Source organism: Hevea brasiliensis, chromosome 2, assembly GCF_030052815.1.
Source record: "Hevea brasiliensis isolate MT/VB/25A 57/8 chromosome 2, ASM3005281v1, whole genome shotgun sequence".
NCBI lineage: Eukaryota > Viridiplantae > Streptophyta > Magnoliopsida > Malpighiales > Euphorbiaceae > Hevea > Hevea brasiliensis.
The window spans coordinates 28,831,131-28,896,204 of record NC_079494.1 but is presented as its reverse complement, the minus strand read 5'-3'; the positions used below and the strand labels follow the sequence as shown (position 1 = coordinate 28,896,204).

The window sequence follows — 65,074 nt, the reverse complement described above, 5'->3', positions numbered from 1 at the left end:
TTTTTCTCTCCGATTTTATTTGACAGTTACGTCAGGAGTCAACTCTAGGGGTCAATTGACCAAAATGCCCCTCACCGGTTCAATTCGGTTTACAAATAATTTAATATTCCTTCCAGATCCCTGACCTAATTATTTGACCGGCTTAACAATTCTTTTTCATGATTTTCTCTTTTCCACTGTATTCGCAATAGTCCTAAGGACCGCAGCGTTACATTTTATGATTCAAAATTTGAGTTTAAATTGACTTCGCAGTCCTTCCCGAGAAGGTTACCTATCACTGTGACTGTCGGCTCATTTAACCTCTTATATTCTATTTTTCTTATTTATACTTAACTAATTGACAATTACTAATTATTTGTGTTTAGGGCTTATCTAGTTGTCTTAAGTGTGGTTCTAATCCCCTAAATTATTCAGACTGACACCGATCACCAAAATAGTGAAATATACCAGACTATACAAATAGGGGTGTTACAATTACCTCTGCATCATAAACATAAGGTGAGTGACTGGGTTAGTGTTACTAAAACCTTGGGTGAAAACAATAGTTTTATCGCTAGGGCAATTGAGTTAAACTGGTGTTCTTGGTTGGCTAGCCACTTGTTCTTCTCTCTTATGGGGTAGCTAGTATCTTTTTTCACTACTAGCATGGCTTCCATTAGCACTACTGTGAGAAGTTCATGGCTGAGACTGCCCCCCGATCTTGTACTATGTCAAATTGTCCTTCATCAAGACATCAGTGATGGTTGTTGCAAGATTTTCCAAAGCAATAAGAATTCATTTACAAATTGTCTCATTTCGCCCCTGAGTTGGATCAGTAGGCAAGATATGCACAGTTTCTATGGCAACTGAAATTTGAATTTCTTCTCCTTGTGGGGCTGATGTCCTTTCAAGGCGTTTAACCATGAGAGGAAATTGAACATTCAGACACTCTATCGTAGGACTTCCCTCCACGCCTTGAAACCTGGTGGTTTCTTTGCCAAGCATGGTTCTAGTTTTTAGAGGCATAGCGTTGCCTACAAAAATAGTAACATAGAATGATGAAATAAGACCTTGGTCCCACTAGGTGTACCAAAAATTGTGTGTAAATTTTTGCTAAAAACAGCGAAAATTGGTGTAAAACATTGTTTTGACATTGTAGGAGATGAGTCCCACTGGGCGTGTCAAAACTTTTTTCCTTTGAAAAACAATTTCAGATGTTTCATAGCTGACGATTTGCAGACATGCTAGATACAAAGTATATCTCCTAAATTGTGCTTTGACTTCTAAAATCAAATGATCTTAGGAATTGACTCTACTATACCAGTTTCGTCAATTTCACAAGTAACTAAATGAAAAAAGACTGATTTGATTGCTTGAACAATGAATGCAAGGCTTGAGAAAAATAAATACAAGACTTTTAGAAATTAAATGCGACAGTTAAAAAATTTAAAACTGATAAAATAAAGATAAATTGACTACTAAAGTCTGATTTGTGTTGTTGGATTGAGTTATTGAGGCTTTTCACTTTGCTATTTATCTAATATTTATATCTCTCCTTGTAGGTACTTTTAGAAAATTTTGGAAGCCACATTCACATTCTGCCAATGTTGCCAATTACTTGCCTACTACCTCGTAACTCCGTAAGGCTACCTCACAATTAACTTCTATTCTAGCTAACCATCCACATACTTAATATTTATTTACTATCACCTGAGGCCTTTAATTAATCAAATTAATAAAATAAAATTAATTAAATTAATTTTATAAAAAATTAATCTAATTAATTTTAAATATAAAAATAATTAATAAATAAAAATAATTATTTTGGTACAAGTAATAATGAAATAAAAGATATATTTTAAATATGTAAAAAATAAAATAAAATTAAGCCCACATTTCATTGAACTTAAGAGGATGATTCATATTGTACTAACACAACATAGTATTACTGACATATTAATTTAGCGTAAATTACTGATATATTAATTGAGTCCACCGATAGCGTGTTACACTAAGTTTATTTAAAAATGTCTTGGGAAAAATAAATGATTTATTTTGAAATTTAGATTAACCCTTCGTCTTGAAGCACCCTACAATTGACCATACCACTGGAAATTGAATTCCAGATAGAAAATTTATATATCTTTAGCACTAGGGGTCCTTTAGGACTAAGCAATAAAACTGAAATAACTAAATAATATAAGAGAAATTAAATGATTTGAAAATAAATAAAAAGGAAAATTAAATTGAATTTTTCGATCCAATTTGGTTTGATTGATGGGTCGATTTTGATCATTTTATCCATAGAACGCAAAATTTGTAAGTTTCAAATCCTCGATTGCAATTTGCCAAAAATTCTCAAAAATCACAGAGCCAAATAAATCACATGAAATTAATAACCCATGAGCAACAATTAAAAAACTAAAAAAATAAAAATAAAAAATAAAAGAACTAAACCCTTAAGAAGCAGAAGTTGTCCTGCAAGAGCAACACTATCTATTAGTGCCATTCTTGCAAAATACAAGCATAGTTTCCATCCAAACCAAGAATATTAGCAATCTGTGGACCCAAAGCACATGCCAACCTAGAATCGGAAAGCTTGTTTTATGCAAATGGGGATTACTGTGTCATTAGGCTCATAGTTAACTCAAGCCGTGTATCAAAAAAATTGTCGGTCTTTGAATCATTGAGGAAGCAGAAGTGGCCTTCACGTTGAGAATCATCAATGAGAAGGGGGCTGCATGTTGTAAAGATGAGTGTGACATGGTTTTTAAATCAGTCCAATCTAAAAATCGAAGGCAGAGAAAAAAATTTAAAATTTAACTGAAATTAAATAGAAATTAAACTGATATACCGTTAATACTATTCAATAAATATTATATTTATGTTATATAAGATCAATTAAAATTAATATATCAATATTAAATTAAATATTAATATATTTAATTAATATTACCTTAATAAATATAATCCTTTATATTCTTAAAAAAATATAATGCTTTAAAAATTAATTTTAGTATATTAATTTATATATTAAAAATACATCATTTTAATATTTTCTCAACTTGTCTAATTTACTCTTAAATTTTAATAATATTGAAAAGAATAGTTTAATTTTACTTTTTAAAGAAATAGATATCACTGATACTCTCAGAACTTCAAAAAAGATAATGATTTTGTTTTTTGCCATATTAAATAGTTACTGAATGTCACTAACCAATGACAACCACGATGTTGTTTTAAAAAAAATAAAAATAAAAATAAAAATAATAAAAAAATAAAAAAATTCCCAATTGACCTGTTACCTAATCGACCGGGTTTTGACCAATTTTAGCCAAGTTCTAAAATTTCCAAGTGTAAGGAGTAAACTAGATCCACCATAAGCCAAATTCTCGGATTTTCAAGTTCAATCAACCAAGTCGTTCTGAATTTCAAAATGGAGGGGTGAGACTAGGAGGAGGTCATGATATGTGGACTAGAACTATTAACACAAAAGGTGGGACTGGAATTCCAAAATGAACCGCGACAGCTAAAGTGCGAGAAAAGGTGGTAAATGGGAGAGGGAGAGATTTTGAACAGAACTAAACGTAAAAAGAGGAGGTTGTGAACAGAGAAAACAAAGGAAGGTACAATGTCAAGAAAGGAGGAAGGATAGAAGGAAGTGTTTGAAATATGAACAAAGAGAGGCGAGGAAAAAAGAGGAGGCTGAAAGCGACAGGCAAAAACAGTGACAACGAAAAAAGCCCAACTCTAAACGATGCAGCATCCCTTTAAAATATACAGGTTCAATAGTTCGATTAGCTCAACTTTTTTTTTCTAATTGAATTAATCGACCCAATCAAAAAATCAAAATTCTTCAGTAATAATAACAAAAGAAAAAAAGAATTAAAATGATTCAATTCCATTTTACAATGACAACCAAACGTTGCTAACCCCTACCGTCTTTGCAAGCCCAATGCTACTTGTCCCAACTTTCACTTACCAACTCAGATACCTAATATGGCATTATTTCATTTTATAATAAACTCAATGTATCCATCAACAAGACCCATCATTATAGGTAAAACAATATAATTGGACTAAAACATATAATCGAGTGTCTACCTCATAATATGAAATATATTTTTGACATAACACAAAAAGAAAACAAAAATAAATTATACTACTCTTAAGTGCCACGCAAGGAGAAAAAAACTAGCTAATTTCCTTGCAAGCAAGAACGAAAATGATGACCGAAGCATTCTAATGCAAATTTGCAGACATTACACATCCTAAGACACAAAGTTTCTTTTGATAATTGGGGAGGAACATGAGAAAATGTTTAACAGATGCAAAATACTAACATATGATTCATCCATTTCTTTTCAGACAAAGGTTCCAGAAAACAAGTACCCAGTCATGAAACATTTCTTACAATCATAAACAGAGAAATATCGACCAAATTTTGAGAGCCTCTCAAAATGTCCAAGTGAGGTTTATAGTCAACATCAACGTCAAAATGTGTTCAAAAGATCCAAATTGATATTAACTGCATCTTATGGCAGACAATAAAGACCGCTAAATAGTATTCTATGCTGCTAAGAATCATTGAAAGACATGCAAACTGACCATAGAAGACTTCAAAGCAAACAGCAGAAGAATAAAATGCTATGCAAATTGTGACTTAAACACAAGTGAAGAAAACTATATCTCAACAGAAGAAAGACAAAATCGTAAAATGAGTCATTTTTTGATTTTCAATTGTGCAACGTAAATAAAGCCATTCAGATCCTCAGAATCCCATCCACCTCTAACAACAGAAACAGAAACAGAAACAACCCCCTATAGGAAACAAGATACCGGGCTGAGATGCAAGGACAAAATGATAGACATAAACGCCACAAGTACCTTCAAAATATTTCAGTATCTATATATGTATACATAAATATATCTATCAGCAGTTGATTAGTCCATGAAGCGTTAAGCATGATTCAATGCAATGGAGAGCAAGGAATGCGAGGCCGAACAGGGGTCTTTGATGGGCTCACCCTGAATAAACAACATAAAAGAATTGTCTTAGAAAGTTCAAGAGAAAGGTTTTTTGACAGAGACACACAGGGCAAAATACCCACAGAAAAAAAAAAAAAAAAAAAAAAAAAAAAAAAAAAACAGTTCTTCCAAAACTACCTTATTGGCAAAGATCCCAGGACAACACCACTACAGTTAAGTGCCGAAATTGCGCTTTCAGCCTGCAAGAATTAGAAAAAAAGCATAAAAGATATTCTTATGCACAGCAACCAACTGCAGATGAGTCCATAAAATGAAGTCCAAACTACCATAACAATTCGGCAAGATGAATTACAATTTGATTATCCAACAGTAATTGCAAATATAACATGCAAATTAATAACAATCATTTTTGCATGCTAGATGTTGGTATAGTTATGCAACTTAAAGTTTTACATATATATTTGTGTTCCCCATCTATGGCATCATTATATGCTCGGATTAGCCAGCAAATGTATTATATACAGTATCTATTCCGCAAGAAATGCAATGTTAATGAAAGTGACCCAAAAAATAAACCATAATCTCAAACCTTTATAGGAACATCAGCTTCAGAAAAGATATAATTATATTAATGGTAAATTGGAGATTATTAACGGAAAAGGCTACCAAGAACAATTCTGGAAGGATGGGTAACAGAAAAGATGGACTATTGGAGGGAATTGAGCAGGTTGAAGCATGTGGAATGACAGCTAGCAAAGGGAACAGAGGGTATAAAGAGAAGATGAGGGTGAAGAGGAGAGCCATCTGTGAAGTTGATACTTTCTCTCGTTTAAAGACGCAGAGCAATCTGCATGGGGAATCTTCCATGGGGGCTTTTATACCCATTGTTATCTGGTTCCTTTAATGTCTTTCATTCTCCTTGTCATTTTCTATTTGAATTTTGCAATTGGAAATTGAGAAGAGCGAGTGGAGAGCATGGAATTAGTGGAAAATGCAATGTACCAAGTTGTTTGGCTATTTTGATTTTGATAGTCTTAAGATCTGAGGGGTAGCTAGATGGGTGCCACATGTCTGGGAGAGTAAGATCTACAGTCTACAAGTACTGAACAGGTTGTGTAAGAGATCTGGGAAGAATATGCCGACCTTTGTAAGCACTGGGGCGTGGCCTGGTTGTTACGTATTATAGAAGGAAGAGGAATGTTGATAAATAGTTAGTTAGTTGGGCTAATTGGAGGGAATTGCTGTAACAGCTTTTGGAGAGAATTACTTGTATTAGTTGAATCAGTTACAGCTGACTGATTCTGTTTGAGTTTGTTAGGAGACAGTTACTACTTTGCCTATAAAAGTAAAAGACACCACTGTAATCAATTCATTCAAGAATGATATTCATCAATGAATTTTCTCTCATCTCTATATTCTTTTCTCTTCTCATCTAACTTTATTTCTCTTCTCACCTCATCTCTCTCTGTTCTTTCAAAACTCTGTCCAATATCTGTTCAATCTCTATTTTAGGGATTGATTCAGGCCTGTTACCTTACACAGAACTCTGCAAAATAAAGGGTTTAGCAGGCCAAGTGGGTCTTCCCTACTTGGCTCTCCAATGGCTAAGTTAGAAGGGATATCAAAGAGGTTACAAGAAGAAGTGAGGTAGATAAGGAATGCAGAAGTTTTAGGAATGTAGAATGAAGTTAAGAATGTTTCTTACCTAGTACTTATGACTTATGTATCTCCACTACCAATAGGAATTGCCCACGTATTTATGCCAATGCAAGTTGATCAATCACTTGTTGGGAAGCTGCTGCCCAACTATTTGATCTGTCTGAGCCATTGAGCACAAACTTAGGATACGTCCATTGAGCAATTGTGGCAGGACAATGAGCTTTGGGCTGCAACAATGCATTTAATGCAGGCAGTCGACTATTTAATACCCAACCAGCTTTATATGACTTAATAAATAAGGCGATTGTCATATAGGCATTAGGGTCTTTAGTAAATAGGGCTAGGTTGTACGAACTACAAAAGTATTTATATAAATTGAATCGTGATAAGGAGGGCACAAAGGCAAAGATGGCACTCAACCATAAGACAAGCTTGTATCCTTCGAGACGAGCACGGCACTTGTTAGACGCACTCATATCCTTGGATACAAGCATGCATGGTGCTCTTCATCCGCATATTACAGTCGTCTTGTACATCTACCCCTTTTACGCATACTCAAGTTGATACGCTCATGCATAATGTGCTCCAAGTACACGTACCATGATTGAAGGGCCTAGGGTTATTTTCTTGTGTCAAATTCAATACAAATTCTCATTTTTCTTCATTTAGAATTGCAATTTTGTTCCTAACTCTATCAAATTGGTCCAACTTTTTGGATCCTCAAAACCACAATGGAAAATGTAGACATCTACTTTTGACCCTTGGAATGCATGATTTGTAAAAGCAGTGAGAAATCCTGTGATAAAATACCATTGATAATGAGGAATTTTAAAGCAATCAAGAGACTTTAAAATGACAAAAATATCTTTAGTTAATTAATTCGATTGATTTGATTTTGGTTTGCTAATTGAAAGCATAAAAAGATTTTTTACTATAAAAGTCTAAAACCCAAATTATTTAATTATTCTTAATTTAATATTTTCAAGGGTTTCATGTGGTCTTAAGAAATAATTAACTAAGTTTAATTAAATATTCAAACCCATTAAATTTATTAAATTTTTTCGAATGTAAAAGTGTTTAATGGACTTTTTTTGCCCAATTATATTTTAAAACCTTTTAAAAAAAATTTTTTAGGATGAAAATCAAAAAATAAAAAAAAGAATAAAAAATATATTTTAGGGATAATTATCCCCCCTAACCGGTTGGTTAGAGGGATAAATATCTTCCATTTATCTACTATATTTTTTTGGATATAATTTTGAAATTATCCGAGGGATAATTATCACTCATGATCAGTTGGTTAGAGAAACAATTATTTCCTATTTATTTTAATTACATTTTTTTTGTTGATAGGTTTTGAGATGATTTCTTTTACTATAAATACCCTTACCTAGATCACATAAGGGAAGACAAAAATTCCTCCATAATCTACTAGAGCACTCTAGTGAGATTCTAAATTAATTGGAAGACTATCTCTTGTGCTATAAGAACTACAATTCTCCATCTTTTTACAAAAATTATTATAACTAATTTTCAAATTTAGGTTTGACCAAAATCACATCTCCATCACTCCTAAACATATTACCATCATTTGGAGGTATTCCGAAGTGCTCTAAGAGTCTTCTAATCCAAGAATTGAAGACCAATTACACGATAAATCTAATTAGGCAAATCTTGTTTTCTTTATGCAATCAAACATGAGTGTCAATTCTATAACTTTGGGTAAATAGTTTTTAAATTTTTTTAGTGTGTATTTTTTTAAAATTGTTTGTAAGGATGTCAACCTCAATTTCATGTCCTTTAGATTTGCAATAGCATCATTTTTTTATGTAGATAAATTTAATTTGGTTGATGGGCTATATTTTCGCATATGGCATGTCAATTTCATTTGGCTTATTAATCTGAAAATATATTACTAAATTTCTTTAACTGTAGAAAGAGATGATTCTCATTGATTTCAATTAATCTGTAGATGGGTATATATATACAATTGATTCCTATAATTGTGTTCTACTAATTAGGAAGAAATCCTAAATAGGAATACAGAATACAGAATATACAGAGAAATAATATAGTGATTGACTTTCCATAACACTCCCCCTCAAGTTGGAGCATAGATGTTAATCATGCCCAATTTGTTACAAATGTAGTCAATCCTAGCTCTATTTAGAGCTTTTGTGAAAATATTTCCTAACTGCTCTCCAGTTTTGATGTGTCCTGTTGAGATGATCTGTTGTTGAATCTTTTCACGAATAAAATGACAATCAATCTCAATATGTTTGGTCCGCTCATAAAACACCGGATTAGAAGCAATATGAAGAGCAGCTTGATTATCACACCACAATTTCGCAGTGTGGAGGTCTTAAAACTGTCTCATCTAGTAATTGAAGTATCCACATTACCTCACATACCGATTGTGCCATGGCTCAGTATTCGATTCAGCACTAGATCGAGAAACTACACTCGCTTCTTGCTTCTCCAAGACACTAAATTTCCTCCAATAAAACGCAATATCCAGAGTTGACCTTCTCACAACCTTAGATCCAAATTTCGGCATCTCAAAAACATTCAATATTCAAATGCCCATGATTACCATATAGCAAACCTCTTCTGAGCGCCTTCGATAACATAAGATTTGTTCCAAGGCTTCCCAATGAGCAACAGTTGGGGAAGACATAAACTGACTTACCACACTAACGGCATAAGCAATGTCAGGACGAGTGACTGTAAGGTAGTTCAATTTTCCTACCAATCTCCTGTATCTCTCTGCATCTCCAAACAACTCACTATCCCCTGCTAACAGTTGTAAAGTTGGAGTCATTGGTGCGCTACAAGGCTTAGCACCTAATTTTCCTGTCTCTGTCAATAGATCGAGGACATATTTTCTTTGAGAAAAGAAAATACCCTTCTTACTTCTCATAACTTCGATACCCAAGAAATACTTTAACAATCCCAAGTCTTTGGTCTGAAACTGAGTTTGGAGGAAGGTTTTAAGAGATGAAATACTTGCAGAGTCACTCCCAGTGATGACAATGTCATCCGCATAGACTATCAAGAGAATTAGACCAGCCTCAGATTGCCTATAAAACACTGAGTGATCACACTTACTCTTTTGCATACCAAATTCCTGTACTGCTTCATTGAATCTCCCAAACCATGCCCTAGGACTTTGTTTCAAGCCATAAAGAGACTTCCGAATCCTACAAACTTTACCCAACTCCCCCTGAGCAACAAACACAGGCGGTTACTCCATATACACCTCCTCCTAAAGATCACCATGAAGGAAAGCATTCTTGATATCCAATTGATGCAGGGGCCAATCATATGTAGCTGCTAAAGAGATAAATAAGCGAATAGAAGTAAGTTTAGCTACAGGAGAAAAAGTATCAGAGTAATCAACCCCATATGTCTGAGCATATCCTTTTGCTACAAGGCGTGCTTTTAACCTAGCCACGTAACCATCAGATTTACCTCATCAGAATACCCATTTACAACCAATAGCTTTCTTACCAGTGGGCAAAGGCAATAGTTCCCATGTACCATTAGCATCTAAAGCCTCCATTTCCTCTTTCATAGCATCACACCAGCCAGGATGAGACAGTGCCTCACCAACAGTATTAGGGATAGGAACAGAGTCTAAAGAAGTAACAAAACACCGAGAACAAAAAGACAATTGATTATAAGAAACAAAAGAAGAGATAGGGTAAGTACATGAACGTTTACCTTTACGAAGAGCAATGGGTAAGTCTAGATCAGAATCATGATCAGTATGAGGTACAGGATCTCCCAACGAAGTAGCTGGTGGAGGATCTGAGTCAGGAATCTCCAATCTCCTGGAATAAACATGAACAACGGGAGGTCGAGTAGGTCTAGAGACAGAAGGAACAGGCTGTGGGAGAGGACTAGACATTGGTTGGACAGTATATATTAAGAGATCATCCTCCTCCCCCTGACTCTCATACACAGATAATGGAAGAAAAAATGGAGTGAACTCAAAAAATGTGACATCTGCAGAAACAAGATAACGATTAAGAGTAGGAGAGAAACAACGGTACCCTTTTTGGAGCCGGGAGTACCCAAGGAAGACACATTTGAGAGATTTTGGATCCAATTTAGTAACCTGTGGACGAACATCATGCACAAAACATGTACAACCAAAAATACGGGGTTCAATAGGGAACAAAGATTTTGTAGGAAACAAAGCAGTATCAGGAATATCCCCATTAAGGACAGAAGACGGCATACGATTGATCAAAAAACATGCCGTAGAAACTGCATCCGCCCAAAAGTGTTTAGGTACTTTCATATGAAAAAGAAGAGCACGAGTTTCCTCAAGAAGATGCCGATTTTTTCTTTCGGCCACACCATTTTGGGATGGGGTATCCACACAGGAAGACTAATGAAGAATGCCATTTTGTGTCATATAAGACTGAAATTGTGCTGAAAAGTATTCTTTGGCATTGTCACTTCTTAATATGCGCACAGAAATATTAAATTGAGTTTTGATTTCATTACAAAAGGCACAAAAGATAGAAAACAACTCAGAATGATTCTTCATTAAATATAACCAGGTAACACGAGAGTAATCATCAACAAAAGTAACAAAATAACGAAATCCAGTTTTAGAAGTAACAGAACAAGGACCCCAAACATCAGAATGAACTAACTCAAAAGGGGATGAAGCCCGTTTATTGACTCTAGACACAGAAGGCAAACGATGATGTTTTGCAAACTGACACGACTCACATTCTAATACTGATAAAGACTGAAATTGAGGACACAGCTTCTTCATGGTAGACAAAGAAGAATGACCCAATCTACAATGAGCTTCAAGAGGTATTAAGGTACTGGAGCAAACAAGCGACTGCGGTACATGATTTTCCAGAATGTAGAGAACACCTGACTCGCGTCCTCTACCAATAATCTGCTTCGTCGTAAGATCCTGAAACAAACATTGGTCAGGAAAAAAGGAAACAGAACAATTTAAGGTACGAGTAAGTTTACTAACAGAAAGTAGATTAAAAGAGAATTTTGGTAGACACAAAACAGAAGACAAAGAAATTGACGAAGTCGGGTTCACAGTTCCAGAACCCATGACACAAGAAGTAGAACCATCAGCTAAAGTAACAGTAGAGAAAGTGAGATTAGACTGAAAAGCAGATAGAAGACTAGAATTACCTGTCATGTGATCTGTCGCACCAGAATCAATAACCCATTTGGATGAAGAAGACACAAGGCATGTAGTGGATTTACCTGACTCAGCGATCGCAGTGACAGGGGAACTGGTAGGCTTTAGAGATGCCTGATACTGGGAAAATTGTGCAAAATCCTCTGCAGATACCAAAATAGTTTTCTCAGAGGAAGATACTGTAGAATTCTCTGCTGCCATATTTGCCATCTGTGATCGCTGATTTTTCTTCTGAAGTTGCGGACAATTATATTTTGTATGGCCAGGCTCATGGCAATAATAACAAATGACTCCTCTTGAGTCCTGATTAGAACTAGCCTCTCCATTACGCTGATTACTTCTGTTGCCTGTAATTCCTCCTCTACTTCCTCTTCTATTACCCTGTTGTCCATTTGGATTACGGCTAATAAGAGCACTACTGGCAGGCTGTGAAGATTGAGTACTCTGTACGAAGGACCCGTGTGAACGTTTCATGCAAAGAGGAAATCTCAGAACTAGAGAGAATCTGAGATTTAGCAATCTCATACTCTGAAGGAAGGCCTGCAAGAAAACTCATAACAGCCAGTTGCTCCCGTTGGGCCTGCTGAACTTTCACATCAGGACTAAAAGGCAACAATACATTAAGTTCCTCATATACCCGTTTAAAATCCATAAAATAAGCCGTGAGAGACTTATCATCTTTCTCAGCACGATAGAATGCCTTACAAACATCATAAATACGGGAGATATTCCCTTTACCAGAATACAGAAAATCTAAGTAATCCATCAATTCCTTAACAAATTCACAGTGATTAATTAAACTAATTACCTCACTATGAATCGAATTCCGAAGCTGCAAAAACAACCGAGCATCCTCCCTTAGCCAAGTTTGTCGTGTATCATCAATGGGTGGATCTTTAGTAAGGTGATCATCCTTATCAATACTACGCAAATAGACCCTAACAGTCTTACTCCACTCCAGGTAATTCGAACCATTAAGTTTGTGTTCCGTGATCTTAGTCATCACCGGAATCACATCAGAAATAACATTCTTATTGTCTGCCATTTGTTGAGACATAGAAAACTAACCGAAACGCTAATCCAAAGTGCTTATAGCAGCAAAATAATCCAAAATCACAAATCAAGCAAATACCGAAATAGGATCTGACAGCCAAACCTCAGAAGTCCTTTAATGGTGTACTGGATCAAGCAATAGCACACAGTGGTGGAATGAGGGGGTTGAGACGATGCCGGCGATGTTGATCGGGGTTGAAACGGCCGATCGGCGGCCAAGGTCTCTCCTGAGCTGGGTAGTGAGAACAAATAGTCACCCTAGATTGATGACCTGCTCTGATACCATGTAGAAAGAGATGATTCTCATTGATTTCAATTAATCTGTACATGGGTATATATATACAATTGATTCCTATAATTGTGTTCCACTAATTAGGAAGAAATCCTAAATAAGAAATCCTAAATAGGAATACAGAATACAGAATATACAGAGAAAAAATATAGTGATTGACTTTCCATAACATTAACAGAACATGTTAGGTATATGAAGTGTTAATTAGATTCTTGTAAAATTTGGAGTTTTTCTTGTAAAACTGATTTATTTTCCTATTTTGGGGTAATTTTAGATGTGAATATAAAGTGATAGCCCATACATTATAATTTTCATTTTCTTTTGTTTCTAATATTTTATTGCATTTATTTTTTTTCTTATTTTGATTTTTATACTAACTTTATTTATTTTGTTATGCATGAGTTTGATATTTGTTTTTTGATAACATTAGAAGATTGAATGGGAGAAAATGGGATTGAAGTCTCAATCTTGAGATATAAGATTTCAAATAAATTTTATTAATTTTAAGACTTAAATTTTCGTATTGGTCTTTTTGCATTAATCATTTATTCTTTTGAATATAAAAATATTAAAAAATGCATGAATAGATCCAAAGAAATTTTAAAAGGAACCAAAACAAGTAAAAGAATATCAAACATGGTCAAAAGAAAAAATATAGTGGAACTTGAAGGCATAAACTGAAAATCAGAGCAAAAAGGCTACATAAGAATTCAAGGCCCCTTGCATGGAATAACAGGCTAAAAGCTATGTAATAGTGTAAATTTATTTATTTATTTTATTAAAATGGCCTTTCAATTCGATTTAATGATTAATTTCAATTTTCCTCCATTTCCTTTTAATTTTAAGTTTATTTTTATTCATTCTTTTTTTTTAGTTTAATTTTTACCTTTGAATATTTCCATGACATGTAAATTATTTAGAATGATGGATAACAGGAGATGGGCTTTAGAGGGAATGGAGGAGGCTGGAAGTATGTGGAGTGATAGTCGGCAAAGGGAATAGAAAGAGTACAAAGAGAAGAAAAGGGTCAAGAGGAGAGGCATCCATGAAGTTGATATTTTATCTGGTTTAGAGGGGCAAAGCAATCTGCACAGGGAATCTTCCTAGGGGCTATTATAGCCATTGTTATCTAGTTCTTTGAACGTCTTTAATTCTCCTTGTTATTTTCTATTTGAATTCTGTAATTGGAAATTGAGGAGAAAAAGAGTGGAAAGTAAGGAATTACTAGAATTATGGAACATAATAAGTTATTTGGCTATTTTGATTTAATACAAATTCTCATTGTTCTTCATTTACAATTAAAATTTTGTCCCTCACTCTATCAACTAACTGCCAATAGAAACCCTAATTCAGGCTTGTAGATTCTTATTCTGAATCTAATAAATGATTGATCTTCTTCTTCTCTCTAATTCTCTCTTTTCTATCCTCTCTCTCTCTCTCTCTCTCCTCCCCCCGCCCGCGCTGCCCAACACCCCCCCCCCCCCCCCCTTTCCCTTCTTTTCCTCTTCTAATTCTTTCTTCTTTCTGAGAGATAGAACTAGAAACCCCTGAATTAGGGTTTCCATTGGCAATTCGTTATTAGAGCTATTTCCTGGGGTGGGTGTAGCTTGTGTGGGTATTGCAAGATGCCTAGGAGTGTAGTTATGGGTTCTAGAAGCTGTTAGGATGGAAGAATTGAAGGAGAAATTTTGGATATGGTAGGAAGCTACTGATAAGAAGATTGAGCAAAAGATAGATCAGAAAATGGATGAAATGAAGAAAGTTCTATTGGAAGAGATGCGAAATATAGTGAGTGGATTTTTTTCCTGATAAGGTAAAAGGGAACTGTTAATGAGGAAGTTTAAGTGAATGTGGTGCAAGAAGGGCAAGAAAGTAAAGGGATCTTACCATTTCCTAAGGTAGCAGCAAAGGGAAATTAGAAAGAGCTAGTAAGTGTATCTTCTTTTATGGGAAATGGGGAGAATTCAGGGTTGTTACCAAAAATTGAGTTAATTACTTGTGATGACTGTGAACCTATGGTTTGGCTTAGAAAATGTGAAAAGTATTTTGAGATCTATAAGGCTCCTAGGGATCAGAGGGCTGGAATTGCTGCTCTTTTCTTGATTGATAGGGCAGATTCTTGGTTTCATTATTGGAGTAAGAGAAAACCTAATATGTTATGGGAAGAATTGCAGAGAGAGAGAGAGAGAGAGAGAGAGAGGAGAAGAAGAAGAAGAAGAAGATCAGTTTCTTTGTTAGATTCAGAATGAGAATCTACAAGTCTGAGTCAGCTATTCATCCACAGCTGGGGACTTCTCCACAGTTCTATAACTGACTCTTAACAGCCTCAACAACATTACAAAAGCCCTAACAAATTCATAACTACCCAACTCGTTTTCCCTCCAAAGCATTCTCTTCCCTACTATTTCTAAACTTCCTTTTCCTATATGTTACACTAACATCGAGGAATGTAATATTACCTCAACAACATAAAATGACGAGAAACAAATCTAGCAGAATGAGGAATCAAGACAACTTTTCAAAATAATGGTTTAAAGCCAAAAATGAAGCTCAGAGAGGTAACATGTATGAAAAACCATCAAAGAAAAGAAGTAGTTTTCTATAAAACAAATAAGAAAAGTTAAAAAAAAAAAAATTGATATATATCTTTGGAATAAACCCCTAACTTTAATGAACTTATGCTCATTCCCTGCATCCTCTAACTAGTTCACTTTTTCATCATCCCATTCTTGCTCACAATATGATTAGACAAAAATAAAAAGGCCTACTGAAACAAGTGCGACCCCCATAATATCTAAACTTGGTATCAGGCCATCGTTGCATTCACAAACCCTCTGATTCTCGGACTTGCCATTCTCTCTTGCAACACCAGTGTCAACACGACATGACACTGGATAGGATACAAAATGTGTCTGACACACATCCATGAAGTTAGACACGCCTAGAACATAATTACCAGATTCATTTACCTTCACCTAGGTTCCGCATTCCAAATCGCGAGTCTCAGATCACAGGATGTTTGCGTCCCAAAACGTTGCGGTACGCATTTTGAAACACCAAATTAGCAAACCCATTCACTCAACATTAGGTATCACTGTGAACACAATATCAAAGAGGAAAATTGAAGTAAGGAGAAGAAATACAAAGAATTTGAAGAACTATAATTCAAATATTGATTTTCTCTGTTTTGCTTCTCAGCAGTGAGCTCTAATTTTTATGGATACGATGCTTCTGCCCCAAATCATAACCAATAGAATTACCATTGTTGAAGAATCTAACCTTGCCATTGTTGGGACTGGGAGCTTGCGATGAATGACAGAATCAATAACCAACAGGATCACCATCTAGCTGTGATTGTGAAAATCTCAACAAATCATCATTTAAAAGGAGAAAGGGCATGAAGGAGTTTCGACCAACAATACAAGAAGGAAACAATTTTGAACTCTTAAATTGTTGATGACTGAAAAGCAAAGGATCGAATGAAAAGCAGAGAAAATATCAGTGTTGATTAAGATAAAGCCGAATAGAAGACAAATTCTCTCTATAACATCAACACGTCTCTGAGCAAGAAGCTTCTAGGCTCTAACAATTGATTTAAAAAAATAATAATAATAATAAAAAAACCTTTTGTTTAGTCAGGTTAGTGGCTCCAGTATTATTAAATATTAATTAACATATTATAATTTATTTTTTCAAAAATAATAAACGTAATCTTGCTCTCATTTCTAATATACCTAACTAAATTCATATGATAAGTTATTATTATAATTTAAAAATATTATAAAGAATAAAAGTATTAATTTATTTAAAAATAAACAAATTATTGCATCCATGTTCGATAAACTTTAAACTAATTAATATATTCTCAATTTTTTTATAATATTTACAATATTAAATTTTAATATCACTTAAATTTTAATGATTTATAAATAAAAATAAAAATTTTTATAATACATTCATTACATAATAAAATTAATACACTATTTTACACTTAACGAACTCAAAATATTATTCAAACGTACAGTGTCCCGAAAGAGCAAACCGACTAAGCCTACCCCTAAAGTACCTAAAACTCGGCTTATTCTTTCTCTATTTTTAATGGGTCAAGGTACTTTGACTTTTTTGTTTTTTAGTTCTAATGTGTAAGTAGCTGCTAATCTTTATTTTAAAAAATATATAATAAATAATGAACTTATTCATACGTGTAGAAAGAGATAATTCTTATTGATTTCAATTAATCTGTACATGGGTATATATATACAATTGATTCCTATAATTGTGTTCTACTAATTAGGAAGAAATCCTAAATAAGAAATCCTAAATAGGAATACAGAATACAAAATATACAGAGAAATAATATAGTGATTGACTTTCCATAACACTCCCCCTCAAGTTGGAGCATAGATATTAATCATGCCCAACTTGTTACAAATGTAGTCAATCCTAGCTCCATTCAGAGCTTTTGTGAAAATATCTCCTAACTGCCCTCCAGTTTTGATGTGTCCTGTTGAGATGATTTATTGTTGAATCTTTTCACGAATAAAGTGACAATCAATCTCAATATGTTTGGTCCGCTCATGAAACACCGGATTAGAAGCAATATAAAGAGCAGCTTGATTATCACACCACAATTTCGCAGGCAGGGAGGTCTTAAAACCTGTCTCATCTAGTAATTGAAGTATCCACATTACCTCACATACTAATTGTGCCATGGCTCTGTATTCGGATTCAGCACTAGACCGAGAAACTACACTTTGCTTCTTGCTTCTCCAAGACACCAAATTTCCTCCAATAAAAACGCAATATCCAGTAGTTGACCTTCTGTCAACCTTAGATCCAGCCCAGTCGGCATCTGAAAAACATTCAACATTCAAATGCATGGATTACCATATAGCAAACCTCTTCCTGGAGCGCCTTTCAGATAACACAAGATTTGTTCCAAGACTTCCCAATAAGCAATAGTTGGGAAAGACATAAACTGACTTACCACACTAACGGCATAAGCAATGTCAGAACGAGTGACTGTAAGGTAGTTCAATTTTCCTACCAATCTCCTGTATCTCTCTGGATCTTCAAACAACTCACTATCCCCTGCTAACAGTTGTAAAGTTAGAGTCATTAGTGCGCTACAAGGCTTAGCACCTAATTTTCCTGTCTCTGTCAATAGATCGAGGACATATTTTCTTTGAGACAAGAAAATACCCTTCTTACTTCTCATAACTTTGATACCCAAGAAATACTTTAACAATCCCAAGTCTTTGGTCTGAAACTGAGTTTGGAGGAAGTTTTTAAGAGATAAAATACCTGCAGAGTCACTCTCAGTGATGACAATGTCATCCACATAGACTACCAAGAGAATTAGACCAGCCTCAGATTGCCTATAAAATGAGTGATCACACTTACTCTTTTGCATACCAAATTCCTGTACTGCTTCACTGAATCTCCTAAACCATACCCTAGGACTTTGTTTCAAGCCCTAAAGAGACTTCTAAAGCCTACAAACTTTACCCAACTCCCCCTGAGCAACAAACCCAGGTGGTTGCTCCATATACACCTCCTCCTAAAGATCACCATGAAGGAAAGCATTCTTGATATCCAATTGATGCAGGGGCCAATCATATGTAGCTGCTAAAGAGATAAACAAGCGAAAAGAAGTAAGTTAGCTACAGGAGAAGAAGTATCAGAGTAATCAACCCCATATGTCTGAGCATATCCTTTTGCTACAAGGCGTGCTTTTAACCTAGCCACAGAACCATCAGGATTGACCTTTACTGTAAATACCCATTTGCAACCAATAGCTTTCTTACCAGTGGGCAAAGGCAATAGTTCCCATGTACCATTAGCATCTAAAGCCTCCATTTCCTCTTTCATAGCATCACACCAGCCAGGATGAGACAGTGCCTCACCAACAGTATTAGGGATAGGAACAGAGTCTAAAGAAGTAACAAAACACCAAGAACAAGAAGATAATTGATTATAAGAAACAAAAGAAGAGATAGGGTAAGTATATGAATGTTTACCTTTACGAAGAGCAATGGGTAAGTCTATATCAGAATCATGATCAGTATGAGGTACAGGATCTCCCAACGAAGTAGCTGGTGGAGGATCTGAGTCAGGAATCTCCAATCTCCTAGAATAAACATGAATAACGGGAGATCGAGTAGGTCTAGAGACAGAAGGAACAGGCTGTGGGAGAGGACTAGACATTGGTTGGACAGTATATATTAAGAGATCATCCTCCTCCCCCTGACTCTCATACACAGATGATGGAGGAAAAAATGGAGTGAACTCAAAAAATGTGACATCTGCAGAAACAAAATAATGATTAAGAGTATGAGAGAAACAACGGTACCCTTTTTGGAGCCGAGAGTACCCAAGAAAGACACATTTGAGAGATTTTGGATCCAATTTAGTAACCTGTGGACGAACATCACGCACAAAACAAGTACAACCAAAAATACGGGGTTCAATAGGGAACAAAGATTTTGTAGGAAACAAAGCAGTATAAGGAATATCCCCATTAAGGACAGAAGACGGCATACGATTTATCAAAAAACATGCCGTAAAAACTGCATCCGCCCAAAAGTGTTTAGGTACTTTCATATGAAAAAGAAGAGCACGAGTTACCTCAAGAAGATGCCGATTTTTTCTTTCGGCCACGCCATTTTGGGATGGGGTATCCACACAGGAAGACTGATGAAGAATGTCATTTTGTGTCATATAAGGCTGAAATTGTGCTGAAAAGTATTCTTTGGCATTGTCACTTCTTAATATGAGCACAGAAATATTAAATTGAGTTTTGATTTCATTACAAAAGGCAAAAAAGATAGAAAACAACTCAGAACGATTCTTCATTAAATATAACCAGGTAACACGAGAGTAATCATCAACAAAAGTAACAAAATAACGAAATCCAGTTTTAGATGTAACAGAACAAAGACCCCAAACATCAGAATGAACTAACTCAAAAGGGGATGAAGCCCGTTTATTGACTCTAGACACAAAAGGCAACGATGATGTTTTGCAAACTGACACGACTCACATTCTAGTACTGATAAAGACTGAAATTGAGGACACAGCTTCTTCATGGTAGACAAAGAAGGATGACCCAATCTACGATGAGCTTCAAGAGGTGTTAAGGTACTGGAGCAAACAAGCGACCGCGATACATGATTTTCCAGAATGTAGAGACCACCTGACTCGCGTCCTCTACCAATAATCTGCTTCGTCGTAAGATCCTGAAATAAACACTGGTCAGGAAAAAAGGAAACATAACAATTTAAGGTACGAGTAAGTTTACTAACAGAAAGTAGATTAAAAGAGAATTTGATAGACACAAAACAGAAGACAAAGAAATTGACGAAGTCGGGTTCGCAGTTCCAGAACCCATGACACAAGAAGTAGAACCATCAGCTAAAGTAACAGTAGAGAAAGTGAGATTAGACTGAAAAGCAGATAGAAGACTAGAATTACCTGTCATGTGATCTGTCGCACCAGAATCAATAACCCATTTGGATGAAGAAGACACAAGGCATGCAGTGGATTTACCTGACTCAGCGATCGCAGTGACAGGGGAACTAGTAGGCTTTAGAGATGCCTGATATTGGGAAAATTGTGCAAAATCCTTTGCAGATACCAAAATAGTTTTCTCAGAGGAAGATATTGTAGAATTCTCTGCTGCCATATTTGACATCTGTGATTGCTGATTTTTTCTCTGAAGTTGCCGACAATTATATTTTGTATGGCCAGGCTCATGGCAATAATAACAAATGACTCCTCTTGAGTCCTGATAAGAACTAGCCTCTCCATTACGCTGATTATTTCTATTGCCTGTAATTCCTCCTCTACTTCCTCTTCTATTACCCTGTTGTCCATTTGGATTACGGCTAATAAGAGCACTACTGGCAGGCTGTGAAGATTGAGTACTCTCTGTACAAAGGACCCGTGTGAACGTTTCATCCAAAGAGAAAATCTCAGAACTGGAGAGAATCTGAGATTTAGCAGTCTCATACTCTGAAGGAAGGCCTGCAAGAAAACTCATAATAGCCAGTTGCTCCCGTTGGGCCTGCTGAACTTTCACATCAGGACTAAAAGGCAAAAATACATTAAGTTCCTCATATACCCATTTAAAATCCATAAAATAAGCCGTGAGAGACTTATCCTCTTTCTCAGCACGGTAGAATGCCTTACAAACATTATAAATACGGGAGATATTCCCTTTACCAAAATACAGAAAATCTAAGTAATTCATCAATTCCTTAACAAATTCACAGTGATTAATTAAACTAATTACCTCACTATGAATCGAGTTCCAAAACTGCAAAAACAATTGAGCATCCTCCTTTAGCCAAGTTTGTCGTGTATCATCAATGGGTGGATCTTTAGTAAGGTGATCATCCTTATCAATGCCACGCAAATAGACCCTAACAGTCTTACTCCACTCCAGGTAATTCGAACCATTAAGTTTGTGTTCCATGATCTTAGTCATCACTGGAATCACATCAGAAATAATATTCTTATTGTCTGACATTCGTTGAGACAAAGAAAACTAACCGAAACGCTAATTCAAAGTGCTTATAGCAGCAAAATAACCCAAAATCACAAATCAAGCAAATACCGAAATAGGATCTGAGAGCCAAACCTCAGGAGTCCTTTAATAGTATACTGAATCAGGCAACAGCACACAGTGGTAGAATGAGGGGGTTGAGGCGACACCGGCGATGTTGATTGGGGTCGAAACGGCCGGTCGGCGGCCAATGTCTCTCCTGAGCTGGGTAGTGAGAACAAATAGTCACCCTAGATTGATGACCTGCTCTGATACCATGTAGAAAGAGAGAATTCTTATTGATTTCAATTAATCTGTACATGGGTATATATATACAATTGATTCCTATAATTGTATTCTATTAATTAGAAAGAAATCCTAAATAAGAAATCCTAAATAGGAATACAGAATACAGAATATATAGAGAAATAATATAGTGATTGACTTTCCATAACAATAAGAAAAATGAGAACTATTACAAAATATAAACATCATTAGTTTTAATTATTTAAAATTACATTATTTTATTAAATTTTAAATAATGTTTATTACATTAAAAAAACTATCATACTAATTAATTTTTACATATTCATCGAATATTATATAATTTTATATATTTTATTTTATTTTATTTTATTTGCATAACATATTTGAGCACTCGTGTCTAAATTTGTGATATGAACCTGCCTAATTTCACCTTAAAAGCTAGCTTATAAGGGGAGGTTTGCAAACCCATATATATAACACCCAAGACCTCCTTGCAGAACCAATGTGAGACGCATCATTCCCGATCCCCTTAGACTGAACGTCCTCGTAAAGCAACTAGGATCATGACTCGTTCACCCTGACCTCTACCGAAGAACGTCAGGGAACCTTTGTAAATAGCCCACCAACCCATACAAAGTGAGGCTCTGATACCAAATGATATGAACCTGCCTAACTCCACCTCAAAAGCTAGCTCCTAAGGAGAGGTTTGCAAACTCTATATATAACACCCAAGACCTCCTTGCAGAACCGATATGGGACGCATCAATTGGGATCTATATCCAAGCAATCGTGTCTAAATTTGAATCCATATCCCCGTATTTTCTATTTAAGAAGTTTACTTGTCGAACACATGGATATGTATCCATTTCTGACACCCGTACTCCAGTCCGAGTAACATAGCACAGACATTGCCACCAAGCAACTGTTATGGATGCATATTTATGAGCAAGACTTATGCAATACATGATCCACAAGAAAATTCCAGTTAATAGTGAAAAGAATGACAACAAATAAATTACCATCAAAGATGAATTCAGCAGCAGCAAGTAATTAGTAAAAATAAATATCCCAATTAAGATATTATTTTAATTGTCATTATCTTAAATTATGACATTTATGTTGGTTTCTAATAATAGAGAATTTCATATGAAATCATGTAATAATCTCTTTATAAGGAGATTAGATTATGAATAAATTATCAAGCAGAATTATTTTCAACTAAATTGAGATTTGGACTCTCTCTTCTCCAACAAGTCTAAGCTTAGAGCTCCTTTTTAACGAGTTCATGTTTTCAGCAACAATAGGTCAAGGAAAGAATAAGCCCATGACTCAATCCTGGGCGAGAGATCATAATAACTTGGTATTAGAGCCAGTTATCATGGACAATATAGATCCGAGAGAAGAATTGAAGGCACTATTCCAAGAAGCACAAGCATTGACTGAAGCAAGAGTAGCACAGGTTGAATCAAGGATGGAAGATCGGATCAAGCAATTAGAGTTGAAACTGGAATCTCAATTGCAAAATTTGTCCCGTCAATTACAAGAGTTCATTCAGGAAACTTACAAGAGCCGAGGCAAGCAAACAAAGGGTGGCTCAAGTAGCAGTGACAACTATGAAGGCAGTAACAATAGAATTGATGGAAAAACAGAAGTGAGACCCCAGGCAGGAATAGTATCAAGGTATACGAAGTTGGATTTTTCAACGTTTGATGGATCTAAAGGTCTGTTGATTTGGTTACACCGATGTGAACAATTTTTTTCAAATTAACAAATGCCAAAAGCAGATAAGGTGAACCTTGCAGCATTTCATATGATGAGAAAGGCACAATTCTGGTTTTACAGATTAAAACAAAACCCCAACTATCGTGAAACATGTTCAAAGAATATTGCAATTTGAGATTCGGGCCTCCACTCAATAGCAATCCTTTGAGCGATTTGGCTAATCTGAAGCAGACAGGCTCAACTCAACTCAACTCAACTCAACTAAGCCTTTATCCCAAAAATTTGGGGTCGGCTATATGGATTCGCTTTCTCCACTCTGAACGATTTTGGGTTAAATCCTTAGAAATGTGTAATGCTTCTAGGTCATGTTGTACTACTCTCCTCCAAGTTAATTTAGGTCTACCCCTTTTTTTTTTCTATCCTCTAACCTAATGTGCTCTACTTGTCTAACTGGATCCTCCGTATGTCTACGCTTCACATGACCAAACCACCTCAATCTCCCTTCTCTCAACTTATCTTCAACTGGCACCACTCCTACCTTTTCTCTAATACTTTCATTACGGACTTTATCTAGTCTAGTATGGCCACTCATCCACCTTAACATTCTCATCTCTGCAACTCTTATCTTAGATGCATACGACTCTTTCAGTGCCCAACACTCACTACCATATAACATAGCCGGTCGTATAGTTGTACGGTAAAATTTTCCTTTCAATTTATTGGGAATCTTACGATCACATAAAACTCCCGTGGCACGTCTCCACTTCAACCATCCGACTTTAATCCTATGACTAACATCCTCCTCACATCTCCCATCTGCTTGAAGGACTGAGCCTAGATATTTAAAGTGATTACTTTGGGGCAGTATCGCTCTATTCAAACTAACTCTTTCCCTATCACCAGTTTGGCCTTCACTGAACTTGCAATGCATGTATTCTGTCTTCGTTCTACTTAACTTAAAACCCTTTGATTCTAGAGTACTTCTCCAAAGTTATAGCTTTCTATTAACTCCTTCTCGTGTCTCATCTATTAGAACAATATCATCCGCAAGCATCATGCACCAAGGAATACTCTCTTGTATATGTTTCGTCAGTTCATCTAAAACTAATGTAATGTAAAAAGGTAAGGGCTTATGGCTGATCCTTGGTGTAATCCAATTGAGATCGGAAAATCTCTTGTGTCCCCTCCCACTGCGCGCACAATAGTAGTTGCTCCTTCATACATATCTTTCAATACTTGTATGTACCTAATAGATATCCTCTTTTGTTCTAACACATTCCGTAAGACCTCTCTTGGAACACTATCATAAGCCTTCTCCAAATCAATAAAAACCATGTGTATATCTTTCTTCACATCTCTATATTTCTCCATCAAGCTTCTAATGAGAAAGATCGCTTCCATAGTTGAACGACCGGGCATGAAACCAAATTAATTGAGAGAGATAGAAGTATCATGACGTAGTCGATGCTCACAACTCTCTCCCACAACTTCATAGTATGGTTCATGAGTTTAATTCCCCTATAGTTTGAGCAACTCTGTATGTCTCCCTTATTTTTAAAAATAGGTACTAAAATACTCTTCCTCCATTCATCAGGCATTTTCTTTGAGTTTAGAATCTTATTAAATAATTTAGTTAACAATGTCACTCCCATATCTCCCAAATACTTCCACACTTCAATTGGTATTTCATCAGGTCCACAGGCTTTACCCACTTTCATTCTCTTAAGTGCTTCCTTTACTTCTAAAGATCTAATCCTTCTAGCATAATTCACATTCTTTTATATTGTTCTATAATCTATATTCACACTATTACCATTTTGACTATTATTAAAGAGATCATTAAAATAATTTCTCCATCTTTCTTTAATGTCCTCATCTTTCACCAACACTTTTCCTTCTTTATCCTTAATGCACCTAACTTGATTGAGATCTTGACATTTCCTTTCTCTCCTCCTTGCTAATCTATAAATATCTTTCTCCCCTTCTTTAATTCCAAGTTTCTCATATAACTTTTCAAAGGCCTGTGCTCTTGCTTGACTAACTGTCTTTTTTGCCTCTTTCTTTGCTATCTTGTACTGTTCATATGCCTCATTATTATCACATTTAGGTAATTTCTTATACCATTCCCTTTTTCTCTTCACTGCCTTTTGTACTTCTTCATTCCACCACCATCTCTCTTTTGAGGGTGGTCCATGTCCTTTAGACTCTCCAAGTACTTTTCTAGCTACTTCTCTAATCTTTGATGCCATCTGTATCCACATATCATTGGCCTCCATATCCAGCTTCCATACTTCGGACTCGAGAAGCTCATTTTTGAACTTAACTTGCTTTACTCCTTTGAACTCCCACCACTTTGTTCGAGCTACACTATTTCTTCTGACCTTACTTGAATTGTTCCTAAACTTGACATCCAAGACCACCAAGCAATGTTGACTTGTTAAAGCCTCTCCTGGAATGACCTTGCAACGTAACACCCCTATTTGTATAGCCTGGTATATTTCACTGTTCCGGTGACCGGTGTCGGTCCGGATAATTAAGGGGATTAGAACCATACTTAAGACAACTAGAGAAACCATAAACACAAATAATTAGTAATATTCAATTAGTTAAGTATAAATAAGAAAAACAGAACATAAGAAGTTAAACGAGCCGAGAGTCACAGCGATGGGTGACCTCCTTGGGAACGACTGCGAAGTCGTTTTAAACTCAAATTTCGAACCGTAAAATGTGACGCTGCGGTCCTTAGGACCCTTATGAACACAGTGGAAAAGAGAAAATCACGAAAAAGAATCAAGCCTACCAAATAATTAGGTCAGGGAGCCAAAAGAAATATGAAATTATTTGCAAACAGGGATGAACCGGCGAGGGGCAATTTGGTCAATTGACCCCGAGAGCTGACTCCTGACCTAACTGTCAAATAAAATCGGAGAAAAGAAAATTTCAGGATCGAGAATTAAATTAAAGAACTAATACAAAAATAGAAAAAAAAAAAAGAGGAAAATGAAAAAGTAAAAAGGTGATGACATCATGCATGACCTCATGCATGATGTCATAAAAGAATCAATTAAATTATTTATTAAATTAGATTTTTATGGTCTTCCATAGCAAAATAAACAAAAGAAAAAAAAAATAGAAAAATCACTCTTCTTCTCCCTTGGTTGCCGCCTCACCATCTCCACACTTCCCCCATGAAAATTCTCCATTAAAGCTTGCATTTAAGCTTTAATTCCTCCACTCAACCTTAATAAATCCCCTAAAAACTTCACTAGACCTTGCAATCTCAACTTAAGAACAAGAAAGAAAGAAGAAAGGATGAGAGAAATTGAAGAATTGGCATTATAGTTGAGGTTAGTATGTTAACTTGTTATTTTTCTATTTTAAATGCATATGTAATGGTTGAAATGAGCTTAGAATTAATAAAATGAAATAAAAATATGGGGGAAGGACCATTGCTGAATTTCGGCCAGCTTGAAGAAGGAACATAAATTGTATGGTGTGATGCATTAGAATGAGTTTAAAAGTCTTAATTAGTTGAATGATTATAGATTGGAACTTTGAAATTGCTAATGGTAATTAAATAGTGAGATTAGGGTTTGGAGGCCTAGGGTTTTGAGGCAAATTTTGGAGAAATGCATAAATGATGACTTTGACCTATTGTGAAGAGAAAAATGGTCAATAATGACCAAAGGAGATGTATGGGAATTGTTGGAATGGAAGTCAAATTCGTAGGGTAAATGGTCATGCTGCCATTAGCATGACCAAACCAACTTTGAAGGACCAAAACGGAAATTTTACAAGTCCAATTGATATGCCACCAATTGGGGATGAAAATAGACATAAAATGACACAATTTTCGTTAAGGAACCATGCCCAAAAACTGACCAAAACCTAGAGAACCAATTGACCAAAGTTGGTTAAGAGCAGTCTGCCACTGCACAAACTGACCAAATGAACAGTAATTGTTCATTTGGTCATAACTCGAGCTAGGAAAGTCAAAATGACCTGAAATTTTACCAGTAATTAGATAAGATATAGATCTAAAACTTTCATGGAGAACACCAACCCAAATTATGCCATTAACCTAATCAAATTATTGAGCAAAGTTGAGTTACTGAACCTACAAAACTGCAGAATTGCCATTTAAACAGTAAAGTTTCAATGGCTATAACTCTCTCTAGAAAATTCCGATTTAGGTGAATCTTGAACCGATGGAAACCTAAAACATAGTAGAACATTTCGTATGAAGGAAATTAGACCAAATTACTGACTTAACTTGATCAAATTATTAAACGAAGTTGGATCAAAAATCTGCCAGAACCAAAATTGCAGCATGAACAGTGCATGTGAACAGTAACTGTATTTTGGCTATAACTTGAGCTACAAAACTCCAATTGGGGTGATTCAAAAAGGAAAATAAACTTAAGACAATGGGAAACATTTTCTATGAAGAAAGTTTTGCCAAATTCCAACAATAAAGTGACCAATGGAACAGTGCAACTTAGGACTCCAAAACTGAAATTTACTAAATTTGCCTAAAAGACTTAGGATTTGAGTAAACAAACAAAACCAACAAGTTTAGTGACCAAAATGTGGTATGTGAGTGAAGTTGGAGTTCCCATACCTATTAAGCCTTAGAAAGTCAATTATTTGACTTGAATAGTGTAGTGAATAGTAACCCGAAACACAAAAATTTCGAGAACGTCGAATTTAACACGTTAGAACTAGGTAAATGTGAAGCTAAATTTATTTTGGATTTATGTTAAGTTCTAGTACTGAAACATTGTAAAATTGTGTGTTTCAGTTGAAAAGAATATCGGGAAGGAACCCGAGGAACCGAGTCGAGGCTAAAGGGCAACTCGCTTGAGGTTTGTGCACAACGTATACTTTTTATAATCATCTTTTGCATACTGTTTTGAATAATGAGAAATATTGAATTATGGCATTCTTATGATGTTTTGATTTAAATGGTTGAAAGTTATTATGTATATTGAAATGACAATGTTTAGCAAATTGTTAAGATAAGTTTTGAAACCACAGTGTCATGACCATATATTTGAACACCTCACTAGCACGACTAATGAAGGTAATTAGTTTCGAATTTTGATTCCTTCTCTGGAGAAGTGTTGAGGTGTGCTAGTAGAAGAGGATGTGAATGGATATTCCTTATATTTGAGCTAGCTAGCCTTGTGATGTGATTTCTCTTTAGCCTCTGGCTATTGAGATTCTATTTGTTTCGAATGGCATGATCTAACTGTGGGTTTTATGAAATGTATTTTGATACTTCGAAATGAACTTGGTTTGCATTAAAATTTTATAATTCATGTTTTGTGTTTAATGCTTATGTTTAGTCAAATTTTTGAATAAATGTGATTATATTCTGCATAAAGATTATTTTAGTATGTTGTGCACCACTGAGTCCTAGTACTCAGCGATGGCTTCTATTGCTGTCGCAGATACAGAGACTAGAGGAGCAGCAGACTGAGCTGCTGAGGTGTGAGGAGCTATCAGCTTAAAGTCTTCGGGTATAATTTATACCCTAATTGTAAATATTTCTTTTCATGTATGTATTGCATATAAATGTATGGACGTGCAAATGGGTCTTGAGCAGCTTGTACAAAAATTTGTATGAAGTTTGTAATAAAGTTTAGTTGTATTTCTTTTGATGTAAATTTTGTAAGAATGTACATAAATTGTGTTGTCTCTAATGAAATATGAGTACAACTATTTTATTTAATTTAAATGAAATGTATTGCTAGTATGCTGAGGATTATTGAATTTTGAACTTGAGAAATTTATTGAAATGATTGTGAAATTGATTGAGTTTGATTGTGAAATCGAAGTAGTGGTTGAGAAAAACTTTTAGAAGTGCTTTTTACAGGTATTTGAAGAACTGGTTTCTCAAAATACAAACAGAACTCTGTCAAAATTTTTATAAAATTTGCGGAAAACTAAAATGGACCAAAAATATTAATTAGATTTACTTTTAATCATATGTTTTAAATACCTATTAGAAAATGCTCACCACTTGTCAAAAGTAAGAAAATTGTTTAAAATCCTTTGTGGGGGTACTTAATGAGTTATCGGTAGGTGAAGTTCGGTAGTTCATTAGGTATTCTACGGGATCATGTTATGCCTTACAGAGGGTAAGGTGTGACATGCAATCCTTGCATAGAGCTCTATTTGTCTTCCTAGTTAAGAGGAAGTCGATTTGACTTCTATGTTGCCCACTTTTGAAAGTCACTAAATGCGACTTTCTTTTTATAAAGTAGGTATTTGCTAGTATTAGGTCGTATGCCATAGCAAAATCCAGGATGCTTTTTCCCTCCCCATTTCGACTGCCAAAACCAAAACCTCCATGAACATTCTCATAACCTTGTCTATTACTTCCTACATGCCCATTCAAATCCCCACCAATGAAAACATTCTCTTCATTTGGTATGCTTTGCATTAAATCATCCATATCTTCCCAAAACCTTTGTTTACTCTCACTCTCTAGTCCTATTTGTGGGGCATAAGCACTAACTATATTTATTGATTCTCCTTCTAGTACTAGCTTTACTGGTATAATTCTATCTCCTACTCTTTTCACAGCTATTACTGCGTCTTTCAATGTCCTGTCTATGATTATGCCCACTCCGTTCTTGTTTCTCTCCTTTCCGGTAAACCACAATTTGTACCCTTAATTACCCACTTCCTTACTTTTCTCTCCTACCCATTTAGTCTCCTGAATGCAAGCAATATTCACCCTTCTCTTTTTCAAGGTATTTACAAGCTCCATTAATTTTTCTGTAAGTGATCCAACATTCCCAGTACCAACCTTGATCCTCCTCCTATCCTGCTCTTTCCTAATTGGCCTCCTTCTATGATATCTTCTATTGTTTTCTATGTCTATCTTGTGTTCTGTTCCACTATTTATTCTACTATCTGTCCTATGGACTAACTTCTTTACCCACACTCGTCCATGGTGTGAAAACCCTTGCTCACTTAATACCACACTCGGGCGCCAGCATGGCGCGTCGCTTTCGGTGAACGCCCTACACCCTTGCATATTTCTCACTACACCCGGGCTCCGATGTAGCGCGTTGTTAGTAGAGGACGCCCCAACATTCATATCATTTGAATCCATATCATAGGGTGTGACGAAATTTTTACGCTGGTTGTCACCTACCGCAACCCTCCTCTTTTATCCAGGCTTGGGACCGGCTAAGCGCAAACTACTTAGGAGGAGTTCTGAAGCAGACAGGCATAGTGGAAAAATACTAACATCAGTTCTAGAGTCTCCTAGCTCGTGTAACAATTCGAGTAGATCAACAAGTTGATTTGTTTACTGTAGGCCTAACAGATTCAATCCGAATCGATGTAGAAATGCAAAATCCCTAGAGTTTGGTAGCAACTATGAACTTAGCAAGAGCTTTTGAAAGCAAAAATCGTCTAGAAGAAAATTGGACAAATTCATGGCCCAATACAAGAATAACACCTACTTCATCAATTCTGCCTGTAACTAAGGCTACTAGCGCATTACAGAATTCCAGTTTAGGAAGCATTTTGTCTCCCTTTATTAAAAAATTGAGCCATTCAGAGATGGTTGAGCGAAGAGCAAAGGAACTGTGCTATAATTGTGATGAACCATATTCCTCCAGGCATCAATGTAAGAAGTTGTTTTGGTTAGAGATTGATGATTCAGAGGAAGTAACGGGGCAAAGGGACTATGGGTGATTCATAGTCTTATCCTACTATAGAGCTTGAGGACAAGATCTTTCTCCAGGAAGGGGAGTGATGTTATGAACGCATATTAATAGGCAAAACTTAAGCAATACGTGATCCACAAGAGATTCCAATCAATGGTGATAAAAATGACAACAAATAAATTAGCATCAAAGGCGAATTCAGCAACAGCAACTAATTAGTAGAAATAAATATCCCAATTAAGATATTACTCTAATTGTCATTATCTTAAATTATGACTTTAAATGTTATTTTTCAATGATAGAGAATTTCATATGAATCATGTAATAATCTTTCTATAAGGAGATTAGATTATGAATAAAATATGAAGTAGAATTATTTTCAACTAAATTGAGATCTGGACTCTCTTTTCTCCAACGAGTCTAAGGTTAGAACTCCCTTTTAACGAGCTTACGTTTTCAATAACAATAGATCCAAGAAGGAATAGGCCCGTGACTCAATCATGGGTGAGAGATCATAACATTAGCTTTCTCCATTTCCTCATGGAATACACTTCAACTATCCTCACAAATCAATCGTGTGCTTCTAAGCATCAATTGACTTCATTCCTTTGAAATGTACTCTATCAATAACTTTCTGAAAAATACATATACATCTACTGTTTGGAACAACTCATTTGAAGATAGTTCGTCAATGAATTTACCCCTTAGTTGCTGTTAATGGTGCCCTTCAGTTGTGCAACCATAATACTGAGATTTTTAAAATAAGAAATACCAAAGGGGCAAGAAAAAAATAGAAATTATCTTAAACCAATTAGAAATTTTCACGTTACTGCAAAGTATTTTACATTAGTTGAGAAAACTATTGTCTTAGGTTGGATACACACCGACATCTGCAAGATGTACTTTATCTCTCACAATAGAAATTTCATCACTTGTTTCTTTTCTTAAACAATCTTGAAAATAAATGGAAGACAATCTTTCATCACTTTTACCGATGACTACTCTAAGTATATCCCTTGAGAAACAAGATGGCTATGGAACAATTTAGTGCATACAAAAAAGAAGCCCAAATGGAAGTGAAATTTGAGCATCCAGATCATTAATTCAGAAAAGGGAGGAAAATAGACCGACACAGATTTTTCCAGCATTGTCATACTCAGTAAAGTGGAGAGATAGAATAAAGAAACAGAACTCTGATTGGAATTTTGAATTCTGTGCCAAGTGCCACTAGTTAAGGCCTTACCTGAATTTTTCTAGGTAATCACTTCTTATATCTATTTGTCACATTGGATTTCCATAAGAAAGTGAGCTCTCCTCCTCTCAAGTTATCAAATAGATATAAAACAAAAATCATTTTATTGCAGATTTTGGAGCCGCTTATCTCCAATTCAACTAGCAGATGAAAAGAGTCAAAGGTCACAAATTTTGGGTAATCACCAACCAGAAAAGCATACAGATTTAGACTTGTGTTCCTGCCCCATATAGGATTATGGAACCCATTGAAGTAAAACTTTTCCAGGAATACCCTAAATCATCTAAATCTCAATATCAACATATGCATATCTCAGCTCAGTCCTTCAAGTAGATGAGGGATGTGAGGAGGATGTTAATCATAGGATTAAAGCCGGATGGTTAAAGTGGAGATGTGCCACAGAAGTTTTATGTGATCGCAAGATTCCCAATAAGTTGAAAGGAAAATTTTACCATACAACCATACAACCGACCATATTATATGGTAGTGAGTGTTGGGCACTGAAGGAGTCGTATGTGTCTAAGATAAGAGTTGCGGAGATGAAAATGTTAAGGTGGATTAGTGGCCATACTAGACTAGATAAAGTCCGTAATGAGAATATTAGAAAAAAGGCAGGAATTGTGCCAATTGAGGATAAGTTGAGAGAAGGGAGATTGAGATGGTTTGAACATGTAAAGCGTAGACATACGGAGGCTACAATTAAACAAGTAAAGCACATTAGGTTAGAGAATAGAAAGAAAAGAAGAGGTAGACCTAAACTGACTTGAAGGAGAGTAGTACAACATGATCTAGAAGTATTACACATTCTCGAGGATTTAACCCAAAATCGTTTAGAGTGGAGAAAGAGAATCCATATAGCCGACCCCAAATTTTTTAGATAAAGTCTTAGTTGAGTTGAGTTTTAAAACCTACTGATGTTCAGCTTGACATGGACTTCCATGAAACTAAAAATCTAGGAGTCTGGGGCAGCAAATTCTATTCAATAAAGTAAACGCAATCATTCTCAATGTCTGTGATGCATGTTTCTGAACACGAGCCTTAAGATCTCAACCTTCGAATATTTCCTGAAATGAGTGCTAACTAACCAGAACCGATTCTAATCAGTCCTTGGTGCTAAAAGAAAATAAAGCAGTTTACAAGAAACGAAAAAAAAAAAAAAAAAAGCTTTAACAATATAAATTACTGTTCAGAAAACATTGAAATGCCAGCCCCCCCTCCTCTTAAAAAAAAAAAAATTGAGAAGACAGCATTGTGCACATTAACAATACAGACAAATCAGGGTTCCATAAGACTGCAGAAACATCTCTCAAAGGTATTGTATATAAAGTTCAGAAGAAACGCCACATGCTTTATATTTGTTCAATAAGACATAAGCGCTTTAAATAAGCACATAAAGACACAGAGCTGTGTAATTACCACTTTGAACTCAACAAAAGCAATACGTGTTGAATGATGATAGTCCCCAAGAAGCCTCAAGCGTTGAACCTTTACAAAGCAAATTGTTATATTAGATACATTGCACACTACACCAATCTGAGGATGGGCATTGTTTTTAGGAACATTTCATAAGCATCAACATACCCCTCCACAAAAAGATTCAAAGAAGAGTCTGACATCTGCCTGAGTAACCTGCTTCAATTGAACAGAGAACATCAGGGAAGATGAAAGAGCTTTCCAGTATCACTTTTTCGAAGATTCAATAGTATTGCAAATATTATGTGACTTCCAAAATACCTTCTTGTCAATATTTGTACAGTAAACAGTTCTTGCGCACATCTCGCGCTCATCTTCAGACTGCAGAGTGCATACCATAATAATATTAGAAGGCAAGTACTACCAAAAGAATTCACATACAACTCTAGTGTTGATCCAGTTGTTAAGATAAACAAGATATAGAACTTCAGTTGTTCATTATAAACAAATCCTCACCCTTGGCAAAAATGTGGGGTTAACAGGAGCAATTGCAGTTCTGGAAGGCAGTACCCTAAGCGGGTAATATCCAAGCACTGTCCCAGACAAATTTAAAGCAGCCTTAGCCCCTTCTGCAAGCACATTTCATTGACCATTAACACACATTCATCAAGACAGATAAGTTGTATAAGATTTCAACAGTACCTTCATCCGTGAATTCAATGAAGGCAAATCGAAGAACAGAATTAGGATCACCACATATTCGACAATCAACCACCTTTGCGAAAAAGGAAAAAAGAGCAAATAAGCTTGAACCCAATCCAGCATTAACGAAATTCAAAGGGATAATATGAGCAAAATAAAGATGGATACCTGCCCACAATGAACAAAGAGACCCGCAAGCTGTTCTTCAGTAACCTATATACAAACAGAGAGAGAATTATCCCACTATCAGTGTACAAGCAATCATCAAAGACAAAGAAACCTCAAAGAAAATAATAAAAAAACCAAATACTGACTGTTTACCTGTTGATCAATGTCAGAAACATAAACAGTCCTCCTAATTACATCCTCACGCTGAGCCATACAAGTCCTACTGTTCATCCTTCGCCTTCCTTGATTATAGTTGTTCTTCTTCTGGCAAAAGAAATATATACCAAACATTAATGACATAAAAGGGACAAGCAAATCGTACTCCATTAGGTTCCAGAGAAAATGCTTCAATTTTTTTTTGGGCACCGTACAACTCTATAGCCACATTAAAATTTCCTAAATCCTTACATTTTCTCATCAACCACGAGAATAAGATTTAATTTACAAAATAAAAAACAATTAAAAGAAAATCAAACATACCCTTTTAGTAGTATGTCCATTGGCATTCCCAGGAGTAGCTTGCACTGCAAATTTGTTAGTGTACCCAAACCCATTTCCCAGATAGCCATGATTGGTAACAAGCGAAGGAGGGACAAACTCTTCAGCCATGGGATTCAATTTGGACAAAATCTCAACCAAATCGCTCATATCGTTCAACCCATTGGATTTAGCCCTTTGAATCTGATTTGTCTCATACCCAACAGCCTTTGCCACCATCTGCTGCTGACTGATGTCGAACCGGGTCTGCATCTGGGTCCCACCAGTCTTGCCATTGCTTAAAGGGGCAGCTGCAGTTGCACTCTCTTGGTGCTCACACTGACCGTTAACACTCTGATCATAATCATGGGTCTGAAAGTTTGATTCCTTAGTGTTGACCACCGATTCATTTCTGGGTTTTGATCTTTCGAGATCGTTTGCTCCTTTTGAGTCCGATGATACTACAGTGCCGTCAAAATTTTGACCGGAAGTGCCGTTTTTTACCCCAGCATTCTCAGCAACCGCCATGATCAAACACACAACTCTCGTATCAAAGGATCGCCTTCTTCAGATTTTTTCTGCAATATTTCCGTTCTTTTTTTTTTCCAATTTTGATCAAGATGTGATTTTTAGAAATCAAAATTTCCAAAACAACCGAGATAAATAAATGCAAAAAAATAAATAAAAAAGAAAGAAAGAAAGAAAGAAAGAGAAACCGTTCTCAGAAGAGCAAGCACCTGCCTTATCTAAATGGTTTCCATTGATGTAAATAAAGAGCAGCGCAAACCCACTTGAGGATCGTTTGTGTTAAAACAAAGAAAAAACGAACGATAGAAACAGACTCCACAACGCTATCTTGATGAGAGAAGAGATGGCTAAAACAGAGATCACTTTTGCTTTTTGTTTTTTTCCTCGTTTCTATAGATTAATTATATATATATAAATATAAATATATTGTTATTGATTTTAGCAATGATTCTTCTTCTGTCGATAAAGGACAGTTGCTCTTAATGCCTATTTGTGCCTTCCTCACAAAAGTACCATCGCATTGTGTAAGCAATAAAAAAATAATATGAACATGACCATCCCTATGATTTTTTTTTTTTAACTGCCCTTTTCACCTCTCCAAACTTCATCATGACATGTGCAAAGCATTACACGTGTAACAAACAACGATGGTGTTATTGATGTTAAGGCCAATAGCTCTTTTTTTTCTTTTTTTCGAAGGCCAATGGCTCAATCGATATACATATTAATTAATGACATTCAAATTTTCCGACAGTCTCAATCCAACAATTCTGTTAATGGAAAGGTTGAGCAGTTGGTGAAATTAGGTACATACCATATTCATGTCTACTTTTGTATCTTTTTCATTAAAAAAATTTCACTTATTTGGCTATAAATCCTTTAATCTATCTCTCTCATGTTTCATGAATTTATACTTAATTTAAGAAAATAAATAGTCCTTAACAAATATATCATTGAAAGGATGGGTACTAATTGTGTATTAAAAATAAAGCTAAATACATTATTTCATCCTAAGATATATATAAAAAAAAAATTTCGCGACATTCTAAACTTTTAAAATATTTTACTACAAATTTCAATTTTATAGACTGAAATTAAAAGATCCTTGCAATCCTAAAATCAGAGAGCGTGAATAACAAATATAGTGACATAAACTAATTTAACTGATATAGGTAAGTAACATAACAAAAATAAAATAAATAATATTACATATTGTTTCCTCTATAGGTGATAACGAATCCATAATACACTTTTATCTGACATTTTCTAGTTCTTATTTTCTCTTTCTCGCGTTCTCTAAACCTATGCCGACGCTTGATACTTGCCTTTTACTTCTCTCTAAGTCATTCAGTCCTCAATCTCACTCACTTGTTTAGCTTCTCTCTTGTTTCTCTCATTTCTTCATTCAAGTTTTGCCCTACCCTCTCGTATCAGTCGATTCTTAACATCACAAATTGCACGTCTCCAATAGAATTCACTGAACCTTGGGTTGTCCTCCTCCTCACTCCTTAGTTGATTGCAATTTGATTGAAGTTTGAAGGTTGAGTTTGAATTGTTTGTATGGTATACTGGGGAAGGGATAAGCTCATCATCAATAAACCCATCATGGCTTCTTTATATATAGGTGTAGTATAAAGAATGTTATCGAATCATGGAGGTTCAAGCAAGAGTCTCTATGAAGGGGATTTAACATAGCCTACACAAAACCCATAAATCTAACCTAAGAAATCCATTAAAATTTCACTACCTATTTCTTATTAACCCGGCACGATGAAATGGGTTGCAATTTAGTTGATAGAGAAAAGGCACTTCCTTTTTCTATCAATGATAATGGTGCCAATAAGAGATTCAAGGCCTTCAATTTATTTATTGGAACCCAAAATAGAAGAAAAAACAATCAATTAAATAGGCAAAGTATATTTTATTAAACATTTTATATTTTATATGTCACACCCTACTCCTCCGTAAGATGTAACATGATCCCGTAGTACACCTAATGAATTACTGTACTTTGCCTACCGGTAACCCATTAAATATGTTACAAGGGATTTTAAAACAATTCTCGTGAAATTTAAAACATTGATTAAAATCTGGTGTTATAAAAAAATTTTAAAATTTCGGCAGAGTGCCAGCTGTATTTTGAGAAAACAGTTCTTCAAACCTAAAAAGGAAAACACTCCCAATATATTTTCTCAAATACAACTCCAATAAACTTTATTTCATCTCACAATTCAATCTCAATAATCAAATCAATTCATTTTCAAACCAACCTCATCATAAAAGAAACATTTCATTGATTACAAGACTAAAAAATTAATATTACAAAACTATTCAGGTAAATGAAATCTCAAATTTACATTTATAATAATTTACATTTAATTACATACCAAAATATTTTACAAGAATTTTTATACAACTGCTCAAATAATTTACATACATATTATTACATGCATACATCAAAACCTATGTACATGGGTATACCTATAATATACCAGGAGCTGATCTGAATGTGTCTTCAAAGAAGCTTACTCAATTGCTCTATGCTCTTTTCACATGCGACAACATGCAAAACTATCGCTGAGTAGTAAACTCAGTGGTGCACAACTATAATTTAAAATATAGTACAATATATATTGACAAAATTATAACAATTAATTTGAAAGTCTCGAAATTTAACAAAATTCCAAAAGTCAAAATCTTCGTTGCCAATAATATAAATTATTAGTTAAAATGACTTTGAGCAAGAAATTCAATTTATCAAATCATAACTGGACATTTAAAGTAATTCCAGCAATCATGGAAATAAAGATTAATTCCAACAAAATCAAGTATGCATAAATCCCATTTGAAATCGAAATTCTTTACTATTCAAAAACCATTCTTTATCTCACTAACTATGCAAGACTAATCCAAAAGGGCCATCTTCGGGATGATTCTAACTCCTTATGGTCGGGGACGTCGAACCGGATTCTAACTCCCTATGGTCGGAGAGGTCGAATCATCGTGCACAGTACACATCACAATAATGAAACTTCTGAAAGGGCCATAACATAAAAACTTAGATCTAACCTCTAATAAGAGGAGAATCTAAGCCTGTGCATGTACCATGGTAATCAAAACAAAGCTAACTCCATTGTCTCCTGAACAAATGAGAGAGACGGGTAATAACCTAGTCAAGCATCTATAGTGAGATACAAAACAATATCATCAATCTCTTTGTCTTTTTTGTGAGCATAAATCACAACACAATTCGATTCAAAGTCAATTCCAATATCCAATAATTTTTTTATGCTCATCATAATTCAAAACATAAATTTGTATTTTTCCATGCAAAGTGCCAATCACAATTCAAAACATATTCTATCACAATTTTCCAAAATATAATTTATTCAATCCACAACAATGCTTAATACTTATTGAAATATCATTTCACAAAGCTAAATTCATACATACTATAACAATTTCAATAATCATTGAATTAAATCCAATACTTGATAAACATAATACATAAGGAAAATAACATCATTTAATCATATGAAATATTCAGAACAAAATCAATTAAAAACTAGTTGTGCACAAACCTCTGATGGGTCGCTTCTTGGCCTTGACTCAATATTCCTTATGCTTTTCAATATCATTTTCAACTAAAACACACAATTTAAAGTGTTTCAGTACTCAGTTAAATCGTTCCGAACAATAAAATCCAATATCTAAATTTTCTTGGTACTATTCCCTTTAATTTATTTCATTAGTCAACCTATAATGTTGACCTTTGATGTACTCTAAGTGAGTCAATTTTAATGTTCCCAATTTGTCATATTTTATAGTCTCTAAATGTTGGTATATGTTACCAATTTTATTTTAAAGCTTATTGCATTTTATTGTAATTATTCAGATTTCATGGCCAATGTTTACTGTCTATTAGACCAAGCTACAGTGTAAATTTAACAGATTTCTCTTCATTAAATTGTTTCTCATTGTGTCTTCTTTAATTTCCTTTTTGAATCATGTCATTTGGATTTGTATAACTCAAGTTATAGTCAATTGACCATACTAGGTCAATTCTGAATTTTAATTCCCTTAATAGGCAGTTTTAGTATTACACTTTGCCAATTTTATTTGAGTAGGTTGCCATATTTAGGTCTATTACTCTTCATAGGATATATTACCCTATGTCTTATGGTCACTAAGAATTTTTTTTTTGTAATTTTTCAAGTCTTGTAGAGTTACTTATGGTTAAGTTATTAGACTGGACTCAATGGTATCGTAGTGACAGGATGTTCAACTAGGACAGTAAATTTGACCCAACATTTGAGCTTCTTACATTCATAAGGTGAGGGAGAGATCTAAAACAAAGTTGAAGGTCTATTTCTTAGCTTTCCAGAATAGTATGGCTTATTTTGTTTGAAGACTTCTAGTGGGAGTTATACTTAAAATACTTTGCTGGAGTTAATGGTCATTTGAACCATTTCCAGATTTGGTATGCCAACTTAATCAAGTTAATTGACCTAGTTCCCTAAGTTTCTGGATTTTGGTCAAAATACTATTATTGTAGGCCTATGTCTTAGTGAAAATTTAGCACTGGTTTCAGGGCATTTGGAGTTATATGGACCAAGTTATGGTCATTTTACTATTGCTGGTCAAGTTGCACTTATATTACAAAATTTAGGTCATTTTTAGGTCAAAGTCAATTTGGCCAGTTTTTGTAACCCAACTTGTGCAAGAATTTTGACTTGGTTCTGGTCATTTCTGGGCTTTGGTGTCTTCCTAAGAGTTGTAGCTCTATGTCTAAACTTTTCATGGTATAAATTTTAGGTCATTTGGACCTATTTTGAGTGAGTTATGGCCAAAATACTGACTACTGTTCATATAGTCAAAATTCTGGGTTTTCATGTCATGTAATTCCGGATTTGGTCATTCTTTTAGGTCACTTCTAGGCAAAATTTGGACAACACTTCTACATAAAAGTTGGCCTATTTTATGTCTAGTTTTACCTCCAATTGGTCCCATACCAATTGGAGTCACAACTTTACACTTATAACCTAATTTATACACTACCTTCATCAATCACACAACCTGAACACAAATTGCACTTCTAATGTTTAATCCTCCTTCTCCCAAACCACAATACCATATTCATAACACTTCTAATCTCATTCATCAAGTCTCAAGTTGGTAAATTCCCAACAGTTTACTCAAGTGCTCATTAATCAATACAGAACCCTAATTCACAAAGTCAAGGTCAACAATATATACTTGCAAACAATTAGTTAATACTTGAAATTTCCACTAACAACTTACAATACACTCTCACTAATCTATCAATACCATAATTCAACAATAAAATTCATGAATTACCAATCCCTTAAGTACCTCAAGGCTGCCACATTTAAGCTCAATTGTCCAAAGTCTCTAACACTTATTCAAACCCCTAATTCAATTATCATTTCAAACATATACATGCCCATAAGCTCTAATTCATTTATTTACTTAAATCAAAATATCTAACCATCAATTACAAGTAGAATTAACCAACTTCCCATGGACTTCCTTGGCTGCTGAATTTAAATCCCCACAATTACTCATCCAATTCTTTCAATTTCTCCACAATTTAACTCATCACAACATCAACTCAAAGTTTAATTAAGCAAGGGAGGAAAAATAAGCACTAACCTTTTTTGAGCTTGACTAAAACCTCACCAAACTTCCTTCTTTTTGCTCCTAATATTCTGCCCAAGATGTGTACACCACTTTTAATGAAGACACTTATAGGAATCATGGCTTGATCATGGAGGAGAGGAAGCTTGCATGTGGGATGGCCATGGAGGAGAATGGGAGAATTTGGGAGAAATGGAATTCGGCTAAGATGAAAAATGAAGAAGAAGATGTTAATGCTGCCCTCTTTGTCCACTAATGGCCTTAAATATGTCCACTAATTCCCCCACTAAGTATAATTAACATTACAATAATCCAAGTTTCCCCTAATTGCAATTATACCCTCATTTTTCACTATTTTACATTATGTGTAAATTTTCTTATTTTCATGGCATTTTTAAAATTTAATACTATTTATTTTTCATGGACATTTAGGTTAAAAGTCAACTTGAGTTGTTAAATGACCAAAATGCCCTTCTTCGAGTTATATTTCGGATTTTTCGTTACTACCGATTTACTCCTTGTACTGCCGATTTCTTTAATTTTTGTTTTTTATTTATATTGACTAACTAAATTTTCTTTGACATTTTCAATGTCATTTACACCTCAGTAGACCTTTAATTATGTCTCGAAAATATTTTTTCGAGTTCCCCGCGGTCCAAGGTTAGTCAATGGTCCTCACCATAACTTTCTGGTGCAGTCACCCATCGCTACGGGTTCGGCTCGTTTAACTTAGTTACATTTTATTTCTTTTATTTTTTCTTAATTTTTCTCATCACATATTTCATTATTTTATGCTTCCTCACTGTCATTACAGTGTAGTTCTAGACATTCTAACTTTCCGGGGTAGACATTAGCAGTCAAAACAGTAGGATGTACAGACTACGAAAATGAGGGTGTTACATTATAAGGCACTTAAAATGGTTAAGTTTGGTGTTCCATATCAAATAATTAAAGTAGTTAAATTAAGGCTCTGACTTGATCTTTGAAGAGTGGATCAAAATGGCGACCAAGCAAGTGCTTTATTGATATCACTGCAACATAAAAAGACATATATAAGACAATGAAATGAATTCCTCAAGAATGCCACAAGACATGTAACTAGTAAAACATGGAAAGAAATTGGATGTAACACCCCTATATTCGATAGTGCGTTCTACTGTTCTGGTGACCAGTGTCTGTCCGGACAGCTAGGATGCCTAGAACTACATTTAAATGTTGAAGAGACATAAAATAATGAAATACAAGAAAAGAAAATACAAGAAAAACAATGTAAAAAAAAATAGCAATGAAATGAAACTAAGTTAAACAAGCCAGCACCGCAGCGATGGGTGACCGCATGGGGAAGTTACGGCGCAGGCAATAGCCGACCCCAGGACTGCAGGGAACCCTCAGAATTTAGTTTAAAGACATAACTAAAGACTTATTGAAGTATAAATGTCATTATAAATATCAAAGAAAAATTAATTAATTAGTACAAAGAAAAACGAGAAATCGAGAAAACGACAAAACTCAGTGTTACCGAAAAATCGGGAATACAACCCGAATAGAGGCATTGTGGTCATGTGATACCTAGAGTTGGCTTTTGACCTAAATGTCAATGAAAAATAAATGGTATTACATTTGGGAAATCAAATGAAAAATGGAATTAAAGATAAAATGTAAATTAAGAGAAATTAAGGTTAAAATTATTATTTTTGAAACCATAGATTATAATATCATTAATCTAGGTTTAGTGGAGTACTAAGTGGATACATTAATACTTAAAATGAGGGCAGAATCCTACACTCACTTCATCATCCTCACCAAGCTCTCCCATGGCCGAAAATAGTGTCCCAACTTCCCTCCATGGAAACCACCGATGCAAGCTTGAGATCACCTTCATTTCAAGCTAAATTCTTGAACTTCCTTCATTAATCTTTGCCTACACACCTTGGGTAGCAATAAGGGAGCAAGAAAGATAAGTTTTTGTGGAGTTTTGAAGAAGTCCAAAAGAGGTAAGTGAAAGAACGGAAGCGTAAAAAATACAAGTTTATACCATTGAATTCAAAAATTTTCACCTAGGGTCACATGCATCATGCAAGATTTATTTTTATCTATTTGATTTCAATGATAAACAACATATTAAAACTCTTTTAATATGTTTTTAGATCTGTATTTGCCATTTAAGATTTTAAAATTAATCAGATTAATTTTAGAACCCTAGATTAAATCAAGAACGATTACACTAACCTCTTGATGCACTGCAGCGTGTCTGCGCCTTTAAGATTCGTCTTCAAGATACTAGATGTTGTCCCTCTAGCTTGTCCACACCAAGAACACCTATGGTAGCCCTTGAACAGCTTCTAAAGCTTTTTCTATTAATTAGAAATTAAAGTTCTGCCTTTTAAGAGATTAGAGATGTAAACAGGACACTAGAAACAATTTCTAGTGTTCTTAATTCAAGAGATTGGTGGCTAATCTCTTTGAATTGATGAGAGATGAAGAAGAATAGATGGAGAGCCTCAAAATGGCGTGACAAAGGAGAGGAGTGGCTGCGGGTTGTTTTTCTTTTTCATAACAATACTTATATAGTTAGGTTAACACATTAAACCCTTGCCACATGTCACCCTTTGATTAGCTCTAGGTTTAAGTGACCCAATCACATTGTGCCAAGTGTCAAACCTATATTTAATCTTGATTTTAATCATCTTACATGATTAAAAAACATTTGGCAAGCTTATGTGTAATCCCATGTGTCACCATCTCATGGTGCCACTTGTCACACTATGAAATGACCAAAATGCCCATGTGTCTTAATTTTGAGTTCTTAACCCAAAATAATTATTTTTTTCTTCTTCTAATTTATATCAAATATAAATTAATTAATTAATCTCTATTAATTAATTTCTCATTAATTAAATTCATATTTAAACACTTTAAATATAAATTTAACTTATACTATACATCCAATAATCTAGATTTGGTTTCAAGTCATGCTAGGGACTTTGCAATTTAATTGCAAACCAAACCTATTTAATTAATCAATTAAACTCTTTAATTAATTAATTAAATCATATTTAAATAGGTGATAACTTGTGTATGTGTGTGACTTACTAGGCTCATCACTAATTGGCAATGAGACATGATATCAACTCTTAATATCATCAGAACTCTTTCTTACCATAAATGATTTCTCTAAATCATTTTAAGAACCTCATAGACTATGGTTAACACCTAGCATAGCATGCCATGGCCACCCAATTAGCAATAAGGTTTACCTTAAATGAACCTATAATCATATTTTACCATGCACTAGAATCTCTCTGTTACAAAATCCCAACTCAAGCTGGAGTCATGGTTTATGTCAAACTCCATTTGCTATGAATATTATGTTCTGTTTTAATTTCAGTTCTTGATTAAAAAGATTTTCTTATCAGAAACTCTTTTCTGAATAAATCTATATGTCCTGGCCAGGAACTTGAAACATCAAGAACAATTAAATGAACATAGGATTTTATCTCTATTTACTTAGAGGAACAGATTCTATCTTGATCAACACCTACCTCCATATATAACTAGTAGGAGCCAACAGATGCCCATATACCCATACATAGTACAAGTATGAAAGCAGTATCAAACTCAAACTATATATGTACAAGATAACTGTGCTATCTCAGGTCTAAAGATTAAATGCACTGATATGATTTATGACAAAACATTGACAAGAGTAAACTCCATGTGCTTGTCATAAGTGTCACTAGTTCGGCCTACTTATCATTTATAAGTGCCTATCATGTTTGTTATATGGCATGAGACTCACCATTCCATCTTATTTATATCTCATATAAATAACTTGGGAACAAACATGAATACAATCTTTCTGGATAAGTCATGTCCTTATTATGAAGTATCCTCGATTGTGAACCTATTTATGATACTTTGTGTTAGAAATATTGTCACTCATATTCTTAACAATTTAAGAATAATATTTGTAACAAAATATCAATGGACCTTTTCTATTATACATAAATATATTATGTAAATGGAAAAGTGGAAATGCCTTTTATTAATAAAAATATGTATAAGATATATACTAAATGATATGCTCTAGGGCATACTACTAACAATCTCCCACAGCACTAGAGCCATTATCTTAGACCTATCTTCTCAAGATGTCAGTCTAACTGAGTCTGTGACATAGGCTTAGTGAATGGATCAGCTGGATTTTCAGCTGATGCTATTTTCTGCATGGCTACATCGCCTCGCCCAACTATTTCTCTGATAATATGGTAGTGCCTTTCTATGTGTTTGGATTTCTGGTGAGACCTTGGTTCCTTAGCTCAGATGATCGCTCCATTGTTGTCACGATGTAGTGGGATCTTGACTCAATGGAAGGAACTACTGTAATTACTGTCACGAACTTCTTTATCCAAAGCGACTTCCTTTGCAAAGATCGATGCAAGAATATACTCGACCTCGTAGTGGAATCTCTGATCGTGCTCTGTTTGGAACTCTTCTAACTGACTGCACCTCCATTACAAATGAACACATATCCAGAGGTAGACTTTCTATCATCGATATCTGATTGGAAATCAGAATTAGTATAACCATCCAATTGCAAGTCTTCATCTCCATAAATCAAGAATAAATCCTTAGTTCTTCTCAAGTACTTAAGGATATTCTTGACAGCTCTCCAGTGTTCCAAACCTGGATTGGATTGATACCTGCTAGTCAAATTAACAGCATATGCGATATCCAGCCTAGTACACAACATTGCATACATTAAACTTCCAATATCCAAAGCATATGGAATCCTGGCCATCTTATCTCTTTCTTCAGGTGTCTTTGGAGACATTTCTTTAGAAAGGTGGATACCATGTCTCACTGATAACAATCCTCTCTTGGAATCAAGCATGTTAAACCTCTTTAACACCTTTTCCAAGTATAAACTATGGGATAAACTAATTATTCTTTTCGCTCTATGTCACACCCTACCCCTTTGTAAGGCATAACATGATCCCGTAGTATACCTAATGAATTACCAACTCCGTCTACTGATAATCCATTAAATACACTACAATGGATTTTAAAAACTTTTCTTACTTCTTTTACAGTGGTGAGCACTATTTACAGGTGTGAAAGACTTGGTGAACTGAAGTGAAACAACTAACTCATTTGATTTATTTGGAGTATCTGTAAAAATTTTGGCAAGGTGCCATTTGTATTTTGGACAAAACAGTTCTTTAGAAAACCTGTAAAAAGCGCTTCAATATATTTTCAAATCTCAACTCCAACATTTTTATCAACAACACAACACATTTCTCAAGTCAAATCCACAGTGATTTTCAAAGACTAAGATACAAAAATATAACACAATTTTTACAAGCCAAATAACTCATAATTATTTTACAACTTTACTGTACAACTTAAATTTACAACTGCTCAAAACCAAGAACAAAATATACATACAGTGAATATACATTACAGTACAAAATGCCACATATGGTATACTCACTATACCCAAAAATCTCTCATTGTGTACTAGCGACCTAGTCTGCACTGCTCTGTCTCTCTACTGACAAAGAATAAAGCTATCGCTGAGACAATGTCTCAGTGGTGCACAACATTAACCAAATACAAATTTTAAATCACAATTTATAAATCATATCAATAGTGGATACTTAAAACCATAGTTAAATTCAAGACAATGAATGTCATAAGGAATTTAAACTCCAATTCACAAATTATCAAAATTCATAATAACACAATTTAGTCAAATAGTTTAAGAATACCGTATTGACAATTCATGCACAATTTGATCAAATAACTGAATAATACCTTTTTGCAAATCAATAACACAATTGATCAAATAACTGAATAATATCGTTTTGCAAATCAATAACACAATTCGATCAAATAATTGAATAATATCGTTTTGCAAATCAATAACACAATTCGATCAAATAATTGAATAATATCATTTTGCAAATCAATAACACAATTCGATCAAATAATTGAATAATATCATTTTGCAAATCAATAACACAATTCGATCAAATAATTGAACAATACAATGTTGCCAATCAATAACACAATTTAGGTCATGACACACATTTTTCCATATATGCCGTGTTGTACACCACGACAAGACATACTCACCCCAATAATCGAAATCAATGAGGGAGGAAGCTAGCTATCTAATGAGTACTCATCCACACTCACCTCAGACTGGGAAGTCAAAGAGGGAGGAACATAATCATACTCACCCCAGACTGATAAGTCCAAGAGGGAGGAATAATCACACTCACCCCATTAATGGAGGAGGAACATAGTATCCGTGTCATGCCAGTTGTGAGTCAAAACAATTCCAAACATTTTATTCAAATGATTCGTAAGAATCCAATAAATTTCCAAAGTTATAATTTCATTCACAAAATGGCAACACAATTCGTAATTCACTTCAATTTCCACAAAAACCATTTACAGTGCTTTTCAATCAATAAGTATCCATCAATATCATTCAAACAATTTTTCACAGTTTCAAACCATTCACCATGTTTTTCAATCAATAAGTGTTCATCAAACACATTTCCATAATTTAAAACAATAATATATAAATAGTCAATATTTATTTCAATTGAAAAATTCAAGAGAAATAGTTATTGTGCACAAACCTCTGATATTTGTCTCCTGGTCCTGATTCAGTATTTCTTTCCCTTTTGCTGAGTCCTTGTTAACTGAGAAACACAATTCAAAGTGTTTCAATACCAAATTAAATTGTCTCTATCGATGGTGTTTGGTAAATAATGCACTGAACTCAATTATTCACTAAATCACCTAATATACCGACCCTCGTTGCGTTTTAGGTAAATTAGGTTTTAGTGTCGTTAATATGTCACATTCGATAGGGTTTTAGGTTTGGTACGTTTTGCCAAACTCGTTTCCTTGTTTAGTGCATTTTAATGCAACTTGCTGGATTCCGGGATACTGGTTTGACCTAGCCGGATGGCCTAGTTCCCTTGGTTTTCGGGTTTCGGTCAAAACTACAAACTTGTAGATCTATGTCTTATTGCACGCGGGGCAAAATTTCAGGTCAATCCGAGTTAAGTAGACCAAGTTATGGTCATTATACTATTGCTGGTCAAATGGTACCAATTTAGGTCAATTTTAGGTCAATTTGGTCAACTCTGGTTCGGCCAGTTTTTGGACCCGAACTTGTGCAAGTTGTTTGACTTGCTTATGGTCATTTCTGGGCTTTGGTGTCTTCATAAGACTTGTAGGTATGGGTCTTAACTATTCACGGTTAAAATTTCAGGTCAATTGGACCTGTTTTGAGTGAGTTATGGCCTAAACACTCACTGCTGCCCAATTGGTCATTTTTCAGGTCCTAATTGCACCTAATCCGAATTGGTCATTTTCTTAGGTCACCTTGCAAGCAGAATTTTGGTATGTTTTCTCAATGAAAGTTGGCACATTTTGCGCCTAGTTCCACCTCCAATTGTTCTCATACCAATTGAGGTTACACATTTGAACTTATTGACTAAAATGTACACTGCCCTTGGTTACTTTGCTTAACACACATCAATTACACACATTTACCTTGCAATTTGTTTACTTCCCTACCAATCTGTTTTGGTACATTACCAAAAGCATATTCTACTTTACATTAACATTACTTTGGGCAGATTACAATTACCCTCAACACACCAAATATAATTCACATTTACAAGTTCTAAGTACCATTACATACACACCTAACCATTACAAATCTTACATACACTTTACAATATCAATCTACATACATATCCATCAATCCTTCTAGGTCAATATTCTGCCTACCCTTCCATGAATACATACATTTACTCAAGTGTTCCCAAGCTGCCGAAAATTGTCCTTCAACATCAAAGTGCCCTACAATTTACCAATTCCCATCCAAGTGCATAAATCACCATATATATGTGAAATAATTCACTAGGATATTAAATCACCATGATCAACATTATTTCTCATCAATTATATGCATAATAAATCATTAAATGCGTGACCCCATGGCTGTCCAAAAATGGCTATCTCAATAACTATTTAAACTTTAAAATTTCCTTCACAAAACTAACACCCATAACATGAACATAAAGTTTAACAAAGGAATTCTCAAAAATGTAAACTTACCTTTAATTGTAACTTGCTAAACCTTCACCAAACTTCTCAAATTTGATGTCAATATCTTCCTTGAGATGTGTAGACAAAGTTTCATGAAGGAACCTAAGAGATTGGAGTTGAAAATGGAGAGAGGAATCAAGCTCAAAACCAAACGGCAATGGAGGATTTGTTTCTCTTCAATTCGGCATGGATGAGGGACCTTGAAGAAATGAGATTTCAGATTGTTTATTAGGTGTACACATGTCCCATTTAACTCTTAGTTTATTCCTTTAGTGGCCCACTCACTCATATAATCATATAATATGTTTAATTGTGTTATTTACACCATTTCCACTCCATTTTGGCTATTTACTTTAGGTACCACTAAATTAATTTTTCATTTTATTTTCTAAGTGTAATATTATTTATTTTTAATGGACATTTAGGTCAAAAGACAATTCGGGATGTCAAATGACCATAATGTCCCTGTTCGGGTTACGTTCCCGATTTTTCGGTATCTGGGTTTTATGCTTTTCGATTTCTCACTTTTCTTTGTACTAATTATTTAATTTTTCTTTGATCTTTCTAATGAGATTTATTCTTCAACAAGGTTCTATTTAAGTCCTAAAAATGTTTTCCAGGGTTCCCCGCAGTCCAGGGCTAGTCAACGGTCCACGCCGTGACTTCCCGGTGCGGTCACCCATCGCTAGGTTTCCCGGCTCGTTTAACTTGATCACATTTCTTTGCTATCATTTTTCCTTTGTTTTTCTTGTACTTTCTTTTCTTGTATTTCATTATTTATGTCTCCTCACTCATATCGAAGTGTAGTTCTAGCCATCCTAGCTGTCCGGACCACACTGGTCACCGGAACAGTAGAACGCACTACCGAACTTAGGGGTGTTACACTCTATCTCTATATATGCGAATCCCAAGAATATAGGTTGCCTCCTCAAAGTCTTTCATGGAGAATGTATTTGTCAACCATACCTTTATAGTTGTCAACATACTTGTGTCATTACCCATCAACAGTATGTCATCTACATATAAGACAAGGAAAGTGATAGCACTGTCACTAACCTTCTTATATACACATGGATCATCCTCATTTTTGATAAAACCAAAAGATTTAATGGCTTCATCAAAACGGATGTTCCAACTCCTCAAAGCTTGTTTCAGCCCATAAATGGATCGCTTTAGCTTGCATACCTTGGAACCATATTGGATTCAAAACCCCTAGGTTGTTCCATGAAAATGTTTTCTTCAATGTATCCATTGAGAAAAGCTGTTTTGACATCCATCTGCCAAATCTCATAATCATAGTATGCAGCTATTGCTAATAAAATCCTAATTGATTTAAGCATGGCAACAGGCGAGAAAGTCTCCTCATAGTCGACTCCTTGCCTTTGGCGAAACCCTTTCACTACTAGCCTTGCCTTATAGGTCTCTACCTTTCCATCAGAACCAATTTTCTTCTTGAAAACCCATTTGTTCCCTATAGGTACAATACCTTCAGGTGGGTCAACAAGATCCCAAACATGATTCTTATACATGGAATCAATCTCGGATTTCATAGCATCAATCCATTTTGAAGAGTCTATATCTGATATAGCTTCTTCATAGGTAAGTGGATCATCTCCATGATCTACTTCTTCATGAGTAGACAACTCTTATTCTTCTTCATGAAGAAAATCATATCTCACTGGTGGGTGAGATACCCTGGTTGTTCTACGAGGAACAGCTGTAGATGTTTCATCAACGGGTGTAGGTTGACTAGATGGATCTATATCCATCTGATCTGTTGGTTGGTCAGAATTCTCCAATTCTAACTCTATTTACCTTCCTTTGCCTCCTTTTTGAACAAACTGCTGTTCAAGAAATATGGCATCTCTACTTATCACAACCTTTTGTGAAGTAGGCAAATAAAAATAATATCCAAAACTATCTTTTGGATATCCAACAAATTGACCTTTTTCTGATCTGGTCTCCAATTTATCAGTGTTCAGCTTTTTGATATAAGCTGGACAACCCTAAATCTTAACATGCTTAAGACTTGGTTTTCTTCCATGCCATATCTCATAAGGTGTGGAAGAAACTGATTTTGATGGATTCCTATTCAGAATATACAAAGTTGATTCTAATGCAAATCCCAAAAAGAAGATTGGCATATCAGTATAACTCATCATACTACGTACCATATCCAATAGGGTACGATTTCTCCTTTCAGATACACCATTCAGCTGTGGCATTCCTGGACTAGCTGAGAAACAATGCCATGCTCTCTCAAGTATTCATCAAATTCAGTACTCAAATATTCACCTCCACGATCTGATCGAAGAGCTTTAATACTCTTTCCTGTTTGATTTTCTACTTCAGATTTAAATTCTTTAAACTTTTCAAATGATTCATGTTTGTATTTCATCAAATACAAATACCAAAATCTTGATTTATCATCAGTAAAGGTAATAAAATAATGAAAGCCCCCTCTAGCCATTTCTTTAAATGGACCACATACATCACTATATATTAGCTCCAAAATATTTTCAGCTCTTAGCCCTTGTCCAACAGAGGGTGATCTAGTCATTTTGTCCTGAAGGCAAGATTCACAAGTTGGAGTAGGCTCAGAGCCCAATGAGAATAGAATCCCCATTTTCTCCAGTTTTGCAATCCTATCTTCTGCAACATAACATAACCTTAGGTGCCAAAAATATTTTGAACTTGAGTTGGTTTTCACCATGACATTGCATTCTTTTAGATCACTTGCATTCAATTTGTGTTTGTCATTATTATCCAAATAATAAAGACCATCATTCATATAACCCGAACCAACATATTTATTTCCAAAATAAATATTGCAAACATCATCTGTGAACTAAAATTCATAGCCATTTCTAGTCAAACTAGATATAGAAATAATGTTCTTAAAAGCATCAGGTACATATAAAATATTATCCAAACACAAAACATGTCCAAACATGTAAAAAGATTTAGATCCTATGGGTAAAGCTTCAACAGTTGAGCCATTGCCAATCCGGACTCTAATATCTTGAGAACGCAAGCTGCTACTATTTGCTAGTTCCTGCATATCATTAAAAATGTAAGAACTGGCACCAGTATCTGAAACCCAAGCTGTAGATGAACTATGAGTATCATCAGAATCTAAATAATAAGATATGGACATACCTTCCAAGGTGTATCCTTCTTGTCAGTGGAAACACTTTCCTTTGCCTCTATTAGCTTTAGTCTTCCTTTTCTGTTTAGCTATTTTCTTGGAAGGACCAGGAATCTGAGGTTTCTTTTTCTTATTGCCCTTCTTCTTGTTGGACTTTCTAGCAGAAGAAGATGCAATTAAAGCTACCTCTTTTCCTTTATTGCCCGGCATATTCTTTTGGGCAATAACCAGCATGTTGAGTAAACCAGCTAAGGTGCATTCCTGTTGAGTCATATGGAAATTTGTCACAAAATTTCCAAAAGACTCAGGAAGGGACTGAAGGATCAAATCCGTCTGTTGTTGGAAATCCATGTTGAAGTCAAGATGTTCCAACTGCTCAATCAGCCGAATCATCTGGTGGACATGATCCCCAACATTCTGTCCCTCAGACATCCTCATACGAAATAGCTGTCTAGATATCTCATACCTAGCATTCCTACTGTGCTCACCATACAACTCTTGTAGGTGAAGGAGGATCTCACTCGCACTCTGCATGTTCTCATGCTGCTTCTGTAACTCATTACTCATGGAAGCAAGTATGTAACACTTAGCTCTCATATCATGCTCCTTCCACTTATCCAAAGTTTCATGTTCCTCTTGTGTGGCATATGGAGGTAAGGGACCAGGAACATTTGAATCTAGAACATATCCTATATGTTCAAGGTTTAGGACAAGTTTCAAATTTCTTAGCCAATCAGACAGATTAGGTCCTGTCAACCTATTGCGATCAAGTATGCTTGCAAGGATATTGGATGGTGGTGGTTGTTCTGTGCTCATTTTTATTAAAAAATTAACTGCAGAAAATAACCAGATTAATTAGTAAATGTATTATGTAATTAACCAAAATGATTATGGTCTTTTAATCAAATTGGTCCTCCCACTAACTTAGCGAATCCTACACTTCCAAAGTAGAAAATGGAAATCCTAGTTGGATAGATTTCTAGTGGGTGATTGAATTCTTATAATTCTATTAATCATCCTCAAGTACATCCATTATTGGAATTACAATAAACTATAAGTGAGCAACTCCTTGCCCATCACATCTCATGTGAGGTTCAATCCTTTACCTAGCCCCTAATGCTCAAAATCTCAGGTACATCCATTATTGACTTATCTTGCATTAGTTAAGTTGATCCCATTGAGTCAGTAATTATGCAAATAATTTTAATGTCCTCAGGTACATCTAATATTGGCCACCAAACTATTTACATATTTACAACATCTCATGCTTAACAATTATTCTTAAGAAAATCTCTTAAATTAATTGCATCTTATGTAACTATTTAAAATTTCTTAAAATAATTGCCCCAATGGAGAGCCTATGTTATAATTACTTTAATTATAGCATTTCCAACTTAATCATTTATTTGGAAGATTTTATGGTCATTCTAATTATTATTAAGGTCTCACTTTGCATATTATCCAATTAGCATGCATATATTATATAATAGCATACATTTCCATACATCTCATGCATTCATGGATAAGCAATAAATATGGTATGATCATGGACTTTCTGAGGGATTCAATTCTGAGCCACCAAGAATTGAATCAGGGTATTCCTAGGTGCATTTCATTCATTCATTTTACAAGAGTTGCTAAAGGAGTACATAATCAACACTTGATCTTGAATTCCTCCCACTGGTCCCACCAATGCTCTTGACCTCCTTGAACTTCTTGCAATCCAATATTACATAGTAATCCTTGGCATACCAAGGCGAATTTACAAGAACTTAAATAAATGAAATTACAACCCAAAAATTATTACAAACTTAATAATACATGCCCAAAATAAATTAAAATAAATTAATTAATTTATAATCCCAAAGAAACATAAAAGAAATAAATCCAATCACATTGGTCTTTTATAGTTCATGATCATCCATCATGCATATCACTATTTAACAATTAAATAAAACATACATACTTAAATTAAATTGAATATCTCATATTCAACTTAAAAATCTAGATTAGAATATGATTCAAATAAATTTAAAAATTCAGATTTGAATCTCATTCAAAACAAATTTAAAAATTCAGATTTGAATCATATTCAAACAACTTTAAAAATTCAGATTTGAATCACATTCAAATATTTTTTAAAAAATCAGATTTGAATCACATTCAAACATTTTTTAAAAAAACAGATCTAAATTTTATTCAATCAATTTTAAAAAATCAGATTTAAATATGATTCAAAAAACTTTAAAAATTCAGATTTGAATCACATTCAAACAACTTTTAAAATTCAGATTTGAATCACATTCAAACAATTTTTAAAATTCTGATTTGAATCATAATTTAATTGTGTGATAAAAATTCTAATTAAACAATTTAATTAGACATAAAATGGATCTTAGAACATACAACAATTGCACATTCACCATCCATTTACCTTTGCACACCATTGTGGTGCATCAACCATGCGCACCATGGTGTTCATCATTTGTGCCGCCACCTTGGCTTTGCAACTAGCAATGAACTTTTGATCTCATGATCAAACACACAATTAAATCATATAAACATCAATCTAAATGGCAAATATAGTGGCTCTGATACCAATTGAAAGAACAGAAGCGTGAAAAATGCAAGTTTATACCATTGAATTCAAAAATTTTCACCTAGGGTCACATGCATCATGCAAGATTTATTTTTATCTATTTGATTTCAATGATAAACAACATATTAAAACTCTTTTTAATATGTTTTTGGATCTATATTTGCCATTTAAGATTATAAAATTAATCAGATTAATTTTAGAACCCTAGATTAAATCAAGAACGATTACACTAACCTCTTGATGCACTGCAGCGTGTCTGCGCCTTTGAGATTCGTCTTCAGGACATCAGATGTTGTCCCTCTAGCTTGTCCACTAAGAACACCTATGGCAGCCCTTGAACAGCTTCTAAAGCTTTTTCTATTAATTAGAAATTCAAGTTCTGCCTTTTAAAAGATTAGAGATGTAAACAGGACACTAGAAACAATTTCTAATGTTCTTAATTCAAGAGATTGATGGCTAATCTCTTTGAATTGATGAGAGATGAAGAAGAATAGATGGAGAGCCTCAAAATGGTGTGACAAAAGAGAGGAGTGGCTGCTGGTTGTTTTTCTTTTTCATAACAACACTTATATAGCTAGGTCAACACATTAAACCCTTGCCACATGTCACCTTTTGATTAGCTCTAGGTTTAAGTGACCCAATCACATTGTGCCAAGTGTCAAACCTATATTTAATCTTCATTTTAATCATCTTACACGATTAAAAAAACATTTGGCAAGCTTATGTGTAATCCCATGTGTCACCATCTCATGGTGCCACGTGTCACACTGTGAAATGACCAAAATGCCCCTGTATCTTAATTTTGAGTTCTTAACCCAAAATAATTATTTTTTCTTCTTCTAATTTATATCAAATATAAATTAATTAATTAATCTCTATTAATTAATTTCTCATTAATTAAATTCATATTTAAACACTTTAAATATAAATTTAACTTATATTATACATCCAATAATCTAGATTTGGATTCAAGTCATGCTAGGGACTTTGCAATTTAATTGCAAACCAAACCTATTTAATTAATCAATTAAACTCTTTAATTAATTAATTAAATCATATTTAAATAGGTGTTAACTTGTGTATGTGTGTGACTTACTAGACTCATCACTAATTGGCAATGAGACATGATATCAACTCTTAATATCATCAGAACTCTTTCTTACCATAAATGATTTCTTTAAATCATTTTATGAACCTCATAGACTATGGTTAACACCTAGCATAGCATGCCATGGCCACCCAATTAGTAATAAGGTTTACCTTAAATGAACCTATAATCGTATTTTACCATGCACTAGAATCTCTCTATTACAAAATCCCAACTCAAGTTGGAGTCATGGTTTATGTCAAACTCCATTTACTATGAATATTATGTTCTCTTTTAATTCCAGTTCTTGATTAAAAAGATTTTCTCATCAGAAACTCTTTTTTGAATAAATCTATATGTCCTGGCCAGGAACTTGAAACATCAAGAACAATTAAATGAACATAGAATTTTATCTCTATTTACTTAGAGGAACAGATTCCATCTTGATCAACACCTACCTCCATATATAACTAGTAGGAGCCAACAGATGCTCATATACCCATACACAGTACAAATATGAAAGCAGTATCAAACTCAAACTACCTATATACAAGATAACTGTGCTATCTCAGGTCTAAAGATTATATGCACTGATATGATTTATGACAAAACATTGATAAGAGTAAACTCCATGTGCTTGTCATAAGTGTCACTGGTTTGGCCTATTTATCATTTATAAGTGCCTATCATGTTTGTTATATGGCATTAGACTCACCATTCCATCTTATTTATATCTCATATAAATAACTTGGGAACAAATATGAATACAATCTTTCTGGATAAGTCATGTCCTTATTATAAAATATCCTCGATTGTGAACCTATTTATGATACTTTGTGCTAGAAATATTGTCACTCATATTCTTAACAAATTAAGAATAATATTTCTAATAAAATATCAATGGACCTTTTCTATTACACATAAATATATTATGTAAGCGGAAAAGTGGAAATGCCTTTTATTAATAAAAATATGTACAAGATATATACTAAATAATATGCTCTAGGGCATACTACTAACAGTAAGTGGTTATTTTCAATTCTTGTTTCATTAAAAGTATAACTAAGGTTGTGGGTAGTTGAATTATGGAAGAATTTTTGAGGTTTGATGAATTGTTGGTGATGGAGCATTTCGGCAGCCATGAAACTTCATCATGAACAGCTTGTCTTTACATGTAAATGGTTGTTTGAGATGTTGATTTAAATGTTTAATTGTATTGAAGTTGAATTCCATGTGTGAAGTTTGATTTATAAGCTTGAAAAGTGAAAATGGAAGCTGATGTGTATGTGTAATTTTTGGGCAGCCACAAAATGGAAATTGGTAAGGTTTCAATTCATGAAATGTTGTTGAAATATTGTACAAAAGAATGGCAGCATATATATATGTGTGTGGAATAGTAGTGATAGGTATGTAATTTGATGATGGAAGTTTGTGTGATAATTAGAAGTATTTATGTGTATATATTATTGGGATTGAACTTTGTGAATTTTGACTGCATTTGGTGTATTTTGAAGTGGTTATATTCTACCCAAGTTGACACATAATGTAGAGAATTGAATGGTTTTGGTTAGTGCCAAATGCAGAATGGTATGGGAAGTGAAAATGTAATTGGTAAATATGTGTTTGGTTGGGTGCTTGAAAAGCATGTAAAGGGCAGTGTGCAAATGGACCTATAACCCTAAGTGCGTGGCTCCAATTGTTATGAGGCCAATTGGAGGTGAAACTAGGCACAAAATGTGCCAACTTTCATGAAGAAAGCCTACCTAAATTCTGCCCAGAAAGTAACTTGAGAAATGACCAAATATGGATTAGTGACTTGAAAGCCTGAAAATTTACTATTTAGGCAGCAGTTAGTATTTTGGCCATAACTCACTCAAAACAGGTCCAAATGACCTGAAATTTTTATCATGAATAGATTAGACATAGATCTACAACTCTTATAAAGAGACCAAAATCCAGAAATGACCATAAGAAAGTCAAAAGGCTTGCACAAATTTGAGTATAAAAACTGCAATAACCCGAAATGACCTAAAAATGACCTAAAGTTACCATTTTAGTGCAATCTGTCCAGCTTTGGTAACTTGACCATATCTTGGTCTATACAACTCAGAATGACCTGAAATTTTTCTCCAGGTGCAATAAGACATAGATATACAATTTTGCTTCTTTGACCAGAAGCTAAAAACCAAGAGAAATAGGACTTTAAGCTAGACCAATCTAGCACACAAAAATTGAGAACTTGACATTTACACACAATGATGCTTGAAATAATTTGGCAATGAATGCCAACTTGTAAAACTGGTAAATTGCACTATATTAGTAGCATATTGAAATGCAAAATGTGACATATTGGTAACATTAAACCTAATTCACCTAGAGTGCATCAAGGGTCAACATTATAGGTTGACTAATGAAAGGAGTAGTATCAATAAAATTTAATTATGGAACCTTATGATTAGAAACAATTTAACTGAGTACTGAAACACTTTAAATTGTGTGTTTCAGTTGAAAAGGATATTGAAGAGCATAAGGAACATTGAGTCAAGGCCAAGAGGTGACTCATCCGAGGTCTGTGCATAATATTTTTATATTCATTGCTTTTATTAGAAAATTTATTTGGAGAAATGAGTTATGAATAATTTTTTATTGTTTTGGCTTTGGGAATTTTATTGGAAATTATTGTGTTGCCTACTTTGTGAATGGAAAATTGACTTTGGAAATTGATTACGTTTTGCATGAAATATTTGAATAATATGATTTGAAATTATTTTTGGTTCACACTTGGTATGGCAGTCCCTTACTCTGTTCCTCCTCCACTTGTGGGGTTGAGTTTGATATTTGAATATATTCCTCTCTCTCTGGCTTGCCAGTTTGAGGTGAGTTTGAATGAGTACTCATTAGCTAGGTAGCCACCTCCTTCATTGATTTCAATTAGTGGAATGAGTATGTTTTGTCGTGGTGTACAACACGGCATGTTCAAAATATTTTGTGTCATGACCTAAGTTGTGTTATTGATTGACAACACTGTGTTATTCAATTATTTGATCAAATTTGTGTTATATGAGCTTTGAAAATTGTGACATGAAATTGTGAATTATTTAAATTATAAATTGTCAATAAAAGTTTTATATACCGCATTTTAAATTGTTATTGTGCACCACTAAGTAAATTTTACTCAGTGATAGCTTTTTCATTGCTGTCGCAGGTAGATAGACAGACAAAGCAGCAGAGTAGGCTGCTTGTGCCACATTTTGTGATTTTGCCGGTTATATTGAGTATACCATATTTTGTAGTTTTTGTTGTAATGTATGTGCTCTGTATGTATATATTGTACTTGGTCTTGAGCAGTTGTAAACTAAAATTGTAAATTATTTTGGCTTGTAAAAATATTATGATGTATTTATCTTATCTCAACTTTTGGAAACACTGAAAAATTGATTGTTGAACTGAGTTGATAATGTTGATAAATTTATTGTGTTGAACAAATTTATTGGAGTTTGGGATTTGTAGAAATACGTTGGAAGTGCTTTTTACAGGTTTTTAAAGAACTGTTTTATTCAAAATACAGATGGCACTCTACTAAAATTTTTACAGAAATTATTAATACTTTAAATTTGTTATTTGGTTTCACTTCAGTAAAAGAAAATTTTTAACACCTGTCAATAGTGCTCACCACTGTAAAAAGAAGTAAGAAAAGGTTTAAAATCCCTTGTAGTGTATTTAATGGGTTATCAGTAGACGAAGTTTAGTAATTCATTAGGTATACTACGGGATCATGTTATGCCTTACAGAGGGGTAGAGTGTGACATGTTTTAGTGGTATCAGAGCTAGTTTTTAAATTCTGTTTTCACCTGTAATTTGAATATTCTTTTTACATAGTATAACTGCTCAATGTCATTGTTTGATACATACAGTACATTACATTATAAATATGCACTAACAGGAGGAAATCACCTTGTGTTATTTGTTCAGGAGGTCTAAGATCCTCAAATTGACTATGTAAGAAGGGGATCATTCAGTCGATCAATCAATAGAGGCTGAGGTACAAGGGGATGCCCCAGCCCTATACAATGTGAGTGGATCAGCCGCACCAGCCCCCTTAGTGCCGCAGTTTCCTGCTCAGTTCGCTCAGCAGATGGCTGCAATGATCCAACAGATGGCTGGTAACATGCTTACTCAAGTCGCACTATAGACACTAGTGGTACAACCACAGTCTTCAGCTAGGCAGTATGACAAGCTAATTAAATATGCGGCTACTGAGTTCAAGGGGACAGTAGATCCTCTAGAGGCAGAACAATGGTTAGAGAGAATGGATAGGGTGTTCAAGAAAGCGCACTGCATGCAGGAGCTCGGATTTGAGTATTCGATGTCATCATGCTCTGAGGAGATGCATATGACTGGTGGAAAACCATTCCTCATAGTTTGGTGGAACCTCCAGTACTAACCTGGGATGACTTTCTCAAAGAGTTTAGACAAAAATATGTCCCAGATGCCTATGTGGACTAGAAGCTACAGGAGTTCTTAAGCTTGAAGCAAAGGAACAGAACAGTGGCAGAATATGAGAGAAACTTCTCTCGATTGAGTCATTATGCAGGAAGCCTGCTTACCACTCCTAGAGACAGATGTAAACGTTTTGAGACTGGGTTAAGGCCTAGTTTAAGAATGCAAGTTGTGGGGTTCCAATACCAGAATTTCTCGGAGCTAATATTGCAAGCCCTGGAACTGGAAAGAATTGAGAATGAAGAAATAGTTACAAAGGGTACAGAAGAAAAAGAGAAAATTAGAAAGACTACTGATCAAATTCCTGATAGTGGGTCAGGAAAGAGAAAGCACTTTGGAGGATCTAGCTCATGCGAATCGGGTCGAGATAGATCTTCTGGATAGAAACCACCCTAATCCGATCAGCAAACTCAGCAGAAACTCAGAAATATGCTGTCGGATCGACTTTGTAAAACTTGCGGTAAACCACGTAGTGGGGTATGTTATAGAGCCATAGGAGCATGTTTTAATTGTGGAGAGACTGGTCATTTGGCTAAGGATTGTATTAATGCACGCCGTTCTGGATTATTTACTACACCAGAGGGATCAGCCCAAGTTTCTACCCCAAGGAGTTCACCATCAGTTAGTAGAGGCAGAGGTAGAGGTAGGGGTAGCACACCTGGAAGTCAGAGTACTGTGAATCAGCCAAAACAAGGTGATGCTTCAGCTAGAATGTACACTATATGGCAGAGGGAAGAGGCTGAGACTTCTGACATTGTTGTTGGTACTTTCTCAATTTTTAACTAAGATATATATATATATATGTATTATTTGACCTGGGGTCTGCATACTTTTATGTTAGTGCCAGCATTGTTTGCCTTCCTGCTGCCCCTCGTATAAAAAAAAAATTGTCAGTTACCTAAAAGTAAAGTTACAGTAATGGAATTGCTCTAGATGAGGGCAAAGATGTTATAGTTAGTAATTGTCAATGGATATTGTAATCAGAATAAGTTTCAGATATTAGTGAATTCGAGAAGGATAAAATATAGGAAAGTTTGATCTATTGGAATGTATCGTAGTAACTATGCAATGTTCTTAATGTTTGTACTGTAAGCTGCAGATTACAGTACTGACTTGAGATTATTATGTAGAGCTACGTACTACTCGATAGTACACCAACATGAGAATAGTTGCCAGCGGCATCTGTTTTGGTATAGTTATGCCAGGACAGAATTTTATTATTGGAAATGAGTTTGAAAATCCTACTTAGGGATTTAAAACTCAAAAGTTATAATATCGAAAGGTTATAGTTTAGTACAAAAGAAAGTAAGTTATAGAATATTAATAGATAAAAAGAGTTGTGGAAGTAAAAATTTGAACAGTTGGTTTAGATATAACAAAGAAATGTTATGAATATGAGTAAGATTGGTAACTAGAATGGTCAGAGGACCAATGATTAGATAAATAATTTTAACATGACCTCAATGGTCATTCAATGAGGAAACATGAACCGAAATATTAGACAGAACAATAGTAAGAGAATATTGGTGTTCTACAAACAAATTAAATATTGTATTAGATTATTAAAAGTCTTATACAAATTCAAAGGAAAGAAGATTATACGATCATATTGAAAGGAGAAAAAAAAACGTATGACTATTGTAAGACGACTATTGGGTAAAATTTTGCGGACGAAATTTATTTTAAGGAGGGGAGAATTGTAACACCCCTATGTTTAGTAGTGCGTTCTACTGTTCCAGTGACCAGTGTCTGTCCGGACAGCTAGGATGTCACACCCTACCCCTCTGTAAGGCATAACATGATCCCGTAGTATACCTAATGAATTACCAACTCCGTCTACTGATAACCCATTAAATACACTACAAGGGATTTTCAAAACTTTTCTTACTTCTTTTACAGTGGTGAGCACTATTTACAGGTGTTAAAACCTTTTTGAACTGAAGTGATAGAATTGACACATTTGAATTATTTGGAATTTCTGTAAAAATTTTGGCAGAGTGCCATCTGTATTTTGGATAAAACAGTTCTTCAGAAAACCTGTAAAAAGCACTTCAATATTTTTCCAAATATCAACTCTAACAAAATTCAACACAATATTTTTCTCAACTCAATCCACAACAATTTTTCAGTATTTTCAAAGGAGGAGATAAAGGAAATATAATACAAATTTTTACAAGTCAAAATAACTCATAATTTACCTTACAACTTCAATGTACAATTTTAATTTACAACTGCTCAAATAATTTACATACATATTATTACATGCATACATCAAAACCTATGTACATGGGTATACCTATGATATACCTGGAGCTGATCTGAATATATCTTCAAGGAAACTTACTTACTGCTCTATGCTCTTCTTACCTGCGACAGCATACAAAGCTATCGCTGAGTGGTGAACTCAGTGGTACACAACTATAATTTAAAACATAGTACAGTATACATTGACAAGATTTACAGTAAATAATTTGGAAATCTGAATACTCATCAAATTCCACAACTCAAAATATTCATTGCCAATAATGTAAATCATTTGTATAAATGACTTTTATCACAAAATTCAATTTATCAAATCATGACTATCCATTTAAATAATTCTAACGAAATCAATTATACATAAACCATAATTGAAATCAAAATTCCTTACCATTCAAAAGCCATTCTGTATCTCAAAAATCATTATGTATTTCAAAAATTATACTGTATCTCAAAAATCATACCGTATCTCAAAACTCATTCTTTATCTCAAAAATCATTCTTTATCTCAAAAATCATTCTTTATCTCAAAAATCATTCTTTATCTCACTAACCATGCAAGACTAATCCGAAAGGGCCATATTCGATGTGATTCTAACTCCCTATGGTCGGGGAGGTCGAATCAGATTCTAACTCCCTATGGTCGGGGAGGTCAAATCATCGTGCACAGTACCATCACAATAATGAATCTTCCGCAAGGGCCATAACGATAAAAAACTTAGATCTAACCTCAAATCAGAGGAAAATCTAAGCCTGTGCACGTACCATGGTAATCAAAACACAACTAACTCCATTGTCTTCTCAACAAATGAGAGAGACGGGTAATAATCTAGTCAAGCATCTATAGTGAGATATAAAACAATATCACAATCCTTTTAGTGAGCATAAATCACAATATAATTCGATTCAAAGTCAATTCCAATATCCAATAATTTTTATGCTCATCACAATTCAAATCATAAATTTGCATTTTTCCATCAAATTTACCATCACAATTCAAAACATGTTCTATCACAATTTTCCAAAACATAATTTATTCAATCCATAACAATGCTTAATACTTGTGAAAATACCATTTCACAAAACTAAATTCATACATACTATAATAATTTCAATAATCATTGAATTAAATCCAATGTTTGTTAAATATAATACATAAGAAAAATATGTCATTTAATCATATGAAATATTCAGGACAAAATCAGTTAAAAACTAGTTGTGCACAAACCTCTGATAATTGTCTCCTGGTCTAGACTCAGTGCTTCCTTCCCTTTTCCTGAGTCTTTGGTAACTGAGAAACACAATTTGAAGTGTTTCAGTGCTAAATTAATTTGCCTCTAACGATAATGTTCGATAAACAATTCACTGAATACCTTTATTTGCTTAATTACCTAATATACCGACCCTCGATGCGTTTAAGGTAAATTAGGTTTTGGTGTCCTTAATATGTCACATTCGATAATGTTTTTGGATTGGTACGTGTTACCAAACTCAATTCTATTTATATTGCGTTTTCTTGCATTTCATTGCAAATTGCTGGATTTCGGGATACTAGTTTGACCTAGCCGGACGGCCTAGTTCCCTCGGTTTTTGGGTTTCGGTCAAAACTATAAACTTGTAGATCTATGTCTTATTGCACGCGGGGCAAAATTTCAGGTCAATCCGAGTTAAGTAGACCAAGTTATGGTCATTATACTATTGCTGGTCAAATGGCATCAAATTAGGTCAATTTTAGGTCAATTTGGTCAACTTTGGTTCGGCC

The 65,074-nt window shown here is 34.6% G+C and overlaps 3 protein-coding genes across 12 annotated transcripts; all 3 read right to left on the bottom strand.

Annotated features, from left to right (window-relative positions):
* Nucleotides 1-4,689: 4,689 nt before the first annotated feature.
* On the bottom strand, nucleotides 4,690-36,322 carry LOC110665835 (polyadenylate-binding protein-interacting protein 11). Of its 9 annotated transcripts, XR_002497036.2 has the most exons (13): nucleotides 36,136-36,319; nucleotides 35,398-35,988; nucleotides 35,071-35,181; nucleotides 34,918-34,962; nucleotides 34,750-34,822; nucleotides 34,564-34,676; nucleotides 34,369-34,428; nucleotides 34,216-34,263; nucleotides 34,051-34,119; nucleotides 16,440-16,508; nucleotides 16,130-16,254; nucleotides 5,146-5,207; nucleotides 4,690-5,007 (listed from the first exon to the last, which is right to left on the bottom strand). XR_002497036.2 is itself a non-coding variant. In XM_021826108.2 (11 exons), the coding sequence occupies exons 2-11, from the start codon at nucleotides 35,920-35,922 to the stop codon at nucleotides 4,950-4,952; spliced, it is 1,164 nt and encodes a 387-aa protein (XP_021681800.1). In that variant the 5' UTR covers nucleotides 35,923-35,988; nucleotides 36,132-36,319; the 3' UTR covers nucleotides 4,690-4,949. The 9 variants fall into 9 exon arrangements, 7 of the variants coding, with proteins under 7 accessions (XP_021681800.1, XP_021681798.1, XP_057991185.1 ...); XR_009143447.1 differs by lacking the exon at nucleotides 16,130-16,254; XM_021826108.2 differs by lacking the exons at nucleotides 16,130-16,254; nucleotides 16,440-16,508 and having other exon boundaries at nucleotides 36,132-36,319.
* LOC131173228 (uncharacterized) lies at nucleotides 11,211-12,973 on the bottom strand. Of its 2 annotated transcripts, none has more exons than XM_058135237.1 (2): nucleotides 11,881-12,973; nucleotides 11,211-11,569 (listed from the first exon to the last, which is right to left on the bottom strand). In XM_058135237.1, exons 1-2 carry the CDS (start codon nucleotides 12,338-12,340, stop codon nucleotides 11,541-11,543), a joined length of 489 nt encoding a protein of 162 aa, XP_057991220.1. In that variant the 5' UTR covers nucleotides 12,341-12,973; the 3' UTR covers nucleotides 11,211-11,540. The 2 variants fall into 2 exon arrangements, with proteins under 2 accessions (XP_057991220.1, XP_057991217.1); XM_058135234.1 differs by having other exon boundaries at nucleotides 11,806-12,963.
* LOC131173240 (uncharacterized mitochondrial protein AtMg00810-like) lies at nucleotides 17,089-19,994 on the bottom strand. Its single transcript, XM_058135241.1, has 2 exons — nucleotides 18,148-19,994; nucleotides 17,089-18,012 (listed from the first exon to the last, which is right to left on the bottom strand). The coding sequence occupies exons 1-2, from the start codon at nucleotides 18,571-18,573 to the stop codon at nucleotides 17,908-17,910; spliced, it is 531 nt and encodes a 176-aa protein (XP_057991224.1). The 5' UTR covers nucleotides 18,574-19,994; the 3' UTR covers nucleotides 17,089-17,907.
* Nucleotides 36,323-65,074: the final 28,752 nt, after the last annotated feature.

What these genes read in the sequence shown, in the direction of transcription:
- LOC110665835 (XM_058135202.1), bottom strand. Translation starts at nt 35,922, where the DNA reads ATGGCGGTTGCTGAGAATGCTGGGGTAAAAAACGGCACTTCCGGTCAA. An exon ending in ACCCCACATTTTTGCCAAGG is followed by an intron (nt 34,429 to 34,563) that starts GTGAGGATTTGT and finishes TGCACTCTGCAG; the next exon opens with TCTGAAGATGAGCGCGAGAT. An exon ending in TTGAATCTTTTTGTGGAGGG is followed by an intron (nt 34,120 to 34,215) that starts GTATGTTGATGC and finishes TGCTTTGTAAAG; the next exon opens with GTTCAACGCTTGAGGCTTCT.
- LOC131173228 (XM_058135234.1), bottom strand. Translation starts at nt 12,340, where the DNA reads ATGAGATTGCTAAATCTCAGATTCTCTCTAGTTCTGAGATTTCCTCTT. An exon ending in TGCGACAGATCACATGACAG is followed by an intron (nt 11,570 to 11,805) that starts GTAATTCTAGTC and finishes TGTTTGTTTCAG; the next exon opens with GATCTTACGACGAAGCAGAT.
- LOC131173240 (XM_058135241.1), bottom strand. Translation starts at nt 18,573, where the DNA reads ATGCAAAAGAGTAAGTGTGATCACTCATTTTATAGGCAATCTGAGGCT. An exon ending in TTGCTTATGCCGTTAGTGTG is followed by an intron (nt 18,013 to 18,147) that starts GTAAGTCAGTTT and finishes AATGTTTTTCAG; the next exon opens with ATGCCGACTGGGCTGGATCT.